Source organism: Triturus cristatus, chromosome 7 (genome assembly GCF_964204655.1).
Source record: "Triturus cristatus chromosome 7, aTriCri1.1, whole genome shotgun sequence".
Classification (NCBI taxonomy): Eukaryota; Metazoa; Chordata; class Amphibia; order Caudata; family Salamandridae; genus Triturus; species Triturus cristatus.
The window spans coordinates 772,218,579-772,290,667 of record NC_140590.1 but is presented as its reverse complement, the minus strand read 5'-3'; positions in this window follow the sequence as shown (position 1 = coordinate 772,290,667).

Sequence of the window (72,089 nt, the reverse complement as noted above, 5' to 3'; positions counted from 1 at the left end):
GGAATGTCATGTCATGGAATGGAATGTCAGGAATGTCATGTCATGAATGTCATGAATGTCATGGAATGGAATGTCAGGAATGTCATGGAATGGAATGTCATGGAATTTCAGGAATGTGAGGAATGTCATGTCATGAATATCAGGAATGTCATGGAAAGGAATGGAATGTCATGAATGTCACTGGGTTTGTCTAGGTAGAAGTTGAAGTTTCTGAGTAGGATATAATCGGCGGATGCTAGAGCCTGGGGTACGATGAGGTCTACGTTGGTGTAGGTGAAGAGCTGGCGGGGGCCTAGGAGACCTGTAAATGAGGGTGCTGCAAAGGGTGTTGTTGATCTAGATCTGGAAGTGGAGGTGTTCCATGATTGTCATTCGGTCGTTTAAGTGCATGGTCAGTTGGAGCGTGTTCTTGTGGATGATGGCGATGCCTCCTCCTGGTCGGTCGGTGCAGTCCTTGCAGGGGATTTTGTCATGGAATGGAATATCAAGAATGTCAGGAATTTCATGGAATGTCATGAATGTCATGGAATGGAATGTCAGGAATGTCATGGAATGGAATGTCAAGAATGTCATGTCATGGAATGGAATATCATAAATTTCATGTCAGGAATGTCATGTCATGGAGTGTCAGGAATATATCATGGAATGGAATATCAGGAATGTCATGTCATGAATGTCAGGAATGTCATAGAATGGAATGTCATGGAATGGCTGTCAGGAATGTCATGTCATGGAAGGGAATGTCAGGAATGTCATGGAATGGAATGTCAGGAATGTCATGGAATATAATGTCAGGAATGTCATGTCCTGGAATGGAATGTCAGGAATGGCATGTCTTGGAAAACAATGTCAGGAATGTCATGTAATGGAATGGAATGTCATGAATGGAATGTCATGCCATGAATGTCAGAAGTGTCATCAGGAATGTCAGGAATGTCATGGAATGGAATAACAGGAATGTCATGGAATGGAATGGAATGTCAGGAATGTCATGGAATGAAATGTCAGGAATGTCATGGAATGAAATGTCAAGAATATCATGTCAAGGAATAGAATGTCATGTCTTGGAATGCAATGTCAGGAATGTCATGTCATGGAATGGAATGTCATGAACGGAATGTCATGTCATGAATGTCAGGAATGTCATCAGGAATGTCAGGAATGTCAAGTCATGAATATCAGGAGTGTCATGTCATGGAATGTCAGGAATGTCATGTCATGGAATGGAATGTCATAAATGTCATGTCATGAATGTCAAGAATGTCATGTCATGGAATGTTAGGAATTTCATGTCATGGAATGGAATGTCAGGAATGTCATGGAATGGAATGTCAGGATTGTCATGAATGTCATGGAATAGAATGTCATGAATGTCATGGAATGGAATGTCAGAAATGGAATATCATGAATGTCATGGAATTTCAGGAATGTGAGGAATGTCATGGCATGAATGTGAGGAATGTCATGGAATGGAATGGAATGTCATGGAATGGAATGTCATGAATGTCATGGAATGGAATGTCAGGAAACTCATGTCATGGACTGTCAGGGATTTCATGGAATGGAATGTCAGGAATGTCATGGAATAGAATGTCATGGAATTTCAGGAATGTGAGGAATGTCATATCATGAATATCAGGAATGTCATGGAAAGGAATGGAATGTCTTGAATGTCACTTGGGTTGTCCAGGTAGAAGTTGATGTTTCTGAGTAGGATATAATCGGTGGATGCTAGAGCCTGGGGTACGATGAGGTCTACGTTGGTGTAGGTGAAGAGCTGGCGGGGGCCTAGGAGACCTGTAGATGAGGGTGCTGCAAAGGGTGTTGTTGGTCTGGATCTGGAAGTAGAGGTGTTCCATGATTGTCATTTGGTCGTTTGAGTGCATGGTCAGTTGGAGCGTGTTCTTGTGGATGATGGCGATGCCTCCTCCTGGTCGGTCGGAGCAGTCCTTGCAGGTGATTTTGTCCTGGAATGGAATATCAGGAATGTCAGGAATGTCATGGAATGTCATGAATGTCATGGAATGGAATGTCAGGAATGTCATGGAATGGAATGTCATGTCATGGAATGGAATGTCAGGAATGGAATGTCATGTCATGAATGTCAGGAATGTCATCAGGAATGTCAGGAATGTCACGTCATGGAATGTCAGGATTGTCATGTCATGGAATGGAATGTCAGGAATGTCATGTCATGAATGTCATGAATGTCATGGAATGGAATGTCAGGAATGTCATGGAATGGAATGTCATGGAATTTCAGGAATGTGAGGAATGTCATGTCATGAATATCAGGAATGTCATGGAAAGGAATGGAATGTCATGAATGTCACTGGGTTTGTCTAGGTAGAAGTTGAAGTTTCTGAGTAGGATATAATCGGCGGATGCTAGAGCCTGGGGTACGATGAGGTCTACGTTGGTGTAGGTGAAGAGCTGGCGGGGGCCTAGGAGACCTGTAAATGAGGGTGCTGCAAAGGGTGTTGTTGATCTAGATCTGGAAGTGGAGGTGTTCCATGATTGTCATTCGGTCGTTTAAGTGCATGGTCAGTTGGAGCGTGTTCTTGTGGATGATGGCGATGCCTCCTCCTGGTCGGTCGGTGCAGTCCTTGCAGGGGATTTTGTCATGGAATGGAATATCAAGAATGTCAGGAATTTCATGGAATGTCATGAATGTCATGGAATGGAATGTCAGGAATGTCATGGAATGGAATGTCAAGAATGTCATGTCATGGAATGGAATATCATAAATTTCATGTCAGGAATGTCATGTCATGGAGTGTCAGGAATATATCATGGAATGGAATATCAGGAATGTCATGTCATGAATGTCAGGAATGTCATAGAATGGAATGTCATGGAATGGCTGTCAGGAATGTCATGTCATGGAAGGGAATGTCAGGAATGTCATGGAATGGAATGTCAGGAATGTCATGGAATATAATGTCAGGAATGTCATGTCCTGGAATGGAATGTCAGGAATGGCATGTCTTGGAAAACAATGTCAGGAATGTCATGTAATGGAATGGAATGTCATGAATGGAATGTCATGCCATGAATGTCAGAAGTGTCATCAGGAATGTCAGGAATGTCATGGAATGGAATAACAGGAATGTCATGGAATGGAATGGAATGTCAGGAATGTCATGGAATGAAATGTCAGGAATGTCATGGAATGAAATGTCAGGAATATCATGTCAAGGAATAGAATGTCATGTCTTGGAATGCAATGTCAGGAATGTCATGTCATGGAATGGAATGTCATGAACGGAATGTCATGTCATGAATGTCAGGAATGTCATCAGGAATGTCAGGAATATCATGGAATGGAATGCCAGGAATGTCATGGAATTGAATGTCATGATTGTCATGGAATGGAATGTCATTAATGTCATGGAATGGAATGTCATGAATGTCATGGAATGGAATGTCAGGAATATCAGGAATGTCAAGAGATGGAATGTCATAAATGTCAGGACTGTCATGTCATGAATGTCAGGAATGTCATGGAATGGAATATCAGGAATGTCATGGAATGGAATATCAGGAATGTCAGGAATGTCATAGAATGTCATGAATGTCATGGAATGGAATGTCAGGAATGTCATGGAATGTCATGTCATGAATGTCAGGAATGTCATCAGGAATGTCAGGAATATCATGTCATGGAATAGAATGTCATGAATGTCATGGAATGGATTGTCATGAATGTCAGGAATGTCATGTCATGGAATGGAATGTCATAAATGTCATGTCATGAATGCCAAGAATGTCATGTCATGGAATGTTAGGAATTTCATGTCATGGAATGAAATGTCAGGAATGTCATGGAATGGAATGTCATGAATGTCATGGAATGGAATGTCATGAATGTCATGGAATGGAATGTCAGAAATGGAATGTCATGAATGTCATGGAATTTCAGGAATGTGAGGAATGTCATGGCATGAATGTGAGGAATATCATGGAATGGAATGTCATGAATGTCATGGAATGGAATGTCAGGAAACTCATGTCATGGACTGTCAGGGATGTCATGGAATGGAATGTCAGGAATGTCATGGAATAGAATGTCATGGAATTTCAGGAATGTGAGGAATGTCATATCATGAATATCAGGAATGTCATGGAAAGGAATGGAATGTCATGAATGACACTGGGGTTGTCCAGGTAGAAGTTGAAGTTTCTGAGTAGGATATAATCGGTGGATGCTAGAGCCTGGGGTACGATGAGGTCTACGTTGGTGTAGGTGAAGAGCTGGCGGGGGCCTAGGAGACCTGTATATGAGGGTGCTGCAAAGGGTGTTGTTGGTCTGGACTCGGAAGTAGAGGTGTTCCATGATTGTCATTTGGTCGTTTGAGTGCATGGTCAGTTGGAGCGTGTTCTTGTGGATGATGGCGATGCCTCCTCCTGGTCGGTCGGTGCAGTCCTTGCAGGTGATTTTGTCCTGGAATGGAATATCAGGAATGTCAGGAATGTCATGGAATGTCATGAATGTCATGGAATGGAATGTCAGGAATGTCATGGAATGGAATGTCATGTCATGGAATGGAATGTCAGGAATGGAATGTCATGTCATGAATGTCAGGAATGTCGTCAGGAATATCATGTCATGGAATAGAATGTCATGAATGTCATGGAATGGATTGTCATGAATGTCAGGAATGTCATGTCATGAATATCAGGAGTGTCATGTCATGGAATGTCAGGGAATGGAATGTCATAAATGTCATGTCAAGAATGTCATGTCATGGAATGTTAGGAATTTCATGTCATGGAATGGAATGTCAGGAATGTCATGGAATGGAATGTCAGGAATGTCATGAATGTCATAGAATGGAATGTCATGGAATGGAATGTCAGAAATGGAATATCATGAATGTCATGGAATTTCAGGAATGTGAGGAATGTCATGGCATGAATGTGAGGAATGTCATGGAATGGAATTGAATGTCATGGAATGGAATGTCAGGAATTTCATGGAATGGAATGTCAGGAAACTCATGTCATGGACTGTCAGGAATGTCATGGAATAGAATGTCATGGAATTTCAGGAATGTGAGGAATGTCATATCATGAATATCAGGAATGTCATAGAAAGGAATGGAATGTCATGAATGTCACTGGGGTTGTCCAGGTAGAAGTTGAAGTTTCTGAGTAGGATATAATCGGTGGATGCTAGAGCCTGGGGTACGATGAGGTCTACGTTGGTGTAGGTGAAGAGCTGGCGGGGGCCTAGGAGACCTGTAGATGAGGGTGCTGCAAAGGGTGTTGTTGGTCTGGATCTGGAAGTAGAGGTGTTCCATGATTGTCATTTGGTCGTTTGAGTGCATGGTCAGTTGGAGCGTGTTCTTGTGGATGATGGCAATGCCTCCTCCTGGTCGGTCGGTGCAGTCCTTGCAGGTGATTTTGTCCTGGAATGGAATATCAGGAATGTCAGGAATGTCATGGAATGTCATGAATGTCATGGAATGGAATGTCAGGAATGTCATGGAATGGAATGTCATGTCATGGAATGGAATGTCAGGAATGGAATGTCATGTCATGAATGTCAGGAATGTCACGTCATGGAATGTCAGGAATGTCATGTCATGGAATGGAATATCAGGAATGTCATGTCATGAATGTCATGAATGTCATGGAATGGAATGTCAGGAATGTCATGGAATGGAATGTCATGGAATTTCAGGAATGTGAGGAATGTCATGTCATGAATATCAGGAATGTCATGGAAAGGAATGGAATGTCATGAATGTCACTGGGTTTGTCTAGGTAGAAGTTGAAGTTTCTGAGTAGGATATAATCGGTGGATGCTAGAGCCTGGGGTACGATGAGGTCTACGTTGGTGTAGGTGAAGAGCTGGCGGGGGCCTAGGAGACCTGTAAATGAGGGTGCTGCAAAGGGTGTTGTTGATCTGGATCTGGAAGTGGAGGTGTTCCATGATTGTCATTCGGTCGTTTGAGTGCATGGTCAGTTGGAGCGTGTTCTTGTGGATGATGGCGATGCCTCCTCCTGGTCGGTCGGTGCAGTCCTTGCAGGGGATTTTGTCATGGAATGGAATATCAGGAATGTCAGGAATGTCATGGAATGTCATGAATGTCATGGAATGTAATGTCAGGAATGTCATGTCCTGGAATGGAATGTCAGGAATGTCATGTCTTGGAAAACATTGTTAGGAATGTCATATAATGGAATGGAATGTCATGAATGGAATGTCATGTCATGAATGTCAAAAGTGTCATCAGGAATGTCATGGAATGGAATATCAGGAATATCATGGAATGGAATGTCAGGAATGGCATGTCAGGATGGTAATGGAATGGTATGGAATGAAATGTCAGGAATATCATGTCAAGGAATGGAATGTCATGTCTTGGAATGCAATGTCAGAATGTCATGTCATAGAATGGAATGTCATGAACGGAATGTCATGTCATGAATGTCAGGAATGTCATCAGGAATGTCAGGAATATCATGGAATGGAATGTCAGGATCGTCATGGAATGGAATGTCATGAATGTCATGGAATGGAATGGAATGTCATGAATGTCATGCAATGGAATGTCATGAATGTCATGGAATGGAATGTCAGGAATATCAAGAATATCATGGGATGGAATGTCATAAATGTCAGGACTGTCATTTCATGAATGTCAGAAATGTCATGGAATGGCATATCAGGAATGTCATGGAGTGGAATATCAGGAATGTCAGGAATATCATGGAATGTCATGAATGTCATGGAATGGAATGTCAGGAATGTCATGGAATGGAATGTCAAGAATATCATGTCATGGAATGTCATGTCATGAATGTCAGGAATGTCATCAGGAATGTCAGGAATATCATGTCATGGAATAGAATGTCATGAATGTCATGGAATGGATTGTCATGAATGTCAGGAATGTCATGTCATGAATATCAGGAGTGTCATGTCATGGAATGTCATGTCATGGAATGGAATGTCATAAATGTCATGTCATGAATGTTAGGAATTTCATGTCATGGAATGGAATGTCAGGAATGTCATGGAATGGAATGTCAGGAATGTCATGGAATGGAATGTCAGGAATGTCATGAATGTCATGGAATGGAATATCAGAAATGGAATGTCATGAATGTCATGGAATTTCAGGAATGTGAGGAATGTCATGGCATGAATGTGAGGAATGTCATGGAATGGAATGGAATGTCATGGAATGGAATGTCATGAATATCATGGAATGGAATGTCAGGAAACTCATGTTATGGACTGTCAGGGATGTCATGGAATGGAATGACAAATGTCATGTCAGGAATGTCACGTCATGGAATGTCAGGAATGTCATGTCATGGAATGGAATGTCAGGAATGTCATGTCATGAATGTCATGAATGTCATGGAATGGAATGTCAGGAATGTCATGGAATGGAATGTCATGGAATTTCAGGAATGTGAGGAATGTCATGTCATGAATATCAGGAATGTCATGGAAAGGAATGGAATGTCATGAATGTCACTGGGGTTGTCCAGGTAGAAGTTGAAGTTTCTGAGTAGGATATAATCGGTGGATGCTAGAGCCTGGGGTACGATGAGGTCTACGTTGGTGTAGGTGAAGAGCTGGCGGGGGCCTAGGAGACCTGTAGATGAGGGTGCTGCAAAGGGTGTTGTTGGTCTGGATCTGGAAGTAGAGGTGTTCCATGATTGTCATTTGGTCGTTTGAGTGCATGGTCAGTTGGAGCGTGTTCTTGTGGATGATGGCGATGCCTCCTCCTGGTCGGTCGGTGCAGTCCTTGTAGGTGATTTTGTCCTGGAATGGAATATCAGGAATGTCAGGAATGTCATGGAATGTCATGAATGTCATGGAATGGAATGTCAGGAATGTCATGGAATGGAATGTCATGTCATGGAATGGAATGTCAGGAATGGAATGTCATGTCATGAATGTCAGGAATGTCATCAGGAATGTCAGGAATGTCACGTCATGGAATGTCAGGAATGTCATGTCATGGAATGGAATGTCAGGAATGTCATGTCATGAATGTCATGAATGTCATGGAATGGAATGTCAGGAATGTCATGGAATGGAATGTCATGGAATTTCTGGAATGTCAGGAATGTCATGTCATGAATATCAGGAATGTCATGGAAAGGAATGGAATGTCATGAATGTCACTGGGTTTGTCTAGGTAGAAGTTGAAGTTTCTGAGTAGGATATAATCGGTGGATGCTAGAGCCTGGGGTACGATGAGGTCTACGTTGGTGTAGGTGAAGAGCTGGCGGAGGCCTAGGAGACCTGTAAATGAGGGTGCTGCAAAGGGTGTTGTTGATCTGGATCTGGAAGTGGAGGTGTTCCATGATTGTCATTCGGTCGTTTGAGTGCATGGTCAGTTGGAGCGTGTTCTTGTGGATGATGGCGATGCCTCCTCCTGGTCGGTCGGTGCAGTCCTTGCAGGGGATTTTTTCATGGAATGGAATATCAGGAATGTCAGGAATGTCATGGAATGTCATGAATGTCATGGAATGGAATGTCAGGAATGTCATGGAATGGAATGTCAAGAATGTCATGTCATGGAATGGAATATCATAAATTTCATGTCAGGAATGTCATGTCATGGAGTGTCAGGAATATATCATGGAATGGAATATCAGGAATGTCATGTCATGAATGTCAGGAATGTCATAGAATGGAATGTCATGGAATGGCTGTCAGGAATGTCATGTCATGGAAGGGAATGTCAGGAATGTCATGGAATGGAATGTCAGGAATGTCATGGAATATAATGTCAGGAATGTCATGTCCTGGAATGGAATGTCAGGAATGTCATGTCTTGGAAAACAATGTCAGGAATGTCATGTAATGGAATGGAATGTCATGAATGGAATGTCATGCCATGAATGTCAGAAGTGTCATCAGGAATGTCAGGAATGTCATGGAATTGAATAACAGGAATGTCATGGAATGGAATGTCAGGAATGGAATGTCAGGAATGTCATGGAATGTCATGGAATAAAATGTCAGGAATATCATGTCAAGGAATAGAATGTCATGTCTTGGAATGCAATGTCAGGAATGTCATGTCATGGAATGGAATGTCATGAACGGAATGTCATGTCATGAATGTCAGGAATGTCATCAGTAATGTCAGGAATATCATGGAATGGAATGTCAGGAATGTCATGGAATTGAATGTCATGATTGTCATGGAATGGAATGTCCTTAATGTCATGGAATGGAATGTCATGAATCTCATGGAATGGAATGTCAGGAATATCAGGAATGTCAAGAGATGGAATGTCATAAATGTCAGGACTGTCATGTCATGAATGTCAGGAATGTCATGGAATGGAATATCAAGAATGTCATGGAATGGAATATCAGGAATGTCATGAATGTCATGAAATGTCATGAATGTCATGGAATGGAATGTCAGGAATGTCATGGAATGGAATGTCAAGAACATCATGTCATGGAATGTCATGTCATGAATGTCAGGAATGTCATCAGGAATGTCAGGAATATCATGTCATGGAATAGAATGTCATGAATGTCATGGAATGGATTGTCATGAATGTCAGGAATGTCATGTCATGAATATCAGGAGTGTCATGTCATGGAATGTCAGGAATGTCATGTCATGGAATGGAATGTCATAAATGTCATGTCATGAATGTCAAGAATGTCATGTCATGGAATGTTAGGAATTTCATGTCATGGAATGTCAGGAATGTCATGGAATGGAATGTCAGGATTGTCATGAATGTCATGGAATGGAATGTCTATGAATGTCATGGAATGGAATGTCAGAAATGGAATATCATGAATGTCATGGAATTTCAGGAATGTGAGGAATGCCATGGCATGAATGTGAGGAATGTCATGGAATGGAATGGAATGTCATGGAATGGAATGTCATGAATGTCATGGAATGGAATGTCAGGAAACTCATGTCATGGACTGTCAGGGATTTCATGGAATGGAATGTCAGGAATGTCATGGAATAGAATGTCATGGAATTTCAGGAATGTGAGGAATGTCATATCATGAATATCAAGAATGTCATGGAAAGGAATGGAATGTCATGAATGTCACTGGGGTTGTCCAGGTAGAAGTTGAAGTTTCTGAGTAGGATATAATCGGTGGATGCTAGAGCCTGGGGTACGATGAGGTCTACGTTGGTGTAGGTGAAGAGCTGGCGGGGGCCTAGGAGACCTGTAGATGAGGGTGCTGCAAAGGGTGTTGTTGGTCTGGATCTGGAAGTAGAGGTGTTCCATGATTGTCATTTGGTCGTTTGAGTGCATGGTCAGTTGGAGCGTGTTCTTGTGGATGATGGCGATGCCTCCTCCTGGTCGGTCGGTGCAGTCCTTGCAGGTGATTTTGTCCTGGAATGGAATATCAGGAATGTCAGGAATGTCATGGAATGTCATGAATGTCATGGAATGGAATGTCAGGAATGTCATGGAATGGAATGTCATGTCATGGAATGGAATGTCAGGAATGGAATGTCATGTCATGAATGTCAGGAATGTCATCAGGAATGTCAGGAATGTCACGTCATGGAATGTCAGGAATGTCATGTCATGGAATGGAATGTCAGGAATGTCATGTCATGAATGTCATGAATGTCAGGAAATGGAATGTCAGGAATGTCATCAGGAATGTCAGGAATGTCACGTCATGGAATGTCAGGAATGTCATGTCATGGAATGGAATGTCAGGAATGTCATGTCATGAATGTCAGGAAATGGAATGTCAGGAATGTCGTGGAATGGAATGTCATGGAATTTCAAGAATGTGAGGAATGTCATGTCATGAATATCAGGAATGTCATGGAAAGGAATGGAATGTCATGAATGTCACTGGGGTTGTCCAGGTAGAAGTTGAAGTTTCTGAGTAGGATATAATCGGTGGATGCTAGAGCCTGGGGTACGATGAGGTCTACGTTGGTGTAGGTGAAGACCTGGCGGGGGCCTAGGAGACCTGTAGATGAGGGTGCTGCAAAGGGTGTTGTTGGTCTGGATCTGGAAGTAGAGGTGTTCCATGATTGTCATTTGGTCGTTTGAGTGCATGGTCAGTTGGAGCGTGTTCTTGTGGATGATGGCGATGCCTCCTCCTGGTCGGTCGCTGCAGTCCTTGCATGTGATTTTGTCCTGGAATGGAATATCAGGAATGTCAGGAATGTCATGGAATGTCATGAATGTCATGGAATGGAATGTCAGGAATGTCATGGAATGGAATGTCATGTCATGGAATGGAATGTCAGGAATGGAATGTCATGTCATGAATGTCAGGAATGTCATCAGGAATGTCAGGAATGTCACGTCATGGAATGTCAGGAATGTCATGTCATGGAATGGAATGTCAGGAATGTCATGTCATGAATGTCATGGAATGGAATGTCAGGAATGTCATGGAATGGAATGTCATGGAATTTCTGGAATGTGAGGAATGTCATGTCATGAATATCAGGAATGTCATGGAAAGGAATGGAATGTCATGAATGTCACTGGGTTTGTCTAGGTAGAAGTTGAAGTTTCTGAGTAGGATATAATCGGTGGATGCTAGAGCCTGGGGTACGATAAGGTCTACGTTGGTGTAGGTGAAGAGCTGGCGGGGGCCTAGGAGACCTGTAGATGAGGGTGCTGCAAAGGGTGTTGTTGGTCTGGATCTGGAAGTAGAGGTGTTCCATGATTGTCATTCGGTCGTTTGAGTGCATGGTCAGTTGGAGCGTGTTCTTGTGGATGATGGCGATGCCTCCTCCTGGTCGGTCGGTGCAGTCCTTGCAGGGGATTTTGTCATGGTATGGAATATCAGGAATGTCAGGAATGTCATGGAATGTCATGAATGTCATGGAATGGAATGTCAGGAATGTCATGGAATGGAATGTCAAGAATGTCATGTCATGGAATGGAATATCATAAATTTCATGTCAGGAATGTCATGTCATGGAGTGTCAGGAATATATCATGGAATGGAATATCAGGAATGTCATGTCATGAATGTCAGGAATGTCATAGAATGGAATGTCATGGAATGGCTGTCAGGAATGTCATGTCATGGAAGGGAATGTCAGGAATGTCATGGAATGGAATGTCAGGAATGTCATGGAATATAATGTCAGGAATGTCATGTCCTGGAATGGAATGTCAGGAATGTCATGTCTTGGAAAACAATGTCAGGAATGTCATGTAATGGAATGGAATGTCATGAATGGAATGTCATGCCATGAATGTCAGAAGTGTCATCAGGAATGTCAGGAATGTCATGGAATGGAATAACAGGAATGTCATGGAATGGAATGTCAGGAATGGAATGTCAGGAATGTCATGGAATGTCATGGAATGAAATGTCAGGAATATCATGTCAAGGAATAGAATGTCATGTCTTGGAATGCAATGTCAGGAATGTCATGTCATGGAATGGAATGTCATGAACGGAATGTCATGTCATGAATGTCAGGAATGTCATCAGTAATGTCAGGAATATCATGGAATGGAATGTCAGGAATGTCATGGAATTGAATGTCATGATTGTCATGGAATGGAATGTCATTAATGTCATGGAATGGAATGTCATGAATGTCATGGAATGGAATGTCAGGAATATCAGGAATGTCAAGAGATGGAATGTCATAAATGTCAGGACTGTCATGTCATGAATGTCAGGAATGTCATTGAATGGAATATCAGGAATGTCATGGAATGGAATATCAGGAATGTCAGGAATGTCATGGAATGTCATGAATGTCATGTAATGGAATGTCAGGAATGTCATGGAATGGAATGTCAAGAACATCATGTCATGGAATGTCATGTCATGAATGTCAGGAATATCATCAGGAATGTCAGGAATATCATGTCATGGAATAGAATGTCATGAATGTCATGGAATGGATTGTCATGAATGTCAGGAATGTCATGTCATGAATATCAGGAGTGTCATGTCATGGAATGTCAGGAATGTCATGTCATGGAATGGAATGTCATAAATGTCATGTCATGAATGTCAAGAATGTCATGTCATGGAATGTTAGGAATTTCATGTCATGGAATGGAATGTCAGGAATGTCATGGAATGGAATGTCAGGATTGTCATGAATGTCATGGAATAGAATGTCATGAATGTCATGGAATGGAATGTCAGAAATGGAATATCATGAATGTCATGGAATTTCAGGAATGTGAGGAATGTCATGGCATGAATGTGAGGAATGTCATGGAATGGAATGGAATGTCATGGAATGGAATGTCATGAATGTCATGGAATGGAATGTCAGGAAACTCATGTCATGGACTGTCAGGGATTTCATGGAATGGAATGTCAGGAATGTCATGGAATAGAATGTCATGGAATTTCAGGAATGTGAGGAATGTCATATCATGAATATCAGGAATGTCATGGAAAGGAATGGAATGTCTTGAATGTCACTTGGGTTGTCCAGGTAGAAGTTGATGTTTCTGAGTAGGATATAATCGGTGGATGCTAGAGCCTGGGGTACGATGAGGTCTACGTTGGTGTAGGTGAAGAGCTGGCGGGGGCCTAGGAGACCTGTAGATGAGGGTGCTGCAAAGGGTGTTGTTGGTCTGGATCTGGAAGTAGAGGTGTTCCATGATTGTCATTTGGTCGTTTGAGTGCATGGTCAGTTGGAGCGTGTTCTTGTGGATGATGGCGATGCCTCCTCCTGGTCGGTCGGTGCAGTCCTTGCAGGTGATTTTGTCCTGGAATGGAATATCAGGAATGTCAGGAATGTCATGGAATGTCATGAATGTCATGGAATGGAATGTCAGGAATGTCATGGAATGGAATGTCATGTCATGGAATGGAATGTCAGGAATGGAATGTCATGTCATGAATGTCAGGAATGTCATCAGGAATGTCAGGAATGTCACGTCATAGAATGTCAGGAATGTCATGTCATGGAATGGAATGTCAGGAATGTCATGTCATGAATGTCATGAATGTCATGGAATGGAATGTCAGGAATGTCATGGAATGGAATGTCATGGAATTTCAGGAATGTGAGGAATGTCATGTCATGAATATCAGGAATGTCATGGAAAGGAATGGAATGTCATGAATGTCACTGGGTTTGTCTAGGTAGAAGTTGAAGTTTCTGAGTAGGATATAATCGGCGGATGCTAGAGCCTGGGGTACGATGAGGTCTACGTTGGTGTAGGTGAAGAGCTGGCGGGGGCCTAGGAGACCTGTAAATGAGGGTGCTGCAAAGGGTGTTGTTGATCTAGATCTGGAAGTGGAGGTGTTCCATGATTGTCATTCGGTCGTTTAAGTGCATGGTCAGTTGGAGCGTGTTCTTGTGGATGATGGCGATGCCTCCTCCTGGTCGGTCGGTGCAGTCCTTGCAGGGGATTTTGTCATGGAATGGAATATCAAGAATGTCAGGAATTTCATGGAATGTCATGAATGTCATGGAATGGAATGTCAGGAATGTCATGGAATGGAATGTCAAGAATGTCATGTCATGGAATGGAATATCATAAATTTCATGTCAGGAATGTCATGTCATGGAGTGTCAGGAATATATCATGGAATGGAATATCAGGAATGTCATGTCATGAATGTCAGGAATGTCATAGAATGGAATGTCATGGAATGGCTGTCAGGAATGTCATGTCATGGAAGGGAATGTCAGGAATGTCATGGAATGGAATGTCAGGAATGTCATGGAATATAATGTCAGGAATGTCATGTCCTGGAATGGAATGTCAGGAATGGCATGTCTTGGAAAACAATGTCAGGAATGTCATGTAATGGAATGGAATGTCATGAATGGAATGTCATGCCATGAATGTCAGAAGTGTCATCAGGAATGTCAGGAATGTCATGGAATGGAATAACAGGAATGTCATGGAATGGAATGGAATGTCAGGAATGTCATGGAATGAAATGTCAGGAATGTCATGGAATGAAATGTCAGGAATATCATGTCAAGGAATAGAATGTCATGTCTTGGAATGCAATGTCAGGAATGTCATGTCATGGAATGGAATGTCATGAACGGAATGTCATGTCATGAATGTCAGGAATGTCATCAGGAATGTCAGGAATATCATGGAATGGAATGCCAGGAATGTCATGGAATTGAATGTCATGATTGTCATGGAATGGAATGTCATTAATGTCATGGAATGGAATGTCATGAATGTCATGGAATGGAATGTCAGGAATATCAGGAATGTCAAGAGATGGAATGTCATAAATGTCAGGACTGTCATGTCATGAATGTCAGGAATGTCATGGAATGGAATATCAGGAATGTCATGGAATGGAATATCAGGAATGTCAGGAATGTCATAGAATGTCATGAATGTCATGGAATGGAATGTCAGGAATGTCATGGAATGTCATGTCATGAATGTCAGGAATGTCATCAGGAATGTCAGGAATATCATGTCATGGAATAGAATGTCATGAATGTCATGGAATGGATTGTCATGAATGTCAGGAATGTCATGTCATGGAATGGAATGTCATAAATGTCATGTCATGAATGCCAAGAATGTCATGTCATGGAATGTTAGGAATTTCATGTCATGGAATGAAATGTCAGGAATGTCATGGAATGGAATGTCATGAATGTCATGGAATGGAATGTCATGAATGTCATGGAATGGAATGTCAGAAATGGAATGTCATGAATGTCATGGAATTTCAGGAATGTGAGGAATGTCATGGCATGAATGTGAGGAATATCATGGAATGGAATGTCATGAATGTCATGGAATGGAATGTCAGGAAACTCATGTCATGGACTGTCAGGGATGTCATGGAATGGAATGTCAGGAATGTCATGGAATAGAATGTCATGGAATTTCAGGAATGTGAGGAATGTCATATCATGAATATCAGGAATGTCATGGAAAGGAATGGAATGTCATGAATGACACTGGGGTTGTCCAGGTAGAAGTTGAAGTTTCTGAGTAGGATATAATCGGTGGATGCTAGAGCCTGGGGTACGATGAGGTCTACGTTGGTGTAGGTGAAGAGCTGGCGGGGGCCTAGGAGACCTGTATATGAGGGTGCTGCAAAGGGTGTTGTTGGTCTGGACTCGGAAGTAGAGGTGTTCCATGATTGTCATTTGGTCGTTTGAGTGCATGGTCAGTTGGAGCGTGTTCTTGTGGATGATGGCGATGCCTCCTCCTGGTCGGTCGGTGCAGTCCTTGCAGGTGATTTTGTCCTGGAATGGAATATCAGGAATGTCAGGAATGTCATGGAATGTCATGAATGTCATGGAATGGAATGTCAGGAATGTCATGGAATGGAATGTCATGTCATGGAATGGAATGTCAGGAATGGAATGTCATGTCATGAATGTCAGGAATGTCGTCAGGAATATCATGTCATGGAATAGAATGTCATGAATGTCATGGAATGGATTGTCATGAATGTCAGGAATGTCATGTCATGAATATCAGGAGTGTCATGTCATGGAATGTCAGGGAATGGAATGTCATAAATGTCATGTCAAGAATGTCATGTCATGGAATGTTAGGAATTTCATGTCATGGAATGGAATGTCAGGAATGTCATGGAATGGAATGTCAGGAATGTCATGAATGTCATAGAATGGAATGTCATGGAATGGAATGTCAGAAATGGAATATCATGAATGTCATGGAATTTCAGGAATGTGAGGAATGTCATGGCATGAATGTGAGGAATGTCATGGAATGGAATGGAATGTCATGGAATGGAATGTCAGGAATTTCATGGAATGGAATGTCAGGAAACTCATGTCATGGACTGTCAGGAATGTCATGGAATAGAATGTCATGGAATTTCAGGAATGTGAGGAATGTCATATCATGAATATCAGGAATGTCATAGAAAGGAATGGAATGTCATGAATGTCACTGGGGTTGTCCAGGTAGAAGTTGAAGTTTCTGAGTAGGATATAATCGGTGGATGCTAGAGCCTGGGGTACGATGAGGTCTACGTTGGTGTAGGTGAAGAGCTGGCGGGGGCCTAGGAGACCTGTAGATGAGGGTGCTGCAAAGGGTGTTGTTGGTCTGGATCTGGAAGTAGAGGTGTTCCATGATTGTCATTTGGTCGTTTGAGTGCATGGTCAGTTGGAGCGTGTTCTTGTGGATGATGGCAATGCCTCCTCCTGGTCGGTCGGTGCAGTCCTTGCAGGTGATTTTGTCCTGGAATGGAATATCAGGAATGTCAGGAATGTCATGGAATGTCATGAATGTCATGGAATGGAATGTCAGGAATGTCATGGAATGGAATGTCATGTCATGGAATGGAATGTCAGGAATGGAATGTCATGTCATGAATGTCAGGAATGTCACGTCATGGAATGTCAGGAATGTCATGTCATGGAATGGAATATCAGGAATGTCATGTCATGAATGTCATGAATGTCATGGAATGGAATGTCATGGAATTTCAGGAATGTGAGGAATGTCATGTCATGAATATCAGGAATGTCATGGAAAGGAATGGAATGTCATGAATGTCACTGGGTTTGTCTAGGTAGAAGTTGAAGTTTCTGAGTAGGATATAATCGGTGGATGCTAGAGCCTGGGGTACGATGAGGTCTACGTTGGTGTAGGTGAAGAGCTGGCGGGGGCCTAGGAGACCTGTAAATGAGGGTGCTGCAAAGGGTGTTGTTGATCTGGATCTGGAAGTGGAGGTGTTCCATGATTGTCATTCGGTCGTTTGAGTGCATGGTCAGTTGGAGCGTGTTCTTGTGGATGATGGCGATGCCTCCTCCTGGTCGGTCGGTACAGTCCTTGCAGGGGATTTTGTCATGGAATGGAATATCAGGAATGTCAGGAATGTCATGGAATGTCATGAATGTCATGGAATGTAATGTCAGGAATGTCATGTCCTGGAATGGAATGTCAGGAATGTCATGTCTTGGAAAACATTGTTAGGAATGTCATATAATGGAATGGAATGTCATGAATGGAATGTCATGTCATGAATGTCAAAAGTGTCATCAGGAATGTCATGGAATGGAATATCAGGAATATCATGGAATGGAATGTCAGGAATGGCATGTCAGGATGGTAATGGAATGGTATGGAATGAAATGTCAGGAATATCATGTCAAGGAATGGAATGTCATGTCTTGGAATGCAATGTCAGGAATGTCATGTCATAGAATGGAATGTCATGAACGGAATGTCATGTCATGAATGTCAGGAATGTCATCAGGAATGTCAGGAATATCATGGAATGGAATGTCAGGATCGTCATGGAATGGAATGTCATGAATGTCATGGAATGGAATGGAATGTCATGAATGTCATGCAATGGAATGTCATGAATGTCATGGAATGGAATGTCAGGAATATCAAGAATATCATGGGATGGAATGTCATAAATGTCAGGACTGTCATTTCATGAATGTCAGAAATGTCATGGAATGGCATATCAGGAATGTCATGGAGTGGAATATCAGGAATGTCAGGAATATCATGGAATGTCATGAATGTCATGGAATGGAATGTCAGGAATGTCATGGAATGGAATGTCAAGAATATCATGTCATGGAATGTCATGTCATGAATGTCAGGAATGTCATCAGGAATGTCAGGAATATCATGTCATGGAATAGAATGACATGAATGTCATGGAATGGATTGTCATGAATGTCAGGAATGTCATGTCATGAATATCAGGAGTGTCATGTCATGGAATGTCAGGAATGTCATGTCATGGAATGGAATGTCATAAATGTCATGTCATGAATGTTAGGAATTTCATGTCATGGAATGGAATGTCAGGAATGTCATGGAATGGAATGTCAGGAATGTCATGGAATGGAATGTCAGGAATGTCATGAATGTCATGGAATGGAATATCAGAAATGGAATGTCATGAATGTCATGGAATTTCAGGAATGTGAGGAATGTCATGGCATGAATGTGAGGAATGTCATGGAATGGAATGGAATGTCATGGAATGGAATGTCATGAATATCATGGAATGGAATGTCAGGAAACTCATGTTATGGACTGTCAGGGATGTCATGGAATGGAATGACAAATGTCATGTCAGGAATGTCACGTCATGGAATGTCAGGAATGTCATGTCATGGAATGGAATGTCAGGAATGTCATGTCATGAATGTCATGAATGTCATGGAATGGAATGTCAGGAATGTCATGGAATGGAATGTCATGGAATTTCAGGAATGTGAGGAATGTCATGTCATGAATATCAGGAATGTCATGGAAAGGAATGGAATGTCATGAATGTCACTGGGGTTGTCCAGGTAGAAGTTGAAGTTTCTGAGTAGGATATAATCGGTGGATGCTAGAGCCTGGGGTACGATGAGGTCTACGTTGGTGTAGGTGAAGAGCTGGCGGGGGCCTAGGAGACCTGTAGATGAGGGTGCTGCAAAGGGTGTTGTTGGTCTGGATCTGGAAGTAGAGGTGTTCCATGATTGTCATTTGGTCGTTTGAGTGCATGGTCAGTTGGAGCGTGTTCTTGTGGATGATGGCGATGCCTCCTCCTGGTCGGTCGGTGCAGTCCTTGTAGGTGATTTTGTCCTGGAATGGAATATCAGGAATGTCAGGAATGTCATGGAATGTCATGAATGTCATGGAATGGAATGTCAGGAATGTCATGGAATGGAATGTCATGTCATGGAATGGAATGTCAGGAATGGAATGTCATGTCATGAATGTCAGGAATGTCAGGAATGTCACGTCATGGAATGTCAGGAATGTCATGTCATGGAATGGAATGTCAGGAATGTCATGTCATGAATGTCATGAATGTCATGGAATGGAATGTCAGGAATGTCATGGAATGGAATGTCATGGAATTTCTGGAATGTCAGGAATGTCATGTCATGAATATCAGGAATGTCATGGAAAGGAATGGAATGTCATGAATGTCACTGGGTTTGTCTAGGTAGAAGTTGAAGTTTCTGAGTAGGATATAATCGGTGGATGCTAGAGCCTGGGGTACGATGAGGTCTACGTTGGTGTAGGTGAAGAGCTGGCGGAGGCCTAGGAGACCTGTAAATGAGGGTGCTGCAAAGGGTGTTGTTGATCTGGATCTGGAAGTGGAGGTGTTCCATGATTGTCATTCGGTCGTTTGAGTGCATGGTCAGTTGGAGCGTGTTCTTGTGGATGATGGCGATGCCTCCTCCTGGTCGGTCGGTGCAGTCCTTGCAGGGGATTTTTTCATGGAATGGAATATCAGGAATGTCAGGAATGTCATGGAATGTCATGAATGTCATGGAATGGAATGTCAGGAATGTCATGGAATGGAATGTCAAGAATGTCATGTCATGGAATGGAATATCATAAATTTCATGTCAGGAATGTCATGTCATGGAGTGTCAGGAATATATCATGGAATGGAATATCAGGAATGTCATGTCATGAATGTCAGGAATGTCATAGAATGGAATGTCATGGAATGGCTGTCAGGAATGTCATGTCATGGAAGGGAATGTCAGGAATGTCATGGAATGGAATGTCAGGAATGTCATGGAATATAATGTCAGGAATGTCATGTCCTGGAATGGAATGTCAGGAATGTCATGTCTTGGAAAACAATGTCAGGAATGTCATGTAATGGAATGGAATGTCATGAATGGAATGTCATGCCATGAATGTCAGAAGTGTCATCAGGAATGTCAGGAATGTCATGGAATGGAATAACAGGAATGTCATGGAATGGAATGTCAGGAATGGAATGTCAGGAATGTCATGGAATGTCATGGAATAAAATGTCAGGAATATCATGTCAAGGAATAGAATGTCATGTCTTGGAATGCAATGTCAGGAATGTCATGTCATGGAATGGAATGTCATGAACGGAATGTCATGTCATGAATGTCAGGAATGTCATCAGTAATGTCAGGAATATCATGGAATGGAATGTCAGGAATGTCATGGAATTGAATGTCATGATTGTCATGGAATGGAATGTCATTAATGTCATGGAATGGAATGTCATGAATCTCATGGAATGGAATGTCAGGAATATCAGGAATGTCAAGAGATGGAATGTCATAAATGTCAGGACTGTCATGTCATGAATGTCAGGAATGTCATGGAATGGAATATCAAGAATGTCATGGAATGGAATATCAGGAATGTCATGAATGTCATGAAATGTCATGAATGTCATGGAATGGAATGTCAGGAATGTCATGGAATGGAATGTCAAGAACATCATGTCATGGAATGTCATGTCATGAATGTCAGGAATGTCATCAGGAATGTCAGGAATATCATGTCATGGAATAGAATGTCATGAATGTCATGGAATGGATTGTCATGAATGTCAGGAATGTCATGTCATGAATATCAGGAGTGTCATGTCATGGAATGTCAGGAATGTCATGTCATGGAATGGAATGTCATAAATGTCATGTCATGAATGTCAAGAATGTCATGTCATGGAATGTTAGGAATTTCATGTCATGGAATGTCAGGAATGTCATGGAATGGAATGTCAGGATTGTCATGAATGTCATGGAATGGAATGTCTATGAATGTCATGGAATGGAATGTCAGAAATGGAATATCATGAATGTCATGGAATTTCAGGAATGTGAGGAATGCCATGGCATGAATGTGAGGAATGTCATGGAATGGAATGGAATGTCATGGAATGGAATGTCATGAATGTCATGGAATGGAATGTCAGGAAACTCATGTCATGGACTGTCAGGGATTTCATGGAATGGAATGTCAGGAATGTCATGGAATAGAATGTCATGGAATTTCAGGAATGTGAGGAATGTCATATCATGAATATCAAGAATGTCATGGAAAGGAATGGAATGTCATGAATGTCACTGGGGTTGTCCAGGTAGAAGTTGAAGTTTCTGAGTAGGATATAATCGGTGGATGCTAGAGCCTGGGGTACGATGAGGTCTACGTTGGTGTAGGTGAAGAGCTGGCGGGGGCCTAGGAGACCTGTAGATGAGGGTGCTGCAAAGGGTGTTGTTGGTCTGGATCTGGAAGTAGAGGTGTTCCATGATTGTCATTTGGTCGTTTGAGTGCATGGTCAGTTGGAGCGTGTTCTTGTGGATGATGGCGATGCCTCCTCCTGGTCGGTCGGTGCAGTCCTTGCAGGTGATTTTGTCCTGGAATGGAATATCAGGAATGTCAGGAATGTCATGGAATGTCATGAATGTCATGGAATGGAATGTCAGGAATGTCATGGAATGGAATGTCATGTCATGGAATGGAATGTCAGGAATGGAATGTCATGTCATGAATGTCAGGAATGTCATCAGGAATGTCAGGAATGTCACGTCATGGAATGTCAGGAATGTCATGTCATGGAATGGAATGTCAGGAATGTCATGTCATGAATGTCATGAATGTCAGGAAATGGAATGTCAGGAATGTCATCAGGAATGTCAGGAATGTCACGTCATGGAATGTCAGGAATGTCATGTCATGGAATGGAATGTCAGGAATGTCATGTCATGAATGTCAGGAAATGGAATGTCAGGAATGTCATGGAATGGAATGTCATGGAATTTCAAGAATGTGAGGAATGTCATGTCATGAATATCAGGAATGTCATGGAAAGGAATGGAATGTCATGAATGTCACTGGGGTTGTCCAGGTAGAAGTTGAAGTTTCTGAGTAGGATATAATCGGTGGATGCTAGAGCCTGGGGTACGATGAGGTCTACGTTGGTGTAGGTGAAGACCTGGCGGGGGCCTAGGAGACCTGTAGATGAGGGTGCTGCAAAGGGTGTTGTTGGTCTGGATCTGGAAGTAGAGGTGTTCCATGATTGTCATTTGGTCGTTTGAGTGCATGGTCAGTTGGAGCGTGTTCTTGTGGATGATGGCGATGCCTCCTCCTGGTCGGTCGCTGCAGTCCTTGCATGTGATTTTGTCCTGGAATGGAATATCAGGAATGTCAGGAATGTCATGGAATGTCATGAATGTCATGGAATGGAATGTCAGGAATGTCATGGAATGGAATGTCATGTCATGGAATGGAATGTCAGGAATGGAATGTCATGTCATGAATGTCAGGAATGTCATCAGGAATGTCAGGAATGTCACGTCATGGAATGTCAGGAATGTCATGTCATGGAATGGAATGTCAGGAATGTCATGTCATGAATGTCATGGAATGGAATGTCAGGAATGTCATGGAATGGAATGTCATGGAATTTCTGGAATGTGAGGAATGTCATGTCATGAATATCAGGAATGTCATGGAAAGGAATGGAATGTCATGAATGTCACTGGGTTTGTCTAGGTAGAAGTTGAAGTTTCTGAGTAGGATATAATCGGTGGATGCTAGAGCCTGGGGTACGATGAGGTCTACGTTGGTATAGGTGAAGAGCTGGCGGAGGCCTAGGAGACCTGTAAATGAGGGTGCTGCAAAGGGTGTTGTTGATCTGGATCTGGAAGTGGAGGTGTTCCATGATTGTCATTCGGTCGTTTGAGTGCATGGTCAGTTGGAGCGTGTTCTTGTGGATGATGGCGATGCCTCCTCCTGGTCGGTCGGTGCAGTCCTTGCAGGGGATTTTTTCATGGAATGGAATATCAGGAATGTCAGGAATGTCATGGAATGTCATGAATGTCATGGAATGGAATGTCAGGAATGTCATGGAATGGAATGTCAAGAATGTCATGTCATGGAATGGAATATCATAAATTTCATGTCAGGAATGTCATGTCATGGAGTGTCAGGAATATATCATGGAATGGAATATCAGGAATGTCATGTCATGAATGTCAGGAATGTCATAGAATGGAATGTCATGGAATGGCTGTCAGGAATGTCATGTCATGGAAGGGAATGTCAGGAATGTCATGGAATGGAATGTCAGGAATGTCATGGAATATAATGTCAGGAATGTCATGTCCTGGAATGGAATGTCAGGAATGTCATGTCTTGGAAAACAATGTCAGGAATGTCATGTAATGGAATGGAATGTCATGAATGGAATGTCATGCCATGAATGTCAGAAGTGTCATCAGGAATGTCAGGAATGTCATGGAATGGAATAACAGGAATGTCATGGAATGGAATGTCAGGAATGGAATGTCAGGAATGTCATGGAATGTCATGGAATGAAATGTCAGGAATATCATGTCAAGGAATAGAATGTCATGTCTTGGAATGCAATGTCAGGAATGTCATGTCATGGAATGGAATGTCATGAACGGAATGTCATGTCATGAATGTCAGGAATGTCATCAGTAATGTCAGGAATATCATGGAATGGAATGTCAGGAATGTCATGGAATTGAATGTCATGATTGTCATGGAATGGAATGTCATTAATGTCATGGAATGGAATGTCATGAATGTCATGGAATGGAATGTCAGGAATATCAGGAATGTCAAGAGATGGAATGTCATAAATGTCAGGACTGTCATGTCATGAATGTCAGGAATGTCATGGAATGGAATATCAAGAATGTCATGGAATGGAATATCAGGAATGTCATGAATGTCATGGAATGTCATGAATGTCATGGAATGGAATGTCAGGAATGTCATGGAATGGAATGTCAAGAATATCATGTCATGGAATGTCATGTCATGAATGTCAGGAATGTCATCAGGAATGTCAGGAATATCATGTCATGGAATAGAATGTCATGAATGTCATGGAATGGATTGTCATGAATGTCAGGAATGTCATGTCATGAATATCAGGAGTGTCATGTCATGGAATGTCAGGAATGTCATGTCATGGAATGGAATGTCATAAATGTCTTGTCATGAATGTCAAGAATGTCATGTCATGGAATGTTAGGAATTTCATGTCATGGAATGGAATGTCAGGAATGTCATGGAATGGAATGTCAGGATTGTCATGAATGTCATGGAATGGAATGTCTATGAATGTCATGGAATGGAATGTCAGAAATGGAATATCATGAATGTCATGGAATTTCAGGAATGTGAGGAATGTCATGGCATGGAATGTCATGGAATGGAATGTCATGGAATGGAATGTCATGAATGTCATGGAATGGAATGTCAGGAAACTCATGTCATGGACTGTCAGGGATTTCATGGAATGGAATGTCATGGAATAGAATGTCATGGAATTTCAGGAATGTGAGGAATGTCTTTTCATGAATATCAAGAATGTCATGGAAAGGAATGGAATGTCATGAATGTCACTGGGGTTGTCCAGGTAGAAGTTGAAGTTTCTGAGTAGGATATAATCGGTGGATGCTAGAGCCTGGGGTACGATGAGGTCTACGTTGGTGTAGGTGAAGAGCTGGCGGGGGCCTAGGAGACCTGTAGATGAGGGTGCTGCAAAGGGTGTTGTTGGTCTGGATCTGGAAGTAGAGGTGTTCCATGATTGTCATTTGGTCGTTTGAGTGCATGGTCAGTTGGAGCGTGTTCTTGTGGATGATGGCGATGCCTCCTCCTGGTCGGTCGGTGCAGTCCTTGCAGGTGATTTTGTCCTGGAATGGAATATCAGGAATGTCAGGAATGTCATGGAATGTCATGAATGTCATGGAATGGAATGTCAGGAATGTCATGGAATGGAATGTCATGTCATGGAATGGAATGTCAGGAATGGAATGTCATGTCATGAATGTCAGGAATGTCGTCAGGAATATCATGTCATGGAATAGAATGTCATGAATGTCATGGAATGGATTGTCATGAATGTCAGGAATGTCATGTCATGAATATCAGGAGTGTCATGTCATGGAATGTCAGGGAATGGAATGTCATAAATGTCATGTCAAGAATGTCATGTCATGGAATGTTAGGAATTTCATGTCATGGAATGGAATGTCAGGAATGTCATGGAATGGAATGTCAGGAATGTCATGAATGTCATAGAATGGAATGTCATGGAATGGAATGTCAGAAATGGAATATCATGAATGTCATGGAATTTCAGGAATGTGAGGAATGTCATGGCATGAATGTGAGGAATGTCATGGAATGGAATGGAATGTCATGGAATGGAATGTCAGGAATTTCATGGAATGGAATGTCAGGAAACTCATGTCATGGACTGTCAGGAATGTCATGGAATAGAATGTCATGGAATTTCAGGAATGTGAGGAATGTCATATCATGAATATCAGGAATGTCATAGAAAGGAATGGAATGTCATGAATGTCACTGGGGTTGTCCAGGTAGAAGTTGAAGTTTCTGAGTAGGATATAATCGGTGGATGCTAGAGCCTGGGGTACGATGAGGTCTACGTTGGTGTAGGTGAAGAGCTGGCGGGGGCCTAGGAGACCTGTAGATGAGGGTGCTGCAAAGGGTGTTGTTGGTCTGGATCTGGAAGTAGAGGTGTTCCATGATTGTCATTTGGTCGTTTGAGTGCATGGTCAGTTGGAGCGTGTTCTTGTGGATGATGGCAATGCCTCCTCCTGGTCGGTCGGTGCAGTCCTTGCAGGTGATTTTGTCCTGGAATGGAATATCAGGAATGTCAGGAATGTCATGGAATGTCATGAATGTCATGGAATGGAATGTCAGGAATGTCATGGAATGGAATGTCATGTAATGGAATGGAATGTCAGGAATGGAATGTCATGTCATGAATGTCAGGAATGTCACGTCATGGAATGTCAGGAATGTCATGTCATGGAATGGAATATCAGGAATGTCATGTCATGAATGTCATGAATGTCATGGAATGGAATGTCAGGAATGTCATGGAATGGAATGTCATGGAATTTCAGGAATGTGAGGAATGTCATGTCATGAATATCAGGAATGTCATGGAAAGGAATGGAATGTCATGAATGTCACTGGGTTTGTCTAGGTAGAAGTTGAAGTTTCTGAGTAGGATATCATCGGTGGATGCTAGAGCCTGGGGTACGATGAGGTCTACGTTGGTGTAGGTGAAGAGCTGGCGGGGGCCTAGGAGACCTGTAAATGAGGGTGCTGCAAAGGGTGTTGTTGATCTGGATCTGGAAGTGGAGGTGTTCCATGATTGTCATTCGGTCGTTTAAGTGCATGGTCAGTTGGAGCGTGTTCTTGTGGATGATGGCGATGCCTCCTCCTGGTCGGTCGGTACAGTCCTTGCAGGGGATTTTGTCATGGAATGGAATATCAGGAATGTCAGGAATGTCATGGAATGTCATGAATGTCATGGAATGTAATGTCAGGAATGTCATGTCCTGGAATGGAATGTCAGGAATGTCATGTCTTGGAAAACATTGTTAGGAATGTCATATAATGGAATGGAATGTCATAAATGGAATGTCATGTCATGAATGTCAAAAGTGTCATCAGGAATGTCATGGAATGGAATATCAGGAATATCATGGAATGGAATGTCAGGAATGGCATGTCAGGATGGTAATGGAATGGTATGGAATGAAATGTCAGGAATATCATGTCAAGGAATGGAATGTCATGTCTTGGAATGCAATGTCAGGAATGTCATGTCATAGAATGGAATGTCATGAACGGAATGTCATGTCATGAATGTCAGGAATGTCATCAGGAATGTCAGGAATATCATGGAATGGAATGTCAGGATCGTCATGGAATGGAATGTCATGAATGTCATGGAATGGAATGGAATGTCATGAATGTCATGCAATGGAATGTCATGAATGTCATGGAATGGAATGTCAGGAATATCAAGAATATCATGGGATGGAATGTCATAAATGTCAGGACTGTCATTTCATGAATGTCAGAAATGTCATGGAATGGCATATCAGGAATGTCATGGAGTGGAATATCAGGAATGTCAGGAATATCATGGAATGTCATGAATGTCATGGAATGGAATGTCAGGAATGTCATGGAATGGAATGTCAAGAATATCATGTCATGGAATGTCATGTCATGAATGTCAGGAATGTCATCAGGAATGTCAGGAATATCATGTCATGGAATAGAATGTCATGAATGTCATGGAATGGATTGTCATGAATGTCAGGAATGTCATGTCATGAATATCAGGAGTGTCATGTCATGGAATGTCAGGAATGTCATGTCATGGAATGGAATGTCATAAATGTCATGTCATGAATGTTAGGAATTTCATGTCATGGAATGGAATGTCAGGAATGTCATGGAATGGAATGTCAGGAATGTCATGGAATGGAATGTCAGGAATGTCATGAATGTCATGGAATGGAATATCAGAAATGGAATGTCATGAATGTCATGGAATTTCAGGAATGTGAGGAATGTCATGGCATGAATGTGAGGAATGTCATGGAATGGAATGGAATGTCATGGAATGGAATGTCATGAATATCATGGAATGGAATGTCAGGAAACTCATGTTATGGACTGTCAGGGATGTCATGGAATGGAATGACAAATGTCATGTCAGGAATGTCACGTCATGGAATGTCAGGAATGTCATGTCATGGAATGGAATGTCAGGAATGTCATGTCATGAATGTCATGAATGTCATGGAATGGAATGTCAGGAATGTCATGGAATGGAATGTCATGGAATTTCAGGAATGTGAGGAATGTCATGTCATGAATATCAGGAATGTCATGGAAAGGAATGGAATGTCATGAATGTCACTGGGGTTGTCCAGGTAGAAGTTGAAGTTTCTGAGTAGGATATAATCGGTGGATGCTAGAGCCTGGGGTACGATGAGGTCTACGTTGGTGTAGGTGAAGAGCTGGCGGGGGCCTAGGAGACCTGTAGATGAGGGTGCTGCAAAGGGTGTTGTTGGTCTGGATCTGGAAGTAGAGGTGTTCCATGATTGTCATTTGGTCGTTTGAGTGCATGGTCAGTTGGAGCGTGTTCTTGTGGATGATGGCGATGCCTCCTCCTGGTCGGTCGGTGCAGTCCTTGTAGGTGATTTTGTCCTGGAATGGAATATCAGGAATGTCAGGAATGTCATGGAATGTCATGAATGTCATGGAATGGAATGTCAGGAATGTCATGGAATGGAATGTCATGTCATGGAATGGAATGTCAGGAATGGAATGTCATGTCATGAATGTCAGGAATGTCATCAGGAATGTCAGGAATGTCACGTCATGGAATGTCAGGAATGTCATGTCATGGAATGGAATGTCAGGAATGTCATGTCATGAATGTCATGAATGTCATGGAATGGAATGTCAGGAATGTCATGGAATGGAATGTCATGGAATTTCAGGAATGTGAGGAATGTCATGTCATGAATATCAGGAATGTCATGGAAAGGAATGGAATGTCATGAATGTCACTGGGTTTGTCTAGGTAGAAGTTGAAGTTTCTGAGTAGGATATAATCGGTGGATGCTAGAGCCTGGGGTACGATGAGGTCTACGTTGGTGTAGGTGAAGAGCTGGCGGAGGCCTAGGAGACCTGTAAATGAGGGTGCTGCAAAGGGTGTTGTTGATCTGGATCTGGAAGTGGAGGTGTTCCATGATTGTCATTCGGTCGTTTGAGTGCATGGTCAGTTGGAGCGTGTTCTTGTGGATGATGGCGATGCCTCCTGGTCGGTCGGTGCAGTCCTTGCAGGGGATTTTTTCATGGAATGGAATATCAGGAATGTCAGGAATGTCATGGAATGTCATGAATGTCATGGAATGGAATGTCAGGAATGTCATGGAATGGAATGTCAAGAATGTCATGTCATGGAATGGAATATCATAAATTTCATGTCAGGAATGTCATGTCATGGAGTGTCAGGAATATATCATGGAATGGAATATCAGGAATGTCATGTCATGAATGTCAGGAATGTCATAGAATGGAATGTCATGGAATGGCTGTCAGGAATGTTATGTCATGGAAGGGAATGTCAGGAATGTCATGGAATGGAATGTCAGGAATGTCATGGAATATAATGTCAGGAATGTCATGTCCTGGAATGGAATGTCAGGAATGTCATGTCTTGGAAAACAATGTCAGGAATGTCATGTAATGGAATGGAATGTCATGAATGGAATGTCATGCCATGAATGTCAGAAGTGTCATCAGGAATGTCAGGAATGTCATGGAATGGAATAACAGGAATGTCATGGAATGGAATGTCAGGAATGGAATGTCAGGAATGTCATGGAATGTCATGGAATAAAATGTCAGGAATATCATGTCAAGGAATAGAATGTCATGTCTTGGAATGCAATGTCAGGAATGTCATGTCATGGAATGGAATGTCATGAACGGAATGTCATGTCATGAATGTCAGGAATGTCATCAGTAATGTCAGGAATATCATGGAATGGAATGTCAGGAATGTCATGGAATTGAATGTCATGATTGTCATGGAATGGAATGTCATTAATGTCATGGAATGGAATGTCATGAATCTCATGGAATGGAATGTCAGGAATATCAGGAATGTCAAGAGATGGAATGTCATAAATGTCAGGACTGTCATGTCATGAATGTCAGGAATGTCATGGAATGGAATATCAAGAATGTCATGGAATGGAATATCAGGAATGTCATGAATGTCATGAAATGTCATGAATGTCATGGAATGGAATGTCAGGAATGTCATGGAATGGAATGTCAAGAACATCATGTCATGGAATGTCATGTCATGAATGTCAGGAATGTCATCAGGAATGTCAGGAATATCATGTCATGGAATAGAATGTCATGAATGTCATGGAATGGATTGTCATGAATGTCAGGAATGTCATGTCATGAATATCAGGAGTGTCATGTCATGGAATGTCAGGAATGTCATGTCATGGAATGGAATGTCATAAATGTCATGTCATGAATGTCAAGAATGTCATGTCATGGAATGTTAGGAATTTCATGTCATGGAATGTCAGGAATGTCATGGAATGGAATGTCAGGATTGTCATGAATGTCATGGAATGGAATGTCTATGAATGTCATGGAATGGAATGTCAGAAATGGAATATCATGAATGTCATGGAATTTCAGGAATGTGAGGAATGCCATGGCATGAATGTGAGGAATGTCATGGAATGGAATGGAATGTCATGGAATGGAATGTCATGAATGTCATGGAATGGAATGTCAGGAAACTCATGTCATGGACTGTCAGGGATTTCATGGAATGGAATGTCAGGAATGTCATGGAATAGAATGTCATGGAATTTCAGGAATGTGAGGAATGTCATATCATGAATATCAAGAATGTCATGGAAAGGAATGGAATGTCATGAATGTCACTGGGGTTGTCCAGGTAGAAGTTGAAGTTTCTGAGTAGGATATAATCGGTGGATGCTAGAGCCTGGGGTACGATGAGGTCTACGTTGGTGTAGGTGAAGAGCTGGCGGGGGCCTAGGAGACCTGTAGATGAGGGTGCTGCAAAGGGTGTTGTTGGTCTGGATCTGGAAGTAGAGGTGTTCCATGATTGTCATTTGGTCGTTTGAGTGCATGGTCAGTTGGAGCGTGTTCTTGTGGATGATGGCGATGCCTCCTCCTGGTCGGTCGGTGCAGTCCTTGCAGGTGATTTTGTCCTGGAATGGAATATCAGGAATGTCAGGAATGTCATGGAATGTCATGAATGTCATGGAATGGAATGTCAGGAATGTCATGGAATGGAATGTCATGTCATGGAATGGAATGTCAGGAATGGAATGTCATGTCATGAATGTCAGGAATGTCATCAGGAATGTCAGGAATGTCACGTCATGGAATGTCAGGAATGTCATGTCATGGAATGGAATGTCAGGAATGTCATGTCATGAATGTCATGAATGTCAGGAAATGGAATGTCAGGAATGTCATCAGGAATGTCAGGAATGTCACGTCATGGAATGTCAGGAATGTCATGTCATGGAATGGAATGTCAGGAATGTCATGTCATGAATGTCAGGAAATGGAATGTCAGGAATGTCATGGAATGGAATGTCATGGAATTTCAAGAATGTGAGGAATGTCATGTCATGAATATCAGGAATGTCATGGAAAGGAATGGAATGTCATGAATGTCACTGGGGTTGTCCAGGTAGAAGTTGAAGTTTCTGAGTAGGATATAATCGGTGGATGCTAGAGCCTGGGGTACGATGAGGTCTACGTTGGTGTAGGTGAAGACCTGGCGGGGGCCTAGGAGACCTGTAGATGAGGGTGCTGCAAAGGGTGTTGTTGGTCTGGATCTGGAAGTAGAGGTGTTCCATGATTGTCATTTGGTCGTTTGAGTGCATGGTCAGTTGGAGCGTGTTCTTGTGGATGATGGCGATGCCTCCTCCTGGTCGGTCGCTGCAGTCCTTGCATGTGATTTTGTCCTGGAATGGAATATCAGGAATGTCAGGAATGTCATGGAATGTCATGAATGTCATGGAATGGAATGTCAGGAATGTCATGGAATGGAATGTCATGTCATGGAATGGAATGTCAGGAATGGAATGTCATGTCATGAATGTCAGGAATGTCATCAGGAATGTCAGGAATGTCACGTCATGGAATGTCAGGAATGTCATGTCATGGAATGGAATGTCAGGAATGTCATGTCATGAATGTCATGGAATGGAATGTCAGGAATGTCATGGAATGGAATGTCATGGAATTTCTGGAATGTGAGGAATGTCATGTCATGAATATCAGGAATGTCATGGAAAGGAATGGAATGTCATGAATGTCACTGGGTTTGTCTAGGTAGAAGTTGAAGTTTCTGAGTAGGATATAATCGGTGGATGCTAGAGCCTGGGGTACGATGAGGTCTACGTTGGTATAGGTGAAGAGCTGGCGGAGGCCTAGGAGACCTGTAAATGAGGGTGCTGCAAAGGGTGTTGTTGATCTGGATCTGGAAGTGGAGGTGTTCCATGATTGTCATTCGGTCGTTTGAGTGCATGGTCAGTTGGAGCGTGTTCTTGTGGATGATGGCGATGCCTCCTCCTGGTCGGTCGGTGCAGTCCTTGCAGGGGATTTTTTCATGGAATGGAATATCAGGAATGTCAGGAATGTCATGGAATGTCATGAATGTCATGGAATGGAATGTCAGGAATGTCATGGAATGGAATGTCAAGAATGTCATGTCATGGAATGGAATATCATAAATTTCATGTCAGGAATGTCATGTCATGGAGTGTCAGGAATATATCATGGAATGGAATATCAGGAATGTCATGTCATGAATGTCAGGAATGTCATAGAATGGAATGTCATGGAATGGCTGTCAGGAATGTCATGTCATGGAAGGGAATGTCAGGAATGTCATGGAATGGAATGTCAGGAATGTCATGGAATATAATGTCAGGAATGTCATGTCCTGGAATGGAATGTCAGGAATGTCATGTCTTGGAAAACAATGTCAGGAATGTCATGTAATGGAATGGAATGTCATGAATGGAATGTCATGCCATGAATGTCAGAAGTGTCATCAGGAATGTCAGGAATGTCATGGAATGGAATAACAGGAATGTCATGGAATGGAATGTCAGGAATGGAATGTCAGGAATGTCATGGAATGTCATGGAATGAAATGTCAGGAATATCATGTCAAGGAATAGAATGTCATGTCTTGGAATGCAATGTCAGGAATGTCATGTTATGGAATGGAATGTCATGAACGGAATGTCATGTCATGAATGTCAGGAATGTCATCAGTAATGTCAGGAATATCATGGAATGGAATGTCAGGAATGTCATGGAATTGAATGTCATGATTGTCATGGAATGGAATGTCATTAATGTCATGGAATGGAATGTCATGAATGTCATGGAATGGAATGTCAGGAATATCAGGAATGTCAAGAGATGGAATGTCATAAATGTCAGGACTGTCATGTCATGAATGTCAGGAATGTCATGGAATGGAATATCAAGAATGTCATGGAATGGAATATCAGGAATGTCATGAATGTCATGGAATGTCATGAATGTCATGGAATGGAATGTCAGGAATGTCATGGAATGGAATGTCAAGAATATCATGTCATGGAATGTCATGTCATGAATGTCAGGAATGTCATCAGGAATGTCAGGAATATCATGTCATGGAATAGAATGTCATGAATGTCATGGAATGGATTGTCATGAATGTCAGGAATGTCATGTCATGAATATCAGGAGTGTCATGTCATGGAATGTCAGGAATGTCATGTCATGGAATGGAATGTCATAAATGTCTTGTCATGAATGTCAAGAATGTCATGTCATGGAATGTTAGGAATTTCATGTCATGGAATGGAATGTCAGGAATGTCATGGAATGGAATGTCAGGATTGTCATGAATGTCATGGAATGGAATGTCTATGAATGTCATGGAATGGAATGTCAGAAATGGAATATCATGAATGTCATGGAATTTCAGGAATGTGAGGAATGTCATGGCATGGAATGTCATGGAATGGAATGTCATGGAATGGAATGTCATGAATGTCATGGAATGGAATGTCAGGAAACTCATGTCATGGACTGTCAGGGATTTCATGGAATGGAATGTCATGGAATAGAATGTCATGGAATTTCAGGAATGTGAGGAATGTCTTTTCATGAATATCAAGAATGTCATGGAAAGGAATGGAATGTCATGAATGTCACTGGGGTTGTCCAGGTAGAAGTTGAAGTTTCTGAGTAGGATATAATCGGTGGATGCTAGAGCCTGGGGTACGATGAGGTCTACGTTGGTGTAGGTGAAGAGCTGGCGGGGGCCTAGGAGACCTGTAGATGAGGGTGCTGCAAAGGGTGTTGTTGGTCTGGATCTGGAAGTAGAGGTGTTCCATGATTGTCATTTGGTCGTTTGAGTGCATGGTCAGTTGGAGCGTGTTCTTGTGGATGATGGCGATGCCTCCTCCTGGTCGGTCGGTGCAGTCCTTGCAGGTGATTTTGTCCTGGAATGGAATATCAGGAATGTCAGGAATGTCATGGAATGTCATGAATGTCATGGAATGGAATGTCAGGAATGTCATGGAATGGAATGTCATGTCATGGAATGGAATGTCAGGAATGGAATGTCATGTCATGAATGTCAGGAATGTCATCAGGAATGTCAGGAATGTCACGTCATGGAATGTCAGGAATGTCATGTCATGGAATGGAATGTCAGGAATGTCATGTCATGAATGTCATGAATGTCATGGAATGGAATGTCAGGAATGTCATGGAATGGAATGTCATGGAATTTCAGGAATGTGAGGAATGTCATGTCATGAATATCAGAAATGTCATGGAAAGGAATGGAATGTCATGAATGTCACTGGGCTTGTCTAGGTAGAAGTTGAAGTTTCTGAGTAGGATATAATCGGTGGATGCTAGAGCCTGGGGTACGATGAGGTCTACGTTGGTGTAGGTTAAGAGCTGGCGGGGGCCTAGGAGACCTGTAAATGAGGGTGCTGCAAAGGGTGTTGTTGATCTAGATCTGGAAGTGGAGGTGTTCCATGATTGTCATTCGGTCGTTTGAGTGCATGGTCAGTTGGAGCGTGTTCTTGTGGATGATGGCGATGCCTCCTCCTGGTCGGTCGGTGCAGTCCTTGCAGGGGATTTTGTCATGGAATGGAATATCAAGAATGTCAGGAATGTCATGGAATGTCATGAATGTCATGGAATGGAATGTCAGGAATGTCATGGAATGGAATGTCAAGAATGTCATGTCATGGAATGGAATATCATAAATTTCATGTCAGGAATGTCATGTCATGGAGTGTCAGGAATATATCATGGAATGGAATATCAGGAATGTCATGTCATGAATGTCAGGAATGTCATAGAATGGAATGTCATGGAATGGCTGTCAGGAATGTCATGTCATGGAAGGGAATGTCAGGAATGTCATGGAATGGAATGTCAGGAATGTCATGGAATATAATGTCAGGAATGTCATGTCCTGGAATGGAATGTCAGGAATGGCATGTCTTGAAAAACAATGTCAGGAATGTCATGTAATGGAATGGAATGTCATGAATGGAATGTCATGCCATGAATGTCAGAAGTGTCATCAGGAATGTCAGGAATGTCATGGAATGGAATAACAGGAATGTCATGGAATGGAATGTCAGGAATGGAATGTCAGGAATGTCATGGAATGAAATGTCAAGAATATCATGTCAAGGAATAGAATGTCATGTCTTGGAATGCAATGTCAGGAATGTCATGTCATGGAATGTCATGAACGGAATGTCATGTCATGAATGTCAGGAATGTCATCAGGAATGTCAGGAATATCATGGAATGGAATGCCAGGAATGTCATGGAATTGAATGTCATGATTGTCATGGAATGGAATGTCATTAATGTCATGGAATGGAATGTCATGAATGTCATGGAATGGAATGTCAGGAATATCAGGAATGTCAAGAGATGGAATGTCATAAATGTCAGGACTGTCATGTCATGAATGTCAGGAATGTCATGGAATGGAATATCAGGAATGTCATGGAATGGAATATCAGGAATGTCAGGAATGTCATGGAATGTCATGAATGTCATGGAATGGAATGTCAGGAATGTCATGGAATGTCATGTCATGAATGTCAGGAATGTCATCAGGAATGTCAGGAATATCATGTCATGGAATAGAATGTCATGAATGTCATGGAATGGATTGTCATGAATGTCAGGAATGTCATGAATGTCATGGAATGTCATGAATGTCATGGAATGGAATGTCAGGAATGTCATGGAATGGAATGTCAAGAACATCATGTCATGGAATGTCATGTCATGAATGTCAGGAATGTCATCAGGAATGTCAGGAATATCATGTCATGGAATAGAATGTCATGAATGTCATGGAATGGATTGTCATGAATGTCAGGAATGTCATGTCATGAATATCAGGAGTGTCATGTCATGGAATGTCAGGAATGTCATGTCATGGAATGGAATGTCATCAATGTCATGTCATGAATGTCAAGAATGTCATGTCATGGAATGTTAGGAATTTCATGTCATGGAATGGAATGTCAGGAATGTCATGGAATGGAATGTCAGGATTGTCATGAATGTCATGGAATGGAATGTCTATGAATGTCATGGAATGGAATGTCAGAAATGGAATATCATGAATGTCATGGAATTTCAGGAATGTGAGGAATGTCATGGCATGAATGTGAGGAATGTCATGGAATGGAATGGAATGTCATGGAATGGAATGTCATGAATGTCATGGAATGGAATGTCAGGAAACTCATGTCATGGACTGTCAGGGATTTCATGGAATGGAATGTCAGGAATGTCATGGAATAGAATGTCATGGAATTTCAGGAATGTGAGGAATGTCATATCATGAATATCAAGAATGTCATGGAAAGGAATGGAATGTCATGAATGTCACTGGGGTTGTCCAGGTAGAAGTTGAAGTTTCTGAGTAGGATATAATCGGTGGATGCTAGAGCCTGGGGTACGATGAGGTCTACGTTGGTGTAGGTGAAGAGCTGGCGGGGGCCTAGGAGACCTGTAGATGAGGGTGCTGCAAAGGGTGTTGTTGGTCTGGATCTGGAAGTAGAGGTGTTCCATGATTGTCATTTGGTCGTTTGAGTGCATGGTCAGTTGGAGCGTGTTCTTGTGGATGATGGCGATGCCTCCTCCTGGTCGGTCGGTGCAGTCCTTGCAGGTGATTTTGTCCTGGAATGGAATATCAGGAATGTCAGGAATGTCATGGAATGTCATGAATGTTTTGGAATGGAATGTCAGGAATGTCATGGAATGGAATGTCATGTCATGGAATGGAATGTCAGGAATGGAATGTCATGTCATGAATGTCAGGAATGTCATCAGGAATGTCAGGAATGTCACGTCATGGAATGTCAGGAATGTCATGTCATGGAATGGAATGTCAGGAATGTCATGTCATGAATGTCATGAATGTCATGGAATGGAATGTCATGGAATTTCAGGAATGTGAGGAATGTCATGTCATGAATATCAGAAATGTCATGGAAAGGAATGGAATGTCATGAATGTCACTGGGCTTGTCTAGGTAGAAGTTGAAGTTTCTGAGTAGGATATAATCGGTGGATGCTAGAGCCTGGGGTACGATGAGGTCTACGTTGGTGTAGGTGAAGAGCTGGCGGGGGCCTAGGAGACCTGTAAATGAGGGTGCTGCAAAGGGTGTTGTTGATCTAGATCTGGAAGTGGAGGTGTTCCATGATTGTCATTCGGTCGTTTGAGTGCATGGTCAGTTGGAGCGTGTTCTTGTGGATGATGGCGATGCCTCCTCCTGGTCGGTCGGTGCAGTCCTTGCAGGGGATTTTGTCATGGAATGGAATATCAAGAATGTCAGGAATGTCATGGAATGTCATGAATGTCATGGAATGGAATGTCAGGAATGTCATGGAATGGAATGTCAAGAATGTCATGTCATGGAATGGAATATCATAAATTTCATGTCAGGAATGTCATGTCATGGAGTGTCAGGAATATATCATGGAATGGAATATCAGGAATGTCATGTCATGAATGTCAGGAATGTCATAGAATGGAATGTCATGGAATGGCTGTCAGGAATGTCATGTCATGGAAGGGAATGTCAGGAATGTCATGGAATGGAATGTCAGGAATGTCATGGAATATAATGTCAGGAATGTCATGTCCTGGAATGGAATGTCAGGAATGGCATGTCTTGGAAAACAATGTCAGGAATGTCATGTAATGGAATGGAATGTCATGAATGGAATGTCATGCCATGAATGTCAGAAGTGTCATCAGGAATGTCAGGAATGTCATGGAATGGAATAACAGGAATGTCATGGAATGGAATGTCAGGAATGGAATGTCAGGAATGTCATGGAATGAAATGTCAAGAATATCATGTCAAGGAATAGAATGTCATGTCTTGGAATACAATGTCAGGAATGTCATGTCATGGAATGTCATGAACGGAATGTCATGTCATGAATGTCAGGAATGTCATCAGGAATGTCAGGAATATCATGGAATGGAATGCCAGGAATGTCATTGAATTGAATGTCATGATTGTCATGGAATGGAATGTCATTAATGTCATGGAATGGAATGTCATGAATGTCATGGAATGGAATGTCAGGAATATCAGGAATGTCAAGAGATGGAATGTCATAAATGTCAGGACTGTCATGTCATGAATGTCAGGAATGTCATGGAATGGAATATCAGGAATGTCATGGAATGGAATATCAGGAATGTCAGGAATGTCATGGAATGTCATGAATGTCATGGAATGGAATGTCAGGAATGTCATGGAATGTCATGTCATGAATGTCAGGAATGTCATCAGGAATGTCAGGAATATCATGTCATGGAATAGAATGTCATGAATGTCATGGAATGGATTGTCATGAATGTCAGGAATGTCATGTCATGGAATGGAATGTCATAAATGTCATGTCATGAATGCCAAGAATGTCATGTCATGGAATGTTAGGAATTTCATGTCATGGAATGGAATGTCAGGAATGTCATGGAATGGAATGTCAGGAATGTCATGAATGTCATGGAATGGAATGTCATGAATGTCATGGAATGGAATGTCAGAAATAGAATGTCATGAATGTCATGGAATTTCAGGAATGTGAGGAATGTCATGGCATGAATGTGAGGAATGTCATGGAATGTCATAGAATGGAATGTCATGAATGTCATGGAATGGAATGTCAGGAAACTCATGTCATGGACTGTCAGGGATATCATGGAATGGAATGTCAGGAATGTCATGGAATAGAATGTCATGGAATTTCAGGAATGTGAGGAATGTCATATCATGAATAGCAGGAATGTCATGGAAAGGAATGGAATGTCATGAATGTCACTGGGGTTGTCCAGGTAGAAGTTGAAGTTTCTGAGTAGGATATAATCGGTGGATGCTAGAGCCTGGGGTACGATGAGGTCTACGTTGGTGTAGGTGAAGAGCTGGCGGGGGCCTAGGAGACCTGTAGATGAGGGTGCTGCAAAGGGTGTTGTTGGTCTGGATCTGGAAGTAGAGGTGTTCCATGATTGTCATTTGGTCGTTTGAGTGCATGGTCAGTTGGAGCGTGTTCTTGTGGATGATGGCGATGCCTCCTCCTGGTCGGTCGGTGCAGTCCTTGCAGGTGATTTTGTCCTGGAATGGAATATCAGGAATGTCAGGAATGTCATGGAATGTCATGAATGTCATGGAATGGAATGTCAGGAATGTCATGGAATGGAATGTCATGTCATGGAATGGAATGTCAGGAATGGAATGTCATGTCATGAATGTCAGGAATGTCATCAGGAATGTCAGGAATATCATGTCATGGAATAGAATGTCATGAATGTCATGGAATGGATTGTCATGAATGTCAGGAATGTCATGTCATGAATATCAGGAGTGTCATGTCATGGAATGTCAGGGAATGGAATGTCATAAATGTCATGTCATGAATTTCAGGAATGTCATGTCATGAATATCAGGAGTGTCATGTCATGGAATGTCAGGAATGGAATGTCATGTCATGAATGTCAGGAATGTCATCAGGAATGTCAGGAATATCATGTCATTGAATAGAATGTCATGAATGTCATGGAATGGAATGTCATGAATGTCAGGAATGTCATGTCATTAGTATCAGGAATGCCATGTCATGGAGTGTCAGGAATGTCATGTCATGGAATGGAATGTCATAAATGTCATGTCATGAATGTCAGGAATGTCATTTCATGGAATGTTAGGAATGTCATGTCATGGAATGGAATGTCAGGAATGTCATGGAATGGAATGTCAGGAATGTCATTAATGTCGTGAATGTCATGGAATGGAATGTCAGAAATGGAATGTCATGTATGTCATGGAATTTCAGGAATGTGAGGAATGTCATGTCATGAATGTGAGGAATGTCATGGAATGGAATGGAATGTCATGGAATGGAATGTCATGGAATGGAATGTCATGAATGTCATGGAATGGAATGTCAGGACTGTCAAAGATGTCATGGAATGGAATGTGAAATGTCATGTCCGGAATGTCATGTCATGAATGTCAGGAATGTCATGTCATGGAATGTCATGTCATGGAATGGAATGTCATGTCATGAATGTCATGGAATGGAATGTCAGGAATGTCAGGAATGTGATGTCATAGAATGGAATGTCAAGAATGTCAAGTCAAGGAATGGAGCGTCAGGAATGTCATGTCCTGGAATGGAATGTCATGAATGTCATGAAATGGAATGTTGGGAATGTCAAGAATATCATGTATTGGAATGTCAGGAATGTCATGTCATGGAATTGAATATCATGAATGTCATGAAATGGAATGTCAGGAATGTTAGGAATATCATGTATTGGAATGTCAGGAATGTCATGTCATGGAATGGAATGTCAGGAATGTCATGTCTTGGAATGCAATGTCAGGAATGTCATGTCATGAATGTCAGGAATGTCATGGAATGGAATGGAATGGAATATCAGGAATATCAGGAATGTCATCAGTAATGTCAGGAATGTCATGCCATGGAATGGAATGTCAGGAGTGTCATGTCATGAATGTCAGGAATGTCATGGAATGGAATGGAATATCATGAATGTCATGGAATGGAATGACAGGAATGTCAGGAATGTCATGGAATGGAATGTCAGGAATGGAATGTCAGGAATTTCATGAATGTCATGGAATGGAATGTCATGAATGTCATGGAATGGAATGTTATGAATGTCATGGAATGGAATGTCAGGAATGTCATGTCATAGAATGGAATGTCAGGAATGTCATGTAAAGGAATGCAATGTCAGGAATGTCATGTCAAGGAATGCAATGTCATGAATGGAATGTCATGTCATGAATGTCAGGGATGTCATCAGGAATGTCAGGAATGTCAAGTCATAGAATGGAATATCAGTAATGTCATGTCATGAATGTCAAGAATGTCATGGAATGTCATGAATGTCATGGAATAGAATGTCATGAATGTCAAGGAATGGAATGTCAGAAAAGTCAGGAATGTCATGTCAAGGAATGGAATGTCAGGAATGTCATGTCTTGGAATGCAATGTCAGGAATATTATGTCATGGAATGGAATGTCATTAATGGAATGTCATGTCATGAATGTCAGGAATGTCATCAGGAGTGTCAGGAATGTTATGTCATGGAATGGAATGTCATGAATGGCATGGAATGGAATGTCATGAATATCAGGAATGTCATGTCATGAATATCAAGAGTGTCATGTCATGGAATGTCAGGAATGTCATGTCATGGAATGTCATGAATGGAATGTCATGTCATGAATATCAGGAATGTCATGTCATGAATGTCAGGAATGTTATGGAATGTAATGTCATGGAATGGCTGTCAGGAATGTCATGTCATGGAATGGAATGTCATGGAATGGAATATCAGGAATGTCATGGAATGGAATGTCAGGAATGTCATGTCCTGGAATGGAATGTCAGGAATGTCATGTCTTGGAAAACATTGTCAAGAATGTCATATAATGGAATGGAATGTCATGAATGGAATGTCATGTCATGAATGTCAAAAGTGTCATCAGGAATGTCATGGAATGGAATATCAGGAATATCATGGAATGGAATGTCAGGAATGGCATGTCAGGAATGTCATGGAATGGTATGGAATGAAATGTCAGGAATATCATGTCAAGGAATGGAATGTCATGTCTTGGAATGCAATGTCAGGAATGTCATGTCATAGAATGGAATGTCATGAACGGAATGTCATGTCATGAATGTCAGGAATGTCATCAGGAATGTCAGGAATATCATGGAATGGAATGTCAGGATCGTCATGGAATGGAATGTCATGAATGTCATGGAATGGAATGGAATGTCATGAATGTCATGGAATGGAATGTCATGAATGTCATGGAATGGAATGTCAGGAATATCAAGAATATCATGGGATGGAATGTCATAAATGTCAGGACTGTCATTTCATGAATGTCAGAAATGTCATGGAATGGCATATCAGGAATGTCATGGAATGGAATATCAGGAATGTCAGGAATATCATGGAATGTCATGAATGTCATGGAATGGAATGTCAGGAATGTCATGGAATGGAATGTCAAGAATATCATGTCATGGAATGTCATGTCATGAATGTCAGGAATGTCATCAGGAATGTCAGGAATATCATGTCATGGAATAGAATGTCATGAATGTCATGGAATGGATTGTCATGAATGTCAGGAATGTCATGTCATGAATATCAGGAGTGTCATGTCATGGAATGTCAGGAATGTCATGTCATGGAATGAATGTCATAAATGTCATGTCATGAATGTCAGGAAAGTCATGTCATGGAATGTTAGGAATTTCATGTCATGGAATGGAATGTCAGGAATGTCATGGAATGGAATGTCAGGAATGTCATGGAATGGAATGTCAGGAATGTCATGGAATGGAATATCAGAAATGGAATGTCATGAATGTCATGGAATTTCAGGAATGTGAGGAATGTCATGGCATGAATGTGAGGAATGTCATGGAATGGAATGTAATGTCATGGAATGGAATGTCATGAATGTCATGGAATGGAATGTCAGGAAACTCATGTTATGGACTGTCAGGGATGTCATGGAATGGAATGACAAATGTCATGTCAGGAATATCACGTCATGGAATGTCAGGAATGTCATGTCATGGAATGGAATGTCAGGAATGTCATGTCATGAATGTCATGAATGTCATGGAATGGAATGTCAGGAATGTCATGGAATGGAATGTCATGGAATTTCAGGAATGTGAGGAATGTCATGTCATGAATATCAGGAATGTCATGGAAAGGAATGGAATGTCATGAATGTCACTGGGGTTGTCCAGGTAGAAGTTGAAGTTTCTGAGTAGGATATAATCGGTGGATGCTAGAGCCTGGGGTACGATGAGGTCTACGTTGGTGTAGGTGAAGAGCTGGCGGGGGCCTAGGAGACCTGTAGATGAGGGTGCTGCAAAGGGTGTTGTTGGTCTGGATCTGGAAGTAGAGGTGTTCCATGATTGTCATTTGGTCGTTTGAGTGCATGGTCAGTTGGAGCGTGTTCTTGTGGATGATGGCGATGCCTCCTCCTGGTCGGTCGGTGCAGTCCTTGCAGGTGATTTTGTCCTGGAATGGAATATCAGGAATGTCAGGAATGTCATGGAATGTCATGAATGTCATGGAATGGAATGTTAGGAATGTCATGGAATGGAATGTCATGTCATGGAATGGAATGTCAGGAATGGAATGTCATGTCATGAATGTCATCAGGAATGTCAGGAATGTCACGTCATGGAATGTCAGGAATGTCATGTCATGGAATGGAATGTCAGGAATGTCATGTCATGTCATGAATGTCATGGAATGGAATGTCAGGAATGTCATGGAATGGAATGTCATGGAATTTCTGGAATGTGAGGAATGTCATGTCATGAATATCAGGAATGTCATGGAAAGGAATGGAATGTCATGAATGTCACTGGGTTTGTCTAGGTAGAAGTTGAAGTTTCCGAGTAGGATATAATCGGTGGATGCTAGAGCCTGGGGTACGATGAGGTCTACGTTGGTGTAGGTGAAGAGCTGGCGGGGGCCTAGGAGACCTGTAAATGAGGGTGCTGCAAAGGGTGTTGTTGATCTGGATCTGGAAGTGGAGGTGTTCCATGATTGTCATTCGGTCGTTTGAGTGCATGGTCAGTTGGAGCGTGTTCTTGTGGATGATGGCGATGCCTCCTCCTGGTCGGTCGGTGCAGTCCTTGCAGGGGATTTTGTCATGGAATGGAATATCAGGAATGTCAGGAATGCCATGGAATGTCATGAATGTCATGGAATGGAATGTCAGGAATGTCATGGAATGGAATGTCAAGAATGTCATGTCATGGAATGGAATATCAGAAAATTCATGTCAGGAATGTCATGTCATGGAGTGTCAGGAATATATCATGGAATGGAATATCAGGAATGTCATGTCATGAATGTCAGGAATGTCATATCATGGAATGTCATGGAATGGCTGTCAGGAATGTCATGTCATGGAAGGGAATGTCAGGAATGTCATGGAATGGAATGTCAGGAATGTCATGGAATATAATGTCAGGAATGTCATGTCCTGAAATGGAATGTCAGGAATGTCATGTCTTGGAAAACAATGTCAGGAATGTCATGTAATGGAATGGAATGTCATGAATGGAATGTTATGCCATGAATGTCAGAAGTGTCATCAGGAATGTCAGGAATGTCATGGAATGGAATAACAGGAATGTCATGGAATGGAATGTCAGGAATGTCATGGAATGTCATGGAATGAAATGTCAGGAATATCATGTCAAGGAATAGAATGTCATGTCTTGGAATGCAATGTCAGGAATGTCATGTCATGGAATGGAATGTCATGAACGGAATGTCATGTCATGAATGTCAGGAATGTCATCAGGAATGTCAGGAATATCATGGAATGGAATATCAGGAATGTCAGGAATGTCATGGAATGTCATGAATGTCATGGAATGAAATGTCAGGAATGTCATGGAATGTCATGTCATGAATGTCAGGAATGTCATCAGGAATGTCAGGAATATCATATCATGGAATAGAATGTCATGAATGTCATGGAATGGATTGTCATGAATGTCAGGAATGTCATGTCATGGAATGGAATGTCATAAATGTCATGTCATGAATGCCAAGAATGTCATGTCATGGAATGTTAGGAATTTCATGTCATGGAATGGAATGTCAGGAATGTCATGGAATGGAATGTCAGGAATGTCATGAATGTCATGGAATGGAATGTCATGAATGTCATGGAATGGAATGTCAGAAATAGAATGTCATGAATGTCATGGAATTTCAGGAATGTGAGGAATGTCATGGCATGAATGTGAGGAATGTCATGGAATGTCATAGAATGGAATGTCATGAATGTCATGGAATGGAATGTCAGGAAACTCATGTCATGGACTGTCAGGGATATCATGGAATGGAATGTCAGGAATGTCATGGAATAGAATGTCATGGAATTTCAGGAATGTGAGGAATGTCATATCATGAATAGCAGGAATGTCATGGAAAGGAATGGAATGTCATGAATGTCACTGGGGTTGTCCAGGTAGAAGTTGAAGTTTCTGAGTAGGATATAATCGGTGGATGCTAGAGCCTGGGGTACGATGAGGTCTACGTTGGTGTAGGTGAAGAGCTGGCGGGGGCCTAGGAGACCTGTAGATGAGGGTGCTGCAAAGGGTGTTGTTGGTCTGGATCTGGAAGTAGAGGTGTTCCATGATTGTCATTTGGTCGTTTGAGTGCATGGTCAGTTGGAGCGTGTTCTTGTGGATGATGGCGATGCCTCCTCCTGGTCGGTCGGTGCAGTCCTTGCAGGTGATTTTGTCCTGGAATGGAATATCAGGAATGTCAGGAATGTCATGGAATGTCATGAATGTCATGGAATGGAATGTCAGGAATGTCATGGAATGGAATGTCATGTCATGGAATGGAATGTCAGGAATGGAATGTCATGTCATGAATGTCAGGAATGTCATCAGGAATGTCAGGAATATCATGTCATGGAATAGAATGTCATGAATGTCATGGAATGGATTGTCATGAATGTCAGGAATGTCATGTCATGAATATCAGGAGTGTCATGTCATGGAATGTCAGGGAATGGAATGTCATAAATGTCATGTCATGAATGTCAGGAATGTCATGTCATGAATATCAGGAGTGTCATGTCATGGAATGTCAGGAATGGAATGTCATGTCATGAATGTCAGGAATGTCATCAGGAATGTCAGGAATATCATGTCATTGAATAGAATGTCATGAATGTCATGGAATGGAATGTCATGAATGTCAGGAATGTCATGTCATTAATATCAGGAATGCCATGTCATGGAGTGTCAGGAATGTCATGTCATGGAATGGAATGTCATAAATGTCATGTCATGAATGTCAGGAATGTCATTTCATGGAATGTTAGGAATGTCATGTCATGGAATGGAATGTCAGGAATGTCATGGAATGGAATGTCAGGAATGTCATTAATGTCGTGAATGTCATGGAATGGAATGTCAGAAATGGAATGTCATGTATGTCATGGAATTTCAGGAATGTGAGGAATGTCATGTCATGAATGTGAGGAATGTCATGGAATGGAATGGAATGTCATGGAATGGAATGTCATGGAATGGAATGTCATGAATGTCATGGAATGGAATGTCAGGACTGTCAAAGATGTCATGGAATGGAATGTGAAATGTCATGTCCGGAATGTCATGTCATGAATGTCAGGAATGTCATGTCATGGAATGTCATGTCATGGAATGGAATGTCATGTCATGAATGTCATGGAATGGAATGTCAGGAATGTCAGGAATGTTATGTCATAGAATGGAATGTCAAGAATGTCAAGTCAAGGAATGGAGCGTCAGGAATGTCATGTCCTGGAATGGAATGTCATGAATGTCATGAAATGGAATGTTGGGAATGTCAAGAATATCATGTATTGGAATGTCAGGAATGTCATGTCATGGAATTGAATATCATGAATGTCATGAAATGGAATGTCAGGAATGTTAGGAATATCATGTATTGGAATGTCAGGAATGTCATGTCATGGAATGGAATGTCAGGAATGTCATGTCTTGGAATGCAATGTCAGGAATGTCATGTCATGAATGTCAGGAATGTCATGGAATGGAATGGAATGGAATATCAGGAATATCAGGAATGTCATCAGTAATGTCAGGAATGTCATGCCATGGAATGGAATGTCAGGAGTGTCATGTCATGAATGTCAGGAATGTCATGAAATGGAATGGAATGGAATATCATGAATGTCATGGAATGGAATGTCAGGAATGTCAGGAATGTCATGGAATGGAATGTCAGGAATGGAATGTCAGGAATTTCATGAATGTCATGGAATGGAATGTCATGAATGTCATGGAATGGAATGTTATGAATGTCATGGAATGGAATGTCAGGAATGTCATGTCATAGAATGGAATGTCAGGAATGTCATGTAAAGGAATGCAATGTCAGGAATGTCATGTCAAGGAATGCAATGTCATGAATGGAATGTCATGTCATGAATGTCAGGAATGTCATCAGGAATGTCAGGAATGTCAAGTCATAGAATGGAATATCAGTAATGTCATGTCATGAATGTCAAGAATGTCATGGAATGTCATGAATGTCATGGAATAGAATGTCATGAATGTCAAGGAATGGAATGTCAGAAAAGTCAGGAATGTCATGTCAAGGAATGGAATGTCAGGAATGTCATGTCTTGGAATGCAATGTCAGGAATATTATGTCATGGAATGGAATGTCATTAATGGAATGTCATGTCATGAATGTCAGGAATGTCATCAGGAGTGTCAGGAATGTTATGTCATGGAATGGAATGTCATGAATGGCATGGAATGGAATGTCATGAATATCAGGAATGTCATGTCATGAATATCAAGAGTGTCATGTCATGGAATGTCAGGAATGTCATGTCATGGAATGTCATGAATGGAATGTCATGTCATGAATATCAGGAATGTCATGTCATGAATGTCAGGAATGTTATGGAATGTAATGTCATGGAATGGCTGTCAGGAATGTCATGTCATGGAATGGAATGTCATGGAATGGAATATCAGGAATGTCATGGAATGGAATGTCAGGAATGTCATGTCCTGGAATGGAATGTCAGGAATGTCATGTCTTGGAAAACATTGTCAAGAATGTCATATAATGGAATGGAATGTCATGAATGGAATGTCATGTCATGAATGTCAAAAGTGTCATCAGGAATGTCATGGAATGGAATATCAGGAATATCATGGAATGGAATGTCAGGAATGGCATGTCAGGAATGTCATGGAATGGTATGGAATGAAATGTCAGGAATATCATGTCAAGGAATGGAATGTCATGTCTTGGAATGCAATGTCAGGAATGTCATGTCATAGAATGGAATGTCATGAACGGAATGTCATGTCATGAATGTCAGGAATGTCATCAGGAATGTCAGGAATATCATGGAATGGAATGTCAGGATCGTCATGGAATGGAATGTCATGAATGTCATGGAATGGAATGGAATGTCATGAATGTCATGGAATGGAATGTCATGAATGTCATGGAATGGAATGTCAGGAATATCAAGAATATCATGGGATGGAATGTCATAAATGTCAGGACTGTCATTTCATGAATGTCAGAAATGTCATGGAATGGCATATCAGGAATGTCATGGAATGGAATATCAGGAATGTCAGGAATATCATGGAATGTCATGAATGTCATGGAATGGAATGTCAGGAATGTCATGGAATGGAATGTCAAGAATATCATGTCATGGAATGTCATGTCATGAATGTCAGGAATGTCATCAGGAATGTCAGGAATATCATGTCATGGAATAGAATGTCATGAATGTCATGGAATGGATTGTCATGAATGTCAGGAATGTCATGTCATGAATATCAGGAGTGTCATGTCATGGAATGTCAGGAATGTCATGTCATGGAATGAATGTCATAAATGTCATGTCATGAATGTCAGGAAAGTCATGTCATGGAATGTTAGGAATTTCATGTCATGGAATGGAATGTCAGGAATGTCATGGAATGGAATGTCAGGAATGTCATGGAATGGAATGTCAGGAATGTCATGGAATGGAATATCAGAAATGGAATGTCATGAATGTCATGGAATTTCAGGAATGTGAGGAATGTCATGGCATGAATGTGAGGAATGTCATGGAATGGAATGTAATGTCATGGAATGGAATGTCATGAATGTCATGGAATGGAATGTCAGGAAACTCATGTTATGGACTGTCAGGGATGTCATGGAATGGAATGACAAATGTCATGTCAGGAATATCACGTCATGGAATGTCAGGAATGTCATGTCATGGAATGGAATGTCAGGAATGTCATGTCATGAATGTCATGAATGTCATGGAATGGAATGTCAGGAATGTCATGGAATGGAATGTCATGGAATTTCAGGAATGTGAGGAATGTCATGTCATGAATATCAGGAATGTCATGGAAAGGAATGGAATGTCATGAATGTCACTGGGGTTGTCCAGGTAGAAGTTGAAGTTTCTGAGTAGGATATAATCGGTGGATGCTAGAGCCTGGGGTACGATGAGGTCTACGTTGGTGTAGGTGAAGAGCTGGCGGGGGCCTAGGAGACCTGTAGATGAGGGTGCTGCAAAGGGTGTTGTTGGTCTGGATCTGGAAGTAGAGGTGTTCCATGATTGTCATTTGGTCGTTTGAGTGCATGGTCAGTTGGAGCGTGTTCTTGTGGATGATGGCGATGCCTCCTCCTGGTCGGTCGGTGCAGTCCTTGCAGGTGATTTTGTCCTGGAATGGAATATCAGGAATGTCAGGAATGTCATGGAATGTCATGAATGTCATGGAATGGAATGTTAGGAATGTCATGGAATGGAATGTCATGTCATGGAATGGAATGTCAGGAATGGAATGTCATGTCATGAATGTCATCAGGAATGTCAGGAATGTCACGTCATGGAATGTCAGGAATGTCATGTCATGGAATGGAATGTCAGGAATGTCATGTCATGTCATGAATGTCATGGAATGGAATGTCAGGAATGTCATGGAATGGAATGTCATGGAATTTCTGGAATGTGAGGAATGTCATGTCATGAATATCAGGAATGTCATGGAAAGGAATGGAATGTCATGAATGTCACTGGGTTTGTCTAGGTAGAAGTTGAAGTTTCCGAGTAGGATATAATCGGTGGATGCTAGAGCCTGGGGTACGATGAGGTCTACGTTGGTGTAGGTGAAGAGCTGGCGGGGGCCTAGGAGACCTGTAAATGAGGGTGCTGCAAAGGGTGTTGTTGATCTGGATCTGGAAGTGGAGGTGTTCCATGATTGTCATTCGGTCGTTTGAGTGCATGGTCAGTTGGAGCGTGTTCTTGTGGATGATGGCGATGCCTCCTCCTGGTCGGTCGGTGCAGTCCTTGCAGGGGATTTTGTCATGGAATGGAATATCAGGAATGTCAGGAATGCCATGGAATGTCATGAATGTCATGGAATGGAATGTCAGGAATGTCATGGAATGGAATGTCAAGAATGTCATGTCATGGAATGGAATATCATAAAATTCATGTCAGGAATGTCATGTCATGGAGTGTCAGGAATATATCATGGAATGGAATATCAGGAATGTCATGTCATGAATGTCAGGAATGTCATATCATGGAATGTCATGGAATGGCTGTCAGGAATGTCATGTCATGGAAGGGAATGTCAGGAATGTCATGGAATGGAATGTCAGGAATGTCATGGAATATAATGTCAGGAATGTCATGTCCTGAAATGGAATGTCAGGAATGTCATGTCTTGGAAAACAATGTCAGGAATGTCATGTAATGGAATGGAATGTCATGAATGGAATGTTATGCCATGAATGTCAGAAGTGTCATCAGGAATGTCAGGAATGTCATGGAATGGAATAACAGGAATGTCATGGAATGGAATGTCAGGAATGTCATGGAATGTCATGGAATGAAATGTCAGGAATATCATGTCAAGGAATAGAATGTCATGTCTTGGAATGCAATGTCAGGAATGTCATGTCATGGAATGGAATGTCATGAACGGAATGTCATGTCATGAATGTCAGGAATGTCATCAGGAATGTCAGGAATATCATGGAATGGAATGTCAGGAATGTCATGGAATTGAATGTCATGATTGTCATGGAATGGAATGTCATTAATGTCATGGAATGGAATGTCATGAATGTCATGGAATGGAATGTCAGGAATATCAGGAATGTCAATAGATGGAATGTCATAAATGTCAGGACTGTCATGTCATGAATGTCAGGAATGTCATGGAATGGAATATCAGGAATGTCAGGAATGTCATGGAATGTCATGAATGTCATGAATGTCATGGAATGGAATGTCAGGAATGTCTTGGAATGTCAGGAATGTCATCAGGAATGTCATGAATATCATGTCATGGAATAGAATGTCATGAATGTCATGGAATGGATTGTCACGAATGTCAGGAATGTCATGGAATAGAATGTCATGAATGTCATGTCATGGAATGTCAGGAATGTCATGTCATGGAATGGAATGTCATAAATGTCATGTCATGAATGTCAAGAATGTCATGTCATGGAATGTTAGGAATTTCATGTCATGGAATGGAATGTCAGGAATGTCATGGAATGGAATGTCAGGAATGTAATGAATGTCATGGAATGGAATGTCAGAAATGGAATGTCATGAATGTCATGGAATTTCAGGAATGTGAGGAATGTCATGGCATGAATGTGAGGAATGTCATGGAATGGAATGGAATGTCATGGAATGGAATGTCATGAATGTCATGGAATGGAATGTCAGGAAACTCATGTCATGGACTGTCAGGGATGTCATGGAATGGAATGTCAGGAATGTCATGGAATAGAATGTCATGGAATTTCAGGAATGTGAGGAATGTCATATCATGAATATCAGGAATGTCATGGAAAGGAATGGAATGTCATGAATGTCACTGGGGTTGTCCAGGTAGAAGTTGAAGTTTCTGAGTAGGATATAATCGGTGGATGCTAGAGCCTGGGGTACGATGAGGTCTACGTTGGTGTAGGTGAAAAGCTGGCGGGGGCCTAGGAGACCTGTAGATGAGGGTGCTGCAAAGGGTGTTGTTGGTCTGGATCTGGAAGTAGAGGTGTTCCATGATTGTCATTTGGTCGTTTGAGTGCATGGTCAGTTGGAGCGTGTTCTTGTGGATGATGGCGATGCCTCCTCCTGGTCGGTTGGTGCAGTCCTTGCAGGTGATTTTGTCCTGGAATGGAATATCAGGAATGTCAGGAATGTCATGGAATGTCATGAATGTCATGGAATGGAATGTCAGGAATGTCATGGAATGGAATGTCATGTCATGGAATGGAATGTCAGGAATGGAATGTCATCTCATGAATGTCAGGAATGTCATCAGGAATGTCAGGAATATCATGTCATGGAATAGAATGTCATGAATGTCATGGAATGGAATGTCATGAATGTCAGGAATGTCATGTCATGAATATCAGGAATGCCATGTCATGGAGTGTCAGGAATGTCATGTCATGGAATGGAATGTCATCAATGTCATGTCATGAATGTCAGGAATGTCATTTCATGGAATGTTAGGAATGTCATGTCATGGAATGGAATGTCAGGAATGTCATGGAATGGAATGTCAGGAATGTCATTAATGTCGTGAATGTCATGGAATGGAATGTCAGAAATGGAATGTCATGTATGTCATGGAATTTCAGGAATGTGAGGAATGTCATGTCATGAATGTGAGGAATGTCATGGAATGGAATGCAATGTCATGGAATGGAATGGAATGTCATGGAATGGAATGTCATGAATGTCATGGAATGGAATGTCAGGAATGTCATGTCATGGACTGTCAAGGATGTCATGGAATGGAATGTGAAATGTCATAACTGGAATGTCATGTCATGAATGTCAGGAATGTCATGTCATGGAATGTCATGTCATGGAATGGAATGTCATGTCATGAATGTCATGGAATGGAATGTCAGGAATGTGATGTCATAGAATGGAATGTCAAGAATGTCATGTCAAGGAATGGAGCGTCAGGAATGTCATGTCCTGGAATGGAATGTCATGAATGTCATGAAATGGAATGTTGGGAATGTCAGGAATATCATGTATTGGAATGTCAGGAATGTCATGTCATGGAATTGAATGTCATGAATGTCATGAAATGGAATGTCAGGAATGTTAGGAATATCATGTATTGGAATGTCAGGAATGTCATGTCATGGAATGGAATGTCAGGAATGTCATGTCTTGGAATGCAATGTCAGGAATGTCATGTCATGAATGGAATGTCATGTCATGAATATCAGGAATGTCATCAGTAATGTCAGGAATGTCATGCCATGGAATGGAATGTCAGGAATGTCATGTCATGAATGTCAGGAATGTCATGGAATGGAATGGAATGGAATATCATGAATGTCATGGAATGGAATGTCAGGAATGTCATGGAATGGAATGTCAGGAATGGAATGTCAGGAATTTCATGAATGTCATGGAATGGAATGTCATGAATGTCATGGAATGGAATGTTATGAATATCATGGAATGGAATGTCAGGAATGTCATGTCATGGAATGGAATGTCAGGAATGTCTTGTAAAGGAATGCAATGTCAGGAATGTCATGTCAAGGAATGCAATGTCATGAATGGAATGTCATGTCATGAATGTCATCAGGAATGTCAGGAATGTCAAGTCATGGAATGGAATATCAGTAATGTCATGTCATGAATGTCAAGAATGTCATGGGATGTCATGAATGTCATGGAATAGAATGTCATGAATGTCAAGGAATGGAATGTCAGAAAAGTCAGGAATGTCATGTCAAGGAATGGAATGTCAGGAATGTCATGTCTTGGAATGCAATGTCAGGAATATTATGTCATGGAATGGAATGTCATTAATGGAATGTCATGTCATGAATGTCAGGAATGTCATCAGGAGTGTCAAGAATGTTATGTCATGGAATGGAATGTCATGAATGGCATGGAATGGAATGTCATGAATATCAGGAATGTCATGTCATGAATATCAAGAGTGTCATGTCATGGAATGTCAGGAATGTCATGTCATGAAATGTCATGAATGGAATGTCATGTCATGAATATCAGGAATGTCATGTCATGGAATGTCAGGAATGTCATGTCATGGAATGAATATCATAAATTTCATGTCAGGAATGTCATGTCATGGAGTGTCAGGAATATGTCATGGAATGGAATGTCAGGAATGTCATGTCATGAATGTCAGGAATGTCATGGAATGTAATGTCATGGAATGGCTGTCAGGAATGTCATGTCATGGAATGGAATGTCCTGGAATGGAATGTCAGGAATGTCATGGAATATAATGTCAGGAATGTCATGTCCTGGAAAGGAATGTCAGGAATGTCTTGTCTTGGAAAACATTGTCAGGAATGTCATATAATGGAATGGAATGTCATGAATGGAATGTCATGTCATGAATGTCAAAAGTGTCATCAGGAATGTCATGGAATGGAATATCAAGAATATCATAGAATGGAATGTCAGGAATGGAATGTCAGGAATGTCATGGAATGGTATGGAATGAAATGTCAGGAATATCATGTCAAGGAATGGAATGTCATGTCTTGGAATGCAATGTCAGGAATGTCATGTCATAGAATGGAATGTCATGAACAGAATGTCATGTCATGAATGTCAGGAATGTCATCAGGAATGTCAGGAATATCATGGAATGGAATGTCAGGAATGTCATGGAATGGAATGTCATGAATGTCATGGAATGCAATGGAATGTCATGAATGTCATGGAATGGAATGTCATGAATGTCATGGAATGGAATGTCAGGAATATCAAGAATATCATGGGATGGAATGTCATAAATGTCAGGACTGTCATTTCATGAATGTCAGAAATGTCATGGAATGGCATATCAGGAATGTCATGGAATGGAATATCAGGAATGTCAGGAATGTCATGGAATGTCATGAATGTCATGGAATGGAATGTCAGGAATGTCATGGAATGGAATGTCAAGAATATCATGTCATGGAATGTCATGTCATGAATGTCAGGAATGTCGTCAGGAATGTCAGGAATATCATGTCATGGAATAGAATGTCATGAATGTCATGGAATGGATTGTCATGAATGTCAGGAATGTCATGTCATGAATATCAGGAGTGTCATGTCATGGAATGTCAGGAATGTCATGTCATGGAATGGAATGTCATAAATGTCATGTCATGAATGTCAGGAAAGTCATGTCATGGAATGTTAGGAATTTCATGTCATGGAATGGAATGTCAGGAATGTCATGGAATGGAATGTCAAGAATGTCATGGAATGGAATGTCAGGAATGTCATGAATGTCATGGAATGGAATATCAGAAATGGAATGTCATGAATGTCATGGAATTTCAGGAATGTGAGGAATGTCATGGCATGAATGTGAGGAATGTCATGGAATGGAATGGAATGTCATGGAATGGAATGTCATGAATGTCATGGAATGGAATGTCAGGAAACTCATGTTATGGACTGTCAGGGATGTCATGGAATGGAATGACAAATGTCATATCAGGAATGTCACGTCATGGAATGTCAGGAATGTCATGTCATGGAATGGAATGTCAGGAATGTCATGTCATGAATGTCATGAATGTCATGGAATGGAATGTCAGGAATGTCATGGAATGGAATGTCATGGAATTTCAGGAATGTGAGGAATGTCATGTCATGAATATCAGGAATGTCATGGAAAGGAATGGAATGTCATGAATGTCACTGGGGTTGTCTAGGCAGAAGTTGAAGTTTCTGAGTAGGATATAATCGGTGGATGCTAGAGCCTGGGGTACGATGAGGTCTACGTTGGTGTAGGTGAAGAGCTGGCGGGGGCCTAGGAGACCTGTAAATGAGGGTGCTGCAAAGGGTGTTGTTGATCTGGATCTGGAAGTGGAGGTGTTCCATGATTGTCATTCGGTCGTTTGAGTGCATGGTCAGTTGGAGCGTGTTCTTGTGGATGATGGCGATGCCTCCTCCTGGTCGGTCGGTGCAGTCCTTGCAGGGGATTTTGTCATGGAATGGAATATCAGGAATGTCAGGAATGTCATGGAATGTCATGAATGTCATGGAATGGAATGTCAGGAATGTCATGGAATGGAATGTCAAGAATGTCATGTCATGGAATGGAATATCATAAATTTCATGTCAGGAATGTCATGTCATGGAGTGTCAGGAATATATCATGGAATGGAATATCAGGAATGTCATGTCATGAATGTCAGGAATGTCATAGAATGGAGTGTCATGGAATGGCTGTCAGGAATGTCATGTCATGGAAGGGAATGTCAGGAATGTCATGGAATGGAATGTCAGGAATGTCATGGAATATAATGTCAGGAATGTCATGTCCTGGAATGGAATGTCAGGAATGTCATGTCTTGGACAACAATGTCAGGAATGTCATGTAATGGAATGGAATGTCATGAATGGAATGTCATGCCATGAATGTCAAAAGTGTCATCAGGAATGTCAGGAATGTCATGGAATGGAATAACAGGAATGTCATGGAATGGAATGTCAGGAATGGAATGTCAGGAATGTCATGGAATGTCATGGAATGAAATGTCAGGAATATCATGTCAAGGAATAGAATGTCATGTCTTGGAATGCAATGTCAGGAATGTCATGTCATGGAATGGAATGTCATGAACGGAATGTCATGTCATGAATGTCAGGAATGTCATCAGGAATGTCAGGAATATCATGGAATGGAATGTCAGGAATGTCATGGAATTGAATGTCATGATTGTCATGGAATGGAATGTCATTAATGTCATGGAATGGAATGTCATGAATGTCATGGAATGGAGTGTCAGGAATATCAGGAATGTCAAGAGATGGAATGTCATAAATGTCAGGACTGTCATGTCATGAATGTCAGGAATGTCATGGAATGGAATATCAGGAATATCATGGAATGGAATATCAGGAATGTCAGGAATGTCATGGAATGTCATGAATGTCATGGAATGGAATGTCAGAAATGTCATGGAATGGAATGTCAAGAATATCATGTTGGAATGTCATGTCATGAATGTCAGGAATGTCATCAGGAATGTCAGGAATATCATGTCATGGAATAGAATGTCATGAATGTCATGGAATGGATTGTCATGAATGTCAGGAATGTCATGTCATGAATATCAGGAGTGTCATGTCATGGAATGTCAGGAATGTCATGTCATGGAATGGAATGTCATAAATGTCATGTCATGAATGTCAAGAATGTCATGTCATGGAATGTTAGGAATTTCATGTCATGGAATGGAATGTTAGGAATATCATGGAATGGAATGTCAGGAATGTCATGAATGTCATGGAATGGAATGTCATGAATGTCATGGAATGGAATGTCAGAAATGGAATGTCATGAATGTCATGGAATTTCAGGAATGTGAGGAATGTCATGGCATGAATGTGAGGAATGTCATGGAATGGAATGTCAAGGAATGGAATGTCATGAATGTCATGGAATGGAATGTCAGGAAACTCATGTCATGGACTGTCAGGGATGTCATGGAATGGAATGTCAGGAATGTCATGGAATAGAATGTCATGGAATTTCAGGAATGTGAGGAATGTCATATCATGAATATCAGGAATGTCATGGAAAGGAATGGGATGTCATGAATGTCACTGGGGTTGTCCAGGTAGAAGTTGAAGTTTCTGAGTAGGATATAATCAGTGGATGTTAGAGCCTGGGGTACGATGAGGTCTACGTTGGTGTAGGTGAAGAGCTGGCGGGGGCCTAGGAGACCTGTAGATGAGGGTGCTGCAAAGGGTGTTGTTGGTCTGGATCTGGAAGTAGAGGTGTTCCATGATTGTCATTTGGTCGTTTGAGTGCATGGTCAGTTGGAGCGTGTTCTTGTGGATGATGGCGATGCCTCCTCCTGGTCGGTCGGTGCAGTCCTTGCAGGTGATTTTGTCCTGGAATGGAATATCAGGAATGTCAGGAATGTCAGGAATGTCATGGAATGTCATGAATGTCATGGAATGGAATGTCAGGAATGTCATGGAATGGAATGTCATGTCATGGAATGGAATGTCAGGAATGGAATGTCATGTCATGAATGTCAGGAATGTCATCAGGAATGTCAGGAATATCATGTCATGGAATAGAATGTCATGAATGTCATGGAATGGAATGTCATGAATGTCAGGAATGTCATGTCATGAATATCAGGAATGCCATGTCATGGAGTGTCAGGAATGTCATGTCATGGAATGGAATGTCATAAATGTCATGTTATGAATGTCAGGAATGTCATTTCATGGAATGTTAGGAATGTCATGTCATGGAATGGAATGTCAGGAATGTCATGGAATGGAATGTCAGGAATGTCATTAATGTCGTGAATGTCATGGAATGGAATGTCAGAAATGGAATGTCATGTATGTCATGCAATTTCAGGAATGTGAGGAATGTCATGTCAAGAATGTGAGGAATGTCATGGAATGGAATGGAATGTCATGGAATGGAATGTCATGAATATCATGGAATGGAATGTCAGGAATGTCATGTCATGGACTGTCAAGGATGTCATGGAATGGAATGTGAAATGTCATGTCCGGAATGTCATGTCTTGGAATGTCAGGAATGTCATGTCATGGAATGGAATATCAGGAATGTCATGTCATGAATGTCAGGAATGTCATGGAATGGAATGTCAGGAATGGAATGTCAGGAATGTCATGGAATTTCAGGAATGTGAGGAATGTCATGTCATGAATATCAGGAATGTCATGGAAAGGAATGGAATGTCACGAATGTCATTGGGGTTGTCCAGGTTGAAGTTGAAGTTTCTGAGTAGGATATAATCGGTGGATGTTAGAGCCTGGGGTACGATAAGGTCTACGTTGGTGTAGGTGAAGAGCTGGCGGGGGCCTAGGAGACCTGTAGATGAGGGTGCTGCAAAGGGTGTTGTCGGTCTGGATCTGGAAGTGGAGGTGTTCCATGATTGTCATTTGGTCGTTTGAGTGCATGGTCAGTTGGAGCGTGTTCTCGTGGATGATGGCGATGCCTCCTCCTGGTCGGTCGGTGCAGTCCTTGCAAGTGATTTTGTAGCCGTTGGGGATAGTGATAGCGATGTCCGGTCCGGATCAGGGGTTTATCAAGGTTTCCATGAAGAAGGTGATGTCGGGAGAGGCCACATTGAGGAGGTCCCAGATTTCTGTGGCATGTTTGTGGAGGGATTGCACGTTGAGGAGTATGCAATTGAGTCTGTTGAGTGTGCTGTTGGTCAGTTGGGCGGCAAGAGGATCTGGCATGCTGGCGTGGGTGAGGATGGGGCTGCAGTTCTGGCAGAAGAAGGGTCCTTCTTCTTCATGCGAGGTTACAGGCGGTATGGTGTCCCGAGTTGTGGATGAGGAGGGTGCTGGCATCATAGCGGTGGAAGGTCCGACAACCAGGGTCCCTGGCGCTGGGCATGGTCCAGCCACGGACAGGTACAGAGAGGCCTGCCTTTGGCAACCCAGTGGTGCAGCCGCGCAGCGGCTGCCATTAAATTGTGCTGGGGGCTGGACAGCTAAGAGGCAGGAAATGCAGGAGAGGAAGGGTCACTGGAGGGGTCAGGCCATGGGGATCACAGCAACAGGATCGAGGGTGGCAAACAAAGGAAAGAAAAAGGTAAAAAAGTTAAAAGCTGAATAAGGGCAGAAATCAGAAAAGAGAGGCAGAGGGACAGCCCAGCAGCAGAGCAGTGACGCTCTACCACTAAACCACCAGATAAGAGGCGCAGGCAGGGGTCTGCGGGTGGAGGTGGGCCTCGAGCTCCTGACCAAGGGACAGCAGCAGGAACAGGGGCAGCAGCAGCTACCAGGCAGAGCTTTGCTATGAAGGGATCAAGTCCACTAGAAGGTCAGTGTTTGCTACTTCCACTCCAATCTAAGTAACAGTAGGGAAAGTGTTGGACTTCAGAGGGGTTCAAATGGCCATTTCCACTCCAGTCTAAACACCAGTAGGGAAGGTGTTGAACCTCTGAAGGGGTCAAATTTACTATTCCCATTCCACCCTAAGCAAAAGCAGGGAAAATGCTGAATTTCGGAGAGGTTAGATTTACTATTCCCACTGCAATGTAAGCAACAGCTGGGAAAGTGTTGGACTTCAGAAGGATTAGATTTGCTATTCCCATCCCAATATATATAAAACAGAATGAAAAGTATTGGACTTCAAAGGGGTTATATTTACAATTCTCCTTCCATCCAAAGCAACAGTAGGGAAAGTGTTGGACTTTGTAAGGGTTATATTAACTAGCCCCACCCCAATTAAGGAATAATAAGGAAAGCATAGGAATTGGATGGACTAGATTTTCTGTTCCCACCCCAATTTAAGCAACAGTAGGGAAAGTGTTGGACTTCAGAAAGGTTACATATACCATTCCAATACAGTCATTAAAAAAAAAAAAAAAATAACTAAAAACATAAAATGACTAACCATAGATAAATTAGAAAACATATATTGTACACATTTAAATAAAATGCACAATTTATTATAAATATACAAAATAAATGCATAATTAAATGAAATATTTAAATAAACATATGTAGAATTCACTTCTCTCACTGCTATTGAAAAAACCCACAAACACCAAGAAGATAAATTAAAATATATATAAAAAAATAATAAAATTCAAATAAATTAAACATAAAAATTATAAATATAATATACACTTGCTGATATGTATTACTAATTATTTCTTGCATAGTCTAAATACAACTATTCTTTCATTTTAAAGATTCAATGAAAAATTATATAATGATTTATACATTAAGGGCCTTATGTAGGTAGCCTAACATTTACCACTTCATAAATACTGAATTTTACCGATTCGGTATTTATGAAGTGGTAAATGCTATGTAGGTAATCAGTCGGTAAAAATTACCGAATCGGAATTGGTCGGTAATTTAGAATCGGTATTTACCGATTCGGTAATGGTAACTGGCTTCACATTGATTCCTATGGGCCAGGAGGCCCATAGGAATCAATGGGAAGCCAGTTACCATTACCGAATCGGTAAATACCGATTCGGTAATGGGGGGAGCACAATCAAGGGTGGCAGGGTGTCACAGTGACACCCTGTTGCACCCCTGATACCTGCATGTGTGCACATGTGGCACACATACATGCCCTAAGGGCATGTATGTCTGCCACATTGCACACTTCTAAGTGCCAAAAACTGCTTTTTCTAAGCCATTCGTCATTTACCACCAACTTTTAGTTGGTGGTAAATAACGAATCCACACAACACCCACACACTCCCCCTACATCTCATTTCAGGATTCGGTATTTACCGAATCGGTAAAATTACCGAATCTGTAATTTTACCGATTCGGTAAATTACCGAATCCTGAAATATCCCCCCTACATACCAAAAGCCTGAATACCGGTCGGTAACGGGATTTTTACCGAAAATCGGCCGTTACCGACCGGTATTGGGCTTCCTACATATGGCCCCAAATATTTAAATAACAAAAAATTAATAAAGAAAACTATTTTCATTTAAATAATTTCTCACTGTATTTCCCTACAAACTGAACATGCTGCTAAATTATCTATAAACAATTATACCATAAAAAATATAAATTAAAAATCTGAACTTAAACCCAAATAAATGAAAGAACAATTAAAACATTACATACTGACCATTTATATATTGATTTTACCATACATTACTTAACATTAAAAAATTTGTTAAAATGTAATTAACCTCCCACCATATTCCCCTAAAAACCCAATATCCCCCTACTAAATTATAAACTACTTAACATAGGTATTTGTAGATCGCACATTAACTCTTAGGTATCTTGGCGCTAACATGTGTTTATTGTTACCCAATAGTACTGAGCAACCAGACCCATCTAATTACCTATTGAAAATTCAATTAAACATTTAAAATTGCAAACTATATTTAAGAAAGACAATTTTACTAATATTATAAGTATATATATATTTAATTAAAAACAATGTTTATTACAAGTATACTAAAGTACCCAATATTAATCACAACAATTGTCTTCATTACCATATTGTAGACAATAAAACCGGCATTCTTAGGGGTCGATTCCGATCCGGGTCGGAGAGCACTCCGGAGTGTTTTCCGACTGAGCCGGAGTCCTGCAGTCCGACCGAGCGAGTACGATGCGGCCGTATGTTGTCGGACTCAGTTCGGTCGGACTCCCATAGAAGTCAATGGGAGTCGGTCGTACGATGCGTACATGTGAGGAACTTCGATTTTCGATTAAGATCGAATCGACCCGCCATTTTGTAACCCTCCGCCATTTTGTGTTGCCACCACTCAGGCAGCACGGCGAACGAAGTCTTTTCTGCTTTCCCGTAGCTTGGTGTCAAAATACGTCCTCGGCCTTGTTTGCGAGGCTGGTGTTTGGACTAGCCGAGTACACTAATCCGTGTCTGTTTCTCTAATCCCTGTTCCAACTATCTGTAGGCTCACACCATTCTTTCCCGATCATATCTTATCAACTGGCCTTCACTGTCTCCTGCTAGCATTCTCTTGTGTCATGCCCGTCCTCCAATACACACAAACGTATCTCACCACCTGCAAGTCAGTTGTAATCTATTAATATATTAAGTTCGGGGGTGGGATGACAACCACAGTTGGAAGAGAGGACTCTTCGAGTCATCTGATCTTTCTGTTTTCGAACCCTTCTTACTGGTTCCACTTTGTTTTCCACTTACCCTATTGGCTCTTTTCTTCTTTGCTTGGGGCGTGTGTTCTGTTAATTATCCTGTGTTGTATAGTATTTAATCTGATGCGCCACAGAGTAAAGTGGCAGTCTCCTGAGAACCTACTTTGTGTACTTCTAGGATAACTGTACTAGCTGCAGCTAAATAAATCCAATCTTCTAACGCCGACAGAGTGTCCCGTGTCTCTGTGTATCGAAGCAGGTGAACCCAGGAGACGGAGGGCGTACCCTGCGCCGCCAGGCCCAAAAGGTTCTGGTTCTTCAATTGGCGCCCAACGTCGAGCGGCTTCAGTGGTACCGGTTCTGCTCGAAGGTCGTGAGGAACCTCGCAAGAAAATTCCAGAGGGTTCGCGAGCCACACTAAGCAACCCCTGTATGTTGAAAGTGGTCCGAAGGTCTTTTGCAGCGCGGCTACTCCTTCCTGACGGCTACTGGCGACCGCTACCCTGACTGCTGCCCTGCTTTGGCCCATTCCTTTGGTGATGTATGGTAAAGCGAGACGATAGACGGGCCTCTGTTGGTGGAAGAAGACGTCCTTAGTTAAGTTAAGTATTTTCGTGGGTCGCGCCCACAACTTTGGTTCTTTGTTTGATGTCCTTAGGTATCTTAGATTTAGTTTTTGCAAAGACTAAAGCCGAGGGTAAGTGCATTTGTGCTGGGTAAAACTGAGTTTTACTCCCTTGAAGTTTGTGAACAGTCCAGAGACATTGTGAAATGCCTGGCCTGACTAAGTTTGGAAGAATTTGTTGTCTTGGTTGTAACAGGGACTCCCGACTTGAGGACTCTTGTCCGATTCCTTCGGTTGGAACTCCCACATATGAGCTCTACTCGAAACATGGTATCGGCCCCATTGACTTTAACGAGACATGGACTCGATACACGAAGAAAGATGGTGTTCTTAAATGGCCAGAAAACGGTAGTTTTGATCCTAATGTGCTAGATAATTTAGAAACAGTTTTGTTCAAAAGAAAAGCCCGGCCGGCAATGTTTGACTCTCTTCGCCTTTGGCGTAAGGAAGCCAAACAGAAAGAAATTAAACAAGCAAAACGAGATAGGAAAGCACAGGGTATGACGATTATACAGGCTGCGCAACAGTTCAAAAATGATGAAATTGACAATACGACTGAAATCTCAGAAAGACAACATCGCATGGCGATAGATAAATGCTATCCGGTGTTGCCTGTTTCTCCTTTTGATAACAAGAAAGATATAGAAGAAGATCCCCTAATGTCTCATTTATTGAGGTTGCCTCCGCCCTATGCGCAAAATGCTAATGTGCCTCAGCCGTTACAGCCTGCTCAGTTGCTGGTAGTACCTCCGCCGGTTCCGGCTCTTCAGCATCTGCCTCCTCCAGTATTACCGCCCTTGCCGGTTTTACCATTAGTCTCAACTTCTACGCCTTCACTGCTTGATCCTAGTTCTCCGTTGCCTTCTGCTCCTCCTGTAATTTCTAGTTCTTCTCTTGATAATTCTCCTAATATTCTGTCTCCAGTTCTGATGTCTAATTCACCGTCTATGCGTAAACGTCTCACAGATTCTGTCACTAGTATTTTATCTCCTTTCTTTGGAGCTCTTAATGCGTCTCCGGCTTTTGTTCGAAGACAATCTCGTAGTCAGTTTCCAGACTTCCAGGAACGAGAGAAGCTAGATTCTCTTGCACGAAGATGGATCAAGAAGGGTCCACAATATAATGTGTCTGATATTATGCCTACCTTTTTGCAATGGAATGCACCTACACAAAGGTATGTTTTCAATGTAATGTGCGACGTTCTCATTAAGGAATGGGAAGATGTGAGTTCGAGTCCGATCTCACAAGATTTATTAGATATCCAAACTGATTTTGAAAAAGGACTTATTGTAGGTTCCAAGGTTGAGGAAGCTGTAAGAACACTCATCTCTTATAGAACTTTATTGTTCTCTCAGATTTTTCTTGATTCTGATCCGTCAGTTAAACTGACATCAAAAAATTATCCTATGAGAGAGGTTCCTCCAGTATGGAAAGAAGAGGTTCCAGCAGCAGGTGCTAATCCAGCTATTCCAGCTCACTTCCATCGTATATGGGTACATGTACCATGGAAAAGATCTGAAGTTTTGGCCCTTAAACAGACTCTACCAGATCCTCGTAAGAACCCTGCAGGTTATTACAAAGAATTATCACAGACAATCGACGCTTGTATAATGAATCTGGCAGATATTGATATGCTACTGGGTAATGTAGTTCCACAGACAATATGGGCAAAGATTCGTAAAGAGGATCATGTACAGGAACTGGGTGCTATTTGGGATGCCATAGCTAATACAGATAGAGACCAAGTGGGTGGTGCAAAGCCTGACGCTTTGATCTCGGAGCTTTCTGGTAGAATCATTACGTTAATGAAAACTATGATGCCTGCATTGAGAGTGAATTGGGATAAGCTAGCAGCATGTAAACAAAAGAAAGATGAAAGTGTCTCTGATTTCTTTACTCGGTTCGAAGAGACATTCATCGATCATAGTGGTCAGGACATGGCTACTGAGGGTGGACAGAGATTATTCGTGGATAAATTTGTATTCAATTTGCTTCCCGAACTGTCACACAAATTAAAGGATTCAGAAAGTTCTTGGGCTGTTTCTTCTTCTGCCCAGATATTGGCTACTGCACAATATTACGAGAATAGAGACAAGGAAGAAAAAGAAAAGCAAGAAAAAAAAACAAAAGATCTAAAAACAAAGGTTCTCTCACAGCAAGCTTATCCACCACGTTACGTTCAGCCTCAGACTCAACAGCCACCGCAGTTTCAGAGATTGTATCAGAAACCTGAGCCATACATTTCGCGACCTTTGTTAGGTCCTAATCAATGTGCCTATTGCAAACAGAGGTAGAGGTCGAGGTATATTGACTCAAGAACAGCGTGCCCTTCCTTCTCCTAATTCCATGAACTATTTTGATCAGCAAAATGTGAGATCCACTCAATATTATAATGAGGACCATTATGTTGAAGGCGCAAATGAGAGTCTTCAAGCCAACTAGGACAGCCATGGACAGAGTAGACAAGTTGTGCCAATCCCATTAGATCAAAATGGCCCTTATGTCAACGTCACTACTATGGGTGTATCAGAGCCGTTTCTTCTAGATACTGGAGCAATGAGAAGTTCTATCATTCATTCTAAACTCCCTGGCGCACCATTGTCTGGCTTAACAAATGTTTCTGTAGGATTTTCCGGCGCCCCTGTTCGCAATCCGGTTTCTTGTCCCTTGCCTATTTCAGTTGGTCCTTCTGGTTTGGAAGCTTCACTTCTGTTAACGAATGGTTGTGGTGAAAATCTGTTGGATCTAGACCTATTGAAAAGGATGCATGCTACCATATATTGTTCTCCTTCAGGCGTACATGTCACTCTAGGTCATTAGTTGATCTCCCCAATGTATCTGTCTAAAGATCAATTTCCTCCTGAGTTGCTTTCTCTTCCGACAGCACTTTGGGCCACAGGTCCGAATGATGTGGGTTGTCTTGAGATACCGCCTTATGTTGTCACTCTCAAGCCGAATGTTGAATTACCACGTATTCCACAATATCGAATTTCTGCTGAAGGTGAAAAGGCGCTCTTAGAAATCATTCACGATCTCATTCGGAAGGGTGTGGTCAAAGAAACGAGAGGCAACACATGCAATAGCCCTATTCTTCCTGTTCTTAAACGTACTGATCCTTCTCAGCCTCCTGTGTACCGGTTTGTGATTGACCTGCGAGAAGTGAACAAAATTGTGATTCCACAATTTCCTGTTGTTCCGGATATCACTGCCTTGTTGACTATGATACCTTCCACAGCGATTTGGTTCTCTGTTATTGATCTAAAGAATGCCTTCTTTAGTATTTCAATTGCAGAAGAGAGTAGGGACATTTTTGGTTTTTCTCTTGAAGGCCGAAGCTTCCGGTTTAAGCGCGCACCGCAAGGGTACTGTGAAAGTCCCTCCATTTACAGCCAAGCTTTGAAATGTCATCTTGATACTTTTCACTTGCCGTCTGGTGCTGCTCTTATCCAATACATGGACGACTTGTTAGTCGCCGCTGACTCAGAAGATATCTGCAAAGATGTCACTGTTGCACTGCTACATCACTTGTTCAAGCTGAATCACAAGGTTTCACCTTCCAAACTACAGTATGTTTGTCGAGAGGTTACCTACTTGGGTCATCTCCTATCAAAGGAGGGACGACGATTGACACCAGAATGAATTCAGGCAATTGCGCGAATGTCAGTACCAACCACACAAAGGGAAGTACGTGCTTTTCTGGGAATCACTTCTTATTGTAGACAGTGGATCCCTAACTTCTCTTTGATCGCCAAACCTTTGTTGGCACTCACCTTAAAAGATACACCTCAGCCCCTTCCTTGGACTGACGAGTGCCAAAAGAGTTTCACTGATTTGCGTACTGCTCTGTGTTCTGCTCCTGTACTGGGTACCCCAGATTACACTAAGCCTTTTACGCTGTATGTTCACGAGAAAGAAGGTTGTGCATTATCAGTCTTGACACAGCAATTTGGAGATAGACAGCGACCATGTGCTTATTTTTCGGCTACGTTAGATCCCGTAGCTAAAGCATTGCCTAATTGTCTCAAAGCCACAGCAGCCGCAGCGATTTCTATTCGACAGTCCGCTGGGATAGTGTTAGATAACACTCTTATTGTCATGGTGCCACATGCAGTGGATACCTTACTAAACAGAACAAAGACACACCATCTCACAAGTGCACGTTTAACTGGTTACGAGCTGACGCTATTGGCTAGTCACGTACACATCAAACGATGCAATACTCTGAATCCAGCCACTTTGTTGCCCCTTCCTAATGAGGAGAGTATTGAAGATCAACATGACTGTTTCTTCCGTACTGAGGAAGAGACAAAAGGAAGGATTGATTTGAGAGACACACCTTTAGAGAATCCAGATGGGACTCTATGGGTAGATGGTTCCTGTTTTAAGATGCCTAATGGGGATACGGTTTCAGCCTATGCTGTAACTACCTTACATACGATTGTGGAAACTGCACGTGTTAGACACAACTCAGCGCAAGCAGCAGAATTGATAGCACTGACAAGAGCTTGTGTACTATCAAAAGGGAAAAGAGTGAACGTGTACACTGACAGTCAATACGCCTTTGGTGTCGCGTTCAATTTTGGGCGTCTCTGGAAAGAGAAGGGTTACCTAACTTCACATGGCACTAAGATACAGCATGGTCAGTTAGTGACTGATCTCCTTGAGTCACTTACTTTACCTTGAACACAAGTTGGTCGCACACTGCTCGTCACACCAGCAAGTTGCTCCAAAGGACTGTGGTGAATGTAGTGGCGACGGCGGGTACGCATATGCCACGATGTGTAAAAAGAAAACAGTATGTGTTGCATTTAGCCATCCCTGGACACGTGTTTCGAGGTAGTTGCCTCCGTCAGCAGGGAGCAGGACAATGTGAAGGGGTGCCGAGTGGACTGCCAAAATGTAATTAAAACAGGTCAAATACCTCTCATGGCGCGCAGGTGCAGAACCAGGGCTCGTCAGCCCGTTAGCTCACGGGAGCCGTAATATTTGAACACAAGTTGGTCGCACACTGCTCGTCACACCAGCAAGTTGCCCCAAAGGACTGTGGTGAATGTAGTGGTGACGGCGGGTACGCCTATGCCACGATGTGTAAAAAGAAAACAGTATGTGTTGCATTTAGCCATCCCTGGACACGTGTTTCGAGGTAGTTGCCTCCGTCAGCAGGGAGCAGGACAATGTGAAGGGGTGCCGAGTGGACTGCCAAAATGTAATTAAAACAGGTCAAATACCTCTCATGGCGCGCAGGTGCAGAACCAGGGCTCGTCAGCCCGTTAGCTCACGGCAGCCGTAATAATTTGAACACAAGTTGGTCGCACACTGCTCGTCACACCAGCAAGTTGCCCCAAAGGACTGTGGTGAATGTAGTGGTGACGGCGGGTACGCCTATGCCACGATGTGTAAAAAGAAAACAGTATGTGTTGCATTTAGCCATCCCTGGACACGTGTTTCGAGGTAGTTGCCTCTCGTCAGCAGGGAGCAGGACAATGTGAAGGGGTGCCGAGTGGACTGCCAAAATGTAATTAAAACAGGTCAAATACCTCTCATGGCGCGCAGGTGCAGAACCAGGGCTCGTCGGCCCGTTAGCTCACGGGAGCCGTAATAATTTGAACACAAGTTGGTCGCACACTGCTCGTCACACCAGCAAGTTGCCCCAAAGGACTGTGGTGAATGTAGTGGCGACGGCGGGTACGCCTATGCCACGATGTGTAAAAAGAAAACAGTATGTGTTGCATTTAGCCATCCCTGGACACGTGTTTCGAGGTAGTTGCCTCTCGTCAGCAGGGAGCAGGACAATGTGAAGGGGTGCCGAGTGGACTGCCAAAATGTAATTAAAACAGGTCAAATACCTCTCATGGCGCGCAGGTGCAGAACCAGGGCTCGTCGGCCCGTTAGCTCACGGGAGCCGTAATAATTTGAACACAAGTTGGTCGCACACTGCTCGTCACACCAGCAAGTTGCCCCAAAGGACTGTGGTAAATGTAGTGGCGACGGCGGGTACGCCTATGCCACGATGTGTAAAAAGAAAACAGTATGTGTTGCATTTAGCCATCCCTGGACACGTGTTTCGAGGTAGTTGCCTCTTGTCAGCAGGGAGCAGGACAATGTGAAGGGGTGCCGAGTGGACTGCCAAAATATAATTAAAACAGGTCAAATACCTCTCTTGGCACGCAGGTGCAGAACCAGGGCTCGTCAGCCCGTTAGCTCACGGGAGCCGTAATAATTTGAACACAAGTTGGTCGCACACTGCTCGTCACACCAGCAAGTTGCCCCAAAGGACTGTGGTGAATGTAGTGGCGACGGCGGGTACGCCTATGCCACGATGTGTAAAAAGAAAACAGTATGTGTTGCATTTAGCCATCCCTGGACACGTGTTTCGAGGTAGTTGCCTCTCGTCAGCAGGGAGCAGGACAATGTGAAGGGGTGCCGAGTGGACTGCCAAAATGTAATTAAAACAGGTCAAATACCTCTCATGGCGCGCAGGTGCAGAACCAGGGCTCGTCAGCCCGTTAGCTCACGGGAGCCGTAATAATTTGAACACAAGTTGGTCGCACACTGCTCGTCACACCAGCAAGTTGCCCCAAAGGACTGTGGTGAATGTAGTGGCGACGGCGGGTACGCCTATGCCACGATGTGTAAAAAGAAAACAGTATGTGTTGCATTTAGCCATCCCTGGACACGTGTTTTGAGGTAGTTGCCTCTCGTCAGCAGGGAGCAGGACAATGTGAAGGGGTGCCGAGTGGACAGCCAAAATGTAATTAAAAAGGTCAAATACCTCTCATGGCGCGCAGGTGCAGAACCAGGGCTCGTCAGCCCGTTAGCTCACGGGAGCCGTAATAATTTGAACACAAGTTGGTCGCACACTGCTCGTCACACCAGCAAGTTGCCCCAAAGGACTGTGGTGAATGTAGTGGCGACGGCGGGTACGCCTATGCCACGATGTGTAAAAAGAAAACAGTATGTGTTGCATTTAGCCATCCCTGGACACGTGTTTCGAGGTAGTTGCCTCTCGTCAGCAGGGAGCAGGACAATGTGAAGGGGTGCCGAGTGGACTGCCAAAATGTAATTAAAACAGGTCAAATACCTCTCATGGCGCGCAGGTGCAGAACCAGGGCTCGTCAGCCCGTTAGCTCACGGGAGCCGTAATAATTTGAACACAAGTTGGTCGCACACTGCTCGTCACACCAGCAAGTTGCCCCAAAGGACTGTAGTGAATGTAGTGGCGACGGCGGGTACGCCTATGCCACGATGTGTAAAAAGAAAACAGTATGTGTTGCATTTAGCCATCCCTGGACACGTGTTTCGAGGTAGTTGCCTCTCGTCAGCAGGGAGCAGGACAATGTGAAGGGGTGCCGAGTGGACTGCCAAAATGTAATTAAAACAGGTCAAATACCTCTCATGGCGCGCAGGTGCAGAACCAGGGCTCGTCAGCCCGTTAGCTCACGGGAGCCGTAATAATTTGAACACAAGTTGGTCGCACACTGCTCGTCACACCAGCAAGTTGCCCCAAAGGACTGTGGAGAATGTAGTGGCGACGGCGGGTACGCCTATGCCACGATGTGTAAAAAGAAAACAGTGTTTCGAGGTAGTTGCCTCTCGTCAGCAGGGAGCAGGACAATGTGAAGGGGTGCCGAGTGGACTGCCAAAATGTAAACAGTATGTGTTGCATTTAGCCATCACTGCTCGTCACAGCAGCAAGTTGCCCCAAAGGACTCTGGTGAATGTAGTGGCGACGGCGGGGCCGTCGCCACTACATTCACCACAGTCCTTTGGGGCAACTTGCTGGTGTGACGAGCAGTGTGCGACCAACTTGTGTTCAAATTATTACGGCTCCCGTGAGCTAACGGGCTGACGAGCCCTGGTTCTGCACCTGCGCGCCATGAGAGGTATTTGACCTGTTTTAATTACATTTTGGCAGTCCACTCGGCACCCCTTCACATTGTCCTGCTCTCTGCTGACGAGAGGCAACTACCTCGAAACACGTGTCCAGGGATGGCTAAATGCAACACATACTGTTTTCTTTTTACACATCGTGGCATAGGCGTACCCGCCGTCGCCACTACATTCACCACAGTCCTTTGGGGCAACTTGCTTGTGTGACGAGCAGTGTGCGACCAACTTGTGTTCAAAATATTACGGCTCCCGTGAGCTAACGGGCTGACGAGCCCTTGTTCTGCACCTGCGCGCCATGAGAGGTATTTGACCTGTTTTAATTACATTTTGGCAGTCCACTCGGCACCCCTTCACATTGTCCTGCTCCCTGCTGATGAGAGGCAACTACCTCGAAACACGTGTCCAGGGATGGCTAAATGCAACACATACTGTTTTCTTTTTACACATCGTGGCATAGGCGTACCCGCCGTCGCCACTACATTCACCACAGTCCTTTGGGGCAACTTGCTGGTGTGACGAGCAGTGTGCGACCAACTTGTGTTCAAATTATTACGGCTCCCGTGAGCTAACGGGCTGACGAGCCCTGGTTCTGCACCTGCGTGCCATGAGAGGTATTTGACCTGTTTTAATT